This window comes from Vulpes lagopus, chromosome 6, assembly GCF_018345385.1.
Source record: "Vulpes lagopus strain Blue_001 chromosome 6, ASM1834538v1, whole genome shotgun sequence".
Taxonomy (NCBI): domain Eukaryota; kingdom Metazoa; phylum Chordata; class Mammalia; order Carnivora; family Canidae; genus Vulpes; species Vulpes lagopus.
Genome location: NC_054829.1, coordinates 25,303,652 through 25,373,502, shown reverse-complemented (window position 1 = coordinate 25,373,502; position 69,851 = coordinate 25,303,652). Strand labels below are relative to the sequence as shown.

At 49.4% G+C, this 69,851-nt stretch overlaps 2 protein-coding genes and 1 long non-coding RNA gene across 4 annotated transcripts; 1 reads left to right on the top strand and 2 right to left on the bottom strand.

Moving 5' to 3' along the window:
* Positions 1–12,423: 12,423 nt before the first annotated feature.
* Positions 12,424–25,477, bottom strand: PGF (placental growth factor). 2 transcript variants are annotated; one of them, XM_041760219.1, is made up of 7 exons: positions 25,028–25,477; positions 23,776–23,818; positions 19,100–19,296; positions 18,272–18,348; positions 16,136–16,165; positions 15,967–16,029; positions 12,424–13,323 (listed from the first exon to the last, which is right to left on the bottom strand). In XM_041760219.1, the coding sequence occupies exons 1-7, from the start codon at positions 25,100–25,102 to the stop codon at positions 13,296–13,298; spliced, it is 513 nt and encodes a 170-aa protein (XP_041616153.1). In that variant the 5' UTR covers positions 25,103–25,477; the 3' UTR covers positions 12,424–13,295. The 2 variants fall into 2 exon arrangements, with proteins under 2 accessions (XP_041616153.1, XP_041616155.1); XM_041760221.1 differs by lacking the exon at positions 15,967–16,029 and having other exon boundaries at positions 25,028–25,476.
* A 19,189-nt stretch (positions 25,478–44,666) lies between these two features.
* Positions 44,667–61,250, bottom strand: LOC121492999. The gene is made up of 4 exons (XR_005988361.1): positions 61,121–61,250; positions 60,599–60,804; positions 49,431–49,497; positions 44,667–45,086 (listed from the first exon to the last, which is right to left on the bottom strand). It is a non-coding gene; the product is annotated as an uncharacterized LOC121492999 (long non-coding RNA).
* On the top strand, positions 61,247–67,955 carry EIF2B2 (eukaryotic translation initiation factor 2B subunit beta). Its single transcript, XM_041758412.1, has 8 exons — positions 61,247–61,544; positions 61,656–61,776; positions 61,908–62,056; positions 62,989–63,152; positions 64,014–64,109; positions 64,843–64,980; positions 65,985–66,051; positions 67,263–67,955. The coding sequence occupies exons 1-8, from the start codon at positions 61,382–61,384 to the stop codon at positions 67,418–67,420; spliced, it is 1,056 nt and encodes a 351-aa protein (XP_041614346.1). The 5' UTR covers positions 61,247–61,381; the 3' UTR covers positions 67,421–67,955.
* Positions 67,956–69,851: the final 1,896 nt, after the last annotated feature.

The window sequence follows — 69,851 nt, the reverse complement described above, 5'->3', positions numbered from 1 at the left end:
CTGGTTTTTCCTGCAAAATATATCCAGACTCTGAGCACTTCTCACCCCCGCCACTTCTCACCTCCCCCTCCAGTGGTATGATTTTTATAGGGCCATCTTCATCTCATACTCTCATACCTGATTTACTGTTGAGGATTCCTCCTGGCTTTCTGTTTCTACCTTTGCCACCCTCCAGGCACTTCTCAACACTGTCAGTGGATCCTTTCAAAGCCCACGTCAGATCCTGTCCCTCTTCTGCTCCAAAGTCTGCAAGAGCTTCCATCCTTCTCCTGAGAAAAACTCAGTCTCTACTATGACCCCCAAGGCTCCCATGGTCACCCTTCTCCATTATTTCTCCAGCTTCATCTCCTAGCTTCACTCAATCAACACCAGTCACTCTAGCTTCCTCACTGCTTCTGGAATGCACCCAGCGCTCCCATGCCAGAGCTTTTGCCTTGCAGTTACCCTCTGCCTGGTATAGTCTGCCTTTGGACATCTGCCTGGTAAACCCTAGCCTTGCTTCAACTCATTGCCCTGCTGTCACTTTCTTGAGAGACCTACTGACTACACCCTCCCAACACCCCCTCTCCCTTACCCTACTCTACTTCTTTTCCATTATTCTCAACCCATTAGCATGCAATATCACTTACTTACTTATTTTTATATGTTTCTTTTCTTTCCTTGCCCCAGGCAAGATCCACATGGGCAAGGGCCTTTATCTGCTTTGTTCACTGACTTATCCCAAATGGCTACAACTGCATCTGGTACCCAGTATTGCTCAGTAAATACTTGCTGAATGAATGAATGAGCCCCAAAGGATGAGAAAGAATTAACCAGGAAAAGTGTTTGAAGAAGGCAATGGAGGAGAATTTCTGGGCAGAGAAACGGCATGCATAAATGTCTTAACAAATTCACAGAGAAAAATAACATTTGCACATCAAACAGATGGCATGGCATAAAATCATTTGAAAAAATTTAATTCTCATTCATGATAAGAACAAACTCTTTACTTAACAAACTCTAAACAAACTTATGAACCTCCTTCTTAACTTGATAAAGGCTTATCTACCAGAAACTTAGAGCAAACACCATATGTAATGGTAGGGCATTAGAAGCTTTCCCAGGGTCCAGCTGATGGTAGGATCACACTTCTCTGCCCCTTTGGAAGGGGCTTGGCCATGAGACTTGCTTTGAAATGTTAATGGACAGAACAAGAGTTACTTCAGGGTGGAAGCTTCAAAAGCCGGTGTATAATTCACTCCGCCCCTTCCCTCCTACCATGGGGAACATAAAAGCGCGTTCATGGAGGCACATGGCCTCCCTCAGCCTGATTCTCTGAGAAACAACAAGGAACTCCTGCCCCTTGACTTGCATTGGACAAGAGGTGTGAGAAATGAATTTGAACGAGAAACCAAATTATTGTGTAGAGCCACAAGATCTGGAACTGTTTGTTATTGCAGCATACCCTGACCCATCTGGAATGATACACCCAATGCAGTCAGAAATGAACCAATGCCTCTACTCTTAAAAAATATATTGGATGTTACAACTTATGGGATAAGAAATAAAAAAACAAACAAGAAGTTTAAAGGTTGGGAGGGAAGAGGCCAAATCTCCATTACTTTTGATAATGTGATTATCTGCCTGGAAAACCTAGAGCAACAATTGATGAGTTCAGCAAAGTGGCTGGATGCCAGATCAATATTTACAAATCAAGATCTTTCCCATTTGTCAGCAATAACAATTTGAGAATATAATAATTTTTAAATCCCTTTCATCATCGTAATAAAAACTGTGAAATACTTACAAATAAACTAATTAGAAATATAAGACCTTCATGGAGAAAACAATAAAATTGTATTGAAAGACACAAAAGGACCCAAATAAAAGTGTTGTGTTTTGTAATAGGATGACTACCATTGTAAAGATTTTGATTCTCCCCCCACCATTAATTTAAAATTCCAATGCAATTCCAGTCAAAATTTCAAAAGGACTCTTCATAGAATTTGAGAGGATGCTTCTAAAATTCCTATGTCTATTCATTCACTTCACAAAAACTTACGGAGGGCCTGCTATGGGTGTGACTCTGTTCTAGGTACTGAAGATATAGTAGTGAATGAAACAAATAAAAAAAACCCTTCTTGGAGCTCTCATTCTTAAGGGAGAAAACCAATAATAAGGACCCTGGGCTGGCTCAGTGGTTGAGCATCTCCCTTTGACTCAGGGCCTGATTCCAGGGCCTGGGGATCGAGTCTTGCATTGAGCTCCCTCCGAGGAACCTGCTTCTCCCTCTGCCTATGTCTCTACCTCTTTCTCTGTGTCTCTCATAAATAAATTAAAAAATCTTTTTAAAAAATCATAAACACATAGATCTCATGGTGATTATAGACAGTATACATAAATGTGCAACAATAGCCCCTTGAAAAAGAACAAATGGGTTAGGAGCTCGCCTTACCAGATCAAAAGATGTATCATAAAGCTGCAATTTTATTTATTTATTTATTTGTTTGTTAGTTTGTTTGTTTTGTTTTGTTTTGTTTAAAGCTGCAATTTTAAAAACAGGTTATGGGTATGCATTAATAGAGGATAAGAATAGAATAGAGCCCAAAATCAAACTCATGCATCTTGAAAGATTTGACTTAGGATAAAAAAGCAATTTCAAACCAGTGAGACAGGATGAATTCTTCATAAGAAGTATTGGCACAATTAAATCAACTTGTGGAAAAAAAATTAATCCCTACTCATAAATGAAAATAAATCCAAGTTTAAAATTCTAGATGAAAAAGAACCAGAACAATCTCAAATTATTAAAAGAAAATATCAAAGAATGTCAGTACAATCTTTGGGTAGAAAGTACCTTTTAAATATTCCTAGTGAAGATATGTAATTATACATTTTGAATGTTGGTTTCTCAGAACCATTTGAAGTAGAAATACACGTAATCTATGACCTATCAGTTCCACTTCTAGATATTTAATCCAGGAAAACACTTGCCCACATACATAAGGATGTATATGGATATTCATGGCAGCATTGTCAGCCATATCAAAAAATTGGGAAAACATTTCAAATTCAGTATATTATAGAATATCAATATAAAAATAAATTAATAAAATGTGGCATTTCATGTACCAAATTATTATTATTCAGCATTTCCTAAAGATTTATTTATTCATTTTTAGAGAGAGGGAGTATGTATGAGTGGGGGCAGGAGTAGAGGGAGAGGAAGAGAATCTCAAGCAGACTCCTCACTGAACATGGAATCCAATACCGGGCTCAATCTCACAACCCTGATACTATGACCTGAACTGAAATCAAGAGTTGGATGCTTAACTGATTGAGCCACCCAAGATATCCCTATTATTCAGCATTTTAGAAGAATGAATCAGAACTAAATCTGTGTATGAACATGCAAGTTCTCAAAACATATTGTTGAGTAAAAACAGTTCCCAAATGTTACCTACAGTGTGATAGCTTTTATATTTTTATTCATTAAATACACACACAAAACAATACTATATATTATTGACATATTATACTGTATTAGGATTCTTCAGAGAAACAGAACCAGTAGGATAGATATGTAGGTAAGTAGGTAGGTAGGTAGATTTATTATTATAAGAAATTGATTTATGCAATTATGGAGGCTGAGAAGATGCACAATCTGCCATCTGCAAGCTAGCAACCTAGAAAAGTCTGAACTAAAGGCCAGAGAACCAAGAGATCTGATAGTATAAGTTCCACTCCAAGTCTAAAGCTTGAGAACTGACGGTATAAGTCCAAGGCCAAAGGCAGAAGGTCAAGGTCTCAGCTCAGTCAAGGCAGAGAATGAATTCTCCTTTCCTCCATCCATTTGCTCACCCACCTGGGGGAAGGTCATCTGCTTTATTCAAATGCTAATCTCATCTACAAAGACTTTCACTGACATTCTTCCTTCCTTTTTTTTTTTAAAGATTTATCTATTTATTTACTTCAGAGAGACAGCAGAAAGGAGGGGCAGGGGGGGGGCGGAGAGGGAGAGAGAGTCTCAAGCAGGCTCCTCACTGAGAGCAGAGCCCCATGTGGGGCTCAATCCCACAATCCTGGGATCACGACCTGCACAGAAACCAAGAGTTGGATGCCCAACCAACTGTGTCACCCAGATGCCCTGATGTTATTTCTCCAGAAATAATGTTTAACCAAATATCTGGGCACCCCCATGACCCACTGAAGTCGACAGATACAATTAACGATCCCAAATAGTAATGGCTGACCTCTATTCGGTGCTTACTACGAGCTCATCCTAATCTTAACCTAACATAGCACATCTTACATAAATCTTAAAACAACACTATTAAAAAACTGAAACAAAACCAAAACCCAGGGATGCCTGGGTGGCTCAGTGGTCAAGCGTCTACCTTCGGCTCAGGGTGTGATCCCAGAGTCCCAGGATCGAGTCCCACATCGGGCTCTTTGTGTGGAGCCTGCTTCTCCCTCTGCCTATGTCTCTGCCAGAAATCCATCTCTCTGTCATAAATAAATAAACAAACAAATAAATAAAATCTTTAAAAAACAAAAACAAAAAAAAACCCCAAAACCCTATTAGTTACTATTAATCCTTACTTTACAGATGATAAAACTGAGGCAGTTTTAGTTAAGTAATTCAATAAGCAGTTAAGTAATTTGCTTATGCTCACACAGTTAGGAAGTAGGAGCACTAGAAAGCGAATCTTGGCAGTTTGGCTCCAGAGCCCGAGCCCTGGTCCCCTGTGCTGATCACACCAAGCTCCCAACAGTGCTGTTATGTTACCAGGGCATGGAAGTAAGGGACTGATGCAGGCAGGGAGCAGGTGGGCGTTACAATACCCGTGATGTTCAGTTTTTTTTTGTTGTTGTTCAGTTTTTAAGAAACAAAGGCATTTGGTATATTATTTGTGAGGTGAAGATTAATATTCTAAAATAATATATTAAATATGGACATGAAATTATAGAATTTCTTTTCAGAATATAGTGATTAGTTCTCCAAGGAAGTAGATCATGCTCCACAAACCTCTGATGGTGGTGTAGACCTGGTTTGATGGGTAGGTGTGTTTGGGAGACTTTCCTGAGGAAGTGCCTTTGAGCTGAGCTCTGGCTGATGCATGTTTATTAGTCAGCAAGCTGGGTGTGGGAAGGAGAGGAAGGGATTTCCTGGCAGAGGAAACAGCATGAGCAAAGGCCCTGAGGGGGGCATCGCAAATTCCAGGAACTAAAAAAAGACAAGTGTGTTGGATGTTAGAGACAGGTCTCAAATGGGATGAAGCTAGCAGTGGGCAGAGCTCCGATCTCATGGAGGCTTCCAGGCTGAGGGAAGGGACTAGGAGTTTAAAAACAGGGTGTGCTGTTGAGTAAGATACAAACCGGAAATGCTGACTGGCACCTTAGAAATCCCTGGAGTCACTTTCTCAGGCTGAGCTGTGAGAGTGAGCGGACGTGCCAAGATAGAGACGGAAAGTGTAGACCACTATCAAAACATGGGGATCGGAAGCATGAGACCAGCACAGGGAGGCACCTGGGAGGAAAGTGTGCAATTGCAAGATGGGGTTGATTTTTTTTGCTGCTGTTTTTATTTTTATGATGAGAATGACTTCTACACACAAAGACAAGCCCCCAAGCATGTTCACCATAGCACTGTTTATTATGACAGCAACTCAAAAGAGGACCTAAATATTCAGCAATAGATCAATCAAACTATGGGATATCCAAATGATGCAATACAATGCAGCCCTTAAAAAATCGTATTGTTGGGACACCTGGGTGGCCTAGTTGTTGAGCATCTGCCTTTGACTCAGGGCTTGATCCTGGGGTCCTGGGATTGAGTCCCACATCAGGCTCCTCAACAGGGAGCCTGCTTCTCCCTCTGCCTGTGTCTCTGCCTCTCTCTCTATGTCTCTCACGAACAAATAAAGTCTTAATAAAAAGCATATTGTTGAAGAATATCTAACATCATAGGGGAAATGTCTATGATATATTAAGTTTAAAAAGAAAGTTATAAAATAATGAGTATGTTACAATCTCATTTTAAAAATTTATTTATTTGAAAGAGTAAGTGAAAGAGAAAGCGAATGAGAGAGAGAAAGAAGGAGCAGGGGGAGAGGGAGAGGGAGAAGTAGGCTTCCCACTGAGCAGGGAGCCCAATAAGAGGCTGTATCCCAGGACCCTGGGATCATGACCTGAGGCAAAGGAGGGCGCTTAACTGACTGAGCCCTTCACAGTCCCCACGATCTCATTTTGATATATCACAAAGTAAGTATATGTAGCAGGATCATTCCTTTTTCACTTCCTTTCTCTCTGCCTTCATGTCTGATTAGTAGAAAAAAACGGGTCTTCTGACATCATGCAACATAATGCAAATTATGCCGAGGGAAGTGATCCCCTTCACCAAAAGAGAGGTTTTCTTTGTCTTGTGGCTGCTCCATGTGGGCCCAGAATGGAGCTGGGATACTGGGGGGGAGGGCAGAGGGATAAGAAGGAAGGGGCTTCTGGCCCCAGTTTAGACTAACTTTATATCAATGCTGGAAGAAACATGTATTGCTCATTCTCTGGATTTTGGAAGAATTTCATTTCATTGAACTTTTTCATTTCCATCTGTGAGAGATCACAAGAAAGACTTTGGCGGGGTTGGGTGGGGGTCATGGTGGAAGGGAGATGTAACCACTCAGTATCTGAAACAGGAGGCTGAGCTTGCTGCACGCAGGAAGCAAGGGAGAGCTGTACTTGCAAGGCACAGTGTCCGAGCGAGGCAGAGGGTTAACTTCAAGCAGGTTTCCAGAAGCATGGAGTTCAGGGGTGGGTCAGCTTTCAGAGTGTACAGGCATTGGTTGACCTTTGGCCCTAGAAGCATGGACCGACGGAGTGAGGTGTTGCCGACTGGTTATTTTCACCGTGTGCTCTTATGGGCTAAGCACGCGGCTTTAGGAACACGGTTACTGAAACAAGTGGTCAAATAAACCGGGTTTATAACTGGTTCTAAGAGTTCCTTGTTACAGCCACAGAACAATTAGTCTTTTCCTGAGAGGAGGGGAACGTTTTATTGTCAGGGGACAGGACAGGGACGGGTGGAGGCGCTGGGGGGTGTCTACACACACGGAAAGATACAGGGTCTCCACGAAACAGTCGAGTAGAGCCTTCGTTGCTGGGGCTCATCTTGATGGGCTCGGACTGGTTTCTGGAGGATCCCAAAGGCACCCAGAGTCCCCTGGATCTGGGCTTGGGACCTGGCTGTGAGAGAAGAGTCCCCCGGCCCCCCGGCCCCCCGCCCCCGGCCCCGGCTGCTGAGCAGACCTGGGAGGCCAGCTCCAGGATGCGCCCCTGCTTCAGCCTGGGCCCTTCCTCCTGGGTGACGCTCCGAGGCCCCAGCAGGCCGGCCCGGGGCCTCGCCCTGGCTCCTCGAGCGGATCAGAGCCCGGAGCCTCAGCTTCTGCCTTTCCGGCCTGCGGGCAGCCGTGGCCAGCTGTCAGCCCCGGCCCTCCCGGCCCTCCCGGCCCTGGGATCCCTGGGCAGCTTTCTCACCCTCTCAGTGCTGCCTTCCAGCTCGTCTGGCGAGTGAGAAGACTCCACGGGCTTCAGGAGAGGACTGTGGCAGAGACGGCTTTGAGAGGGATAAAGAGCTCAGGGAGGAGAGGCTATCACCATTACAGTCTAAACCTCAGAGCCCGCCGGGCGGCAGGCGGTCACATGTCTGTAAACAAGCAGCGCCACGGAGCGAGGAGGCTGAGGAGGCTCCGTCATGGTGCTGCCCGCATGGGTGGCCCGGCGGCTGCCTGGCGGCGGGTGGGGCGGGGGCGCAGAGGAGACCCAGAAGGGGAAGACTTGCCACCCGGGGGCTGGGCAGTCCCGCTGCCACGGGGCTGACTCTCCAGAGTGCCCCCGTGAGAGGCCGGTGGGGGGCAGGCCCCTGTCCCCCCTGTCCCCATCCCCCCCAACACCCTCTCTGCGGGAGGCCCAGGACACGGGAGGAGGCCCAACTCTGTGGGGAAGCCCTCAACCCCCTCCCCGCCCGGCCCCCACCCGCCTGCCTGGTGGTCTCCGTGCTAACAAAGTTACCTCAGAAACTACAAACACGCCATCTTTTTGGCCTGGAGCCCCACGGCCTCTGAGGTGGGGCCCAAAGACCTCGGACCACCGAGGCCCGCTGCCGGGGCCAGCCCTCATCTGCCTCAGTCGCAGCCAACGTCAGGGGGAGGGGGAGCGCTCCAGGCTTCCCTCAGGAAAGGGAAGGGTCAGCCTTCTCTGGGAAAACAGCTGCCGGGCTCTGGTGCTGACAGGCGGCCATCTTTCCCCACCAAGGCTCTGTCCTGTCACTGCCCTGTCTGGAGCCTGGATTTCCCACCAGAGTCTGTGGAGGGGCCCATCCCGTCGACCCGGCCGACCCACCTCGCAGATGTCTGGCCCGCTTCTCAGGCTTGGAGTACACACACTTCTCCTCCCCTTTTCCTCTCCCCTGATAAATTTTTAAAATTCTGGCTCACTTAACTTTCACGGCTTTGGACAAGCCTGGGCCTCAGCTTCTTCATTTGTAAAAAGAGGAGGTGGAAATAGGTTATTTGTAAATTTTCTTTCTGCCTTGAATTGCAAAATCGTGTCACTCTCCTGCTTGAAACAGATCAGTGCTTCCCACTGCCTAGCAAGGCCCTGACTCCCTAGGACAGCATCCAGGGCCCCGCTACCTTCTGGCCTTGTCCATCACGCCTCTGCTTCACACACTTTCAGCATCAGCCACAATGAACCGCTTGAAAATCCCAAAGCACCATGGGTTCTCCACCTCTGGGTTCTTTGTGAATGGGTTGCCTCCCACTAGACAGGTCATGTGGGGGTTTTGGGGGTTTTAAAAAAGATTTTTATTTATTTATTCATGAGAGAGAGAGAGAGAGAGATAGGCAGAGGAGAAGCAGGCTGCTCAAGGGAGCCCGATGTGGGACTGGATCCTAGGGCTCCAGGATCACGCCCTGAGCTGAAGGCAGATGCTCAACCACTGAGCCACCCAAGCATCCCCACATAGTCACGGGTTAATGGCTCATCTCCCCACATTCAATCTTGCCTTTCCTCAAGTCATAGATCCTGCCACCAACTTGGCAAAGCCCACCCTGGTTTTCCCCGTGTGCCACTTATCCCCGATATCTCAGATTTCTTTAGTAGCATTTTATCTGTATTTGCTTAAGCTACATGACTTTCTTTCCTTCTATTATATTCACCTGCACATACCTGATTCCTTTGACCAATTTTTAAGATCAGAAACAGGGTCTTACCTCTCTCTGTGTAACCCAGGTCATCCAGTATTCCACTGGGTTTGGTCTCTGCCTGGTGTCTCTCTGAGTGAGCATCTCTCAAAGAACATGAGGAACACTCCCCCAAACCCTTCCTTCACTTCCCAAGTTACCAGAAGCTGTCAAGAGCTTTGCAACAAAACCCCAGGCTCTTTCTCTAGATCTAGCCCTTCCATTAATTCTCTTAGTTCTGAGGTCGATTAACTTAGCCTCTCCAGCTAAGACCTCTCTCCTTAACCTCCTGTCTCGCAGAAGGGGATTTTTCTTTATTAAGCCAGAAGCTGGGAAGACTTTCATGTGGAAATCTAGTTTTCCCCTCACACGTGTATCTACTACAAAAGGCCTGCTCCTAGTTGCCTCAAAGAATGCTCATGAATGAAGGTATGATCAGCACAACCAGCTCCCATGTATAATTAAGACCAAACTCTACTTCTCTGCTTCCCAGTATTTCCTGGAACAAGCCTGTAACCGGTTGCCTGGGTTTGCCAGAGCCTTCTAAGAGGGCTACTTGTACCTCTAGTCTGGTGTCCCTAGAGTCCCTTCTCCACACGGAAGGCAGAGGGATCTTACCAAAACATACCTAATATCACTTCACTCCCCTGTACTCCCAGTGGTTTCCCTCCATATTATAACAGTATTCCAGCTCCTCACCCCGTCTTATAAAGCCCTTCATGACCCCATGACCTGGCCCTGTCTACCTCTGACATCCTATCTCATTGTGCCCTTCTTCCATTGCTCATCACACTCCCACCGGCCTGGAATTCCTTCCAAGCCTTTGCACCTCTGTGTCCTCTGGTTGAGTACTCTTACTCATGATCCTCGCATGACCAACCACCCCCTGCCCTTCGATCTTCACCATAAATGTCACCTTCACAGCGGCCCTCCATGGCCTCCTGGTCTAGAGTACCTTCCCCTAAACACAACCTCATCATCTTTTCTTATTTTTTTCATATTCGATTCAGCTCCTATTGCTGCATGACAAGCTGGCCCCAACAACTTATTATTAATGTATCTCATAGTTCTGTGGGCCAGGAAATCAAACAGGGCACAGTGGGTACAGTTCATCTCTGTTCCCTGGGGCCTCAGCTGAGGTGACTCTAATGGCTGGGAGCTAGAACAGCCCGAGGTTGGCTGAGCTCACTCCTCTTGCTTACAAGCGCGCTCTCTCTCTCCATCTTTATTGGGCTGCTTGGGCTTCCTTCCAGCATGGCAGCCTCACAATAACTGGACTCCTTACATGGCAGCCCAGTCTTCCAAGAGACCAGCACAGAAGCTGCCAGGCCACTCAGAAGGAACCATTTGGGTCTCTTCCACCTAAGGGAGAAGACCCAAGTCAACTCAGATTCAAAGGAAGGGAACATAGACCTCATCTCTCTTTCTTTTTATTTAAAAGACTTTATTTATTTATTCATGAGAGACACACAGAGAGAGAGAGAGAGGCAGAGACACAGGCAGAGGGAGAAGCAGACTCCATGCAGGGAGCCTGATGTGGGACTTGATCGTGGGACTCCAGGATCACACCCTGGGCCGAAGGCGGTGCTAAATTGCTGAGCCACCCGGGCTGCCGGAGACCTCATCTCTTGAGGAGGGCGATGTCAAAGAATTCAAGGCCATCTCGAATATGCCAGAACCGCATGTTGGCAAGAAGACATTTTCTTAGTAATTTCTTTGTCTATACATGTAACTTGCTTATTGAGCAAACAGTGAGTATAAAACAAGCTAGTTTTTTTCTTTCTCATCATTGTGTCTAGATGAACTCTGTTGATTGTTCCTTTCCTGTCTCTCTCTTTTTGTTTTTAAAAGATTTTATTTATTTATTTATGAGAGACACACAGAGAGGGGCAGAAACACAGGGAGAGGGAAGAGCAGACTTCCTGTGGAGAGCCTAAAGTGGGACTCAATCCCAGGACCCCAGGGTCATGACCTGAGCCGATGCAGATGCGTAACTGACTGGGAGCCACCCAGGCATCTCTGTCTCTCTTTTAAAGATTCTGTTTGTTTATTTACTTATTAAAGATTTTATTTACTTGAGAGAGAGAGAGTGAGAAGGAGAGAGAGCATGAGCAGGGGGAGGTAGAGGGAGAAGCAGACTCTCCACAGAGCAGGGAGCCCGATGCAGCACTCCATCCCAGGACCCCGGGATCATGACCTGAGCTTAACTGACTGAGCCACCCAGGCGCCCCCTTTTCCTGTCTCTTAATAGCATTTTGGGAAGATCATCTAATGTTCCTGTCACTTTAACTTATGATAGGTCCAGCCCGACCTGGGCTGCTCTGTCCCATTTAAGGCCAACCCCTCTCCTCCCCCAGGCAGGGCCTGGATTGGGCCCAAGGGAGCAGGGAAGGCACAGTCTCTCTGTGTACCCTGCCTTGCCCTCTCTACAACTCCCTTCTGTGCTTTCACACAGGGTCAGGAAGGAGTGACTGGGGACAAGGACTACTTAGCTGCAGCCATGTCTTCTCTGGCTGTGAACGCAGCTGGCATGTTGGGCATGTGGAGGCCAACTCTCTTGTGGACACCCTGCAGGGCACCCCACAGCACTGTTCCCTGATGTGCTCCCCTTCCAGCTCTGTATCTCACAGCCCCCACCCAGCAATTGCCCCCACTCTCCAGCTGCAGCCCACTGCCTGTGGGGTCTCCTCACCTGCACGTTTTCCTCTCAGGAGAACAGGAGGGCAGCTCAGGGCCACTCACCTTCCAGCATGTCCCCTGGGAAAGTCGTGCTGGATGCCCCTCCCTCTGGCCTGTCATGCTTCAGTTCTCCATTCACGCCAGCCACCATCCAGCTGGCACACGGGCTAACTGCACAGTGAGGCCAGCCCCAGGGAGAGGATGGGAAGGGGCCAAGCCACCCGGGCCTCCGCTAACCTCGCCTCCCCACCTCTCCCTTCCCTCTCCCTGGTCTCTGCTTCTGAAGACTGAGGAAGGGGGTGCTGGGTGGTGTCTGGGGTTGGCAAATACCAGCTGTCTCACAATGGATCCTGTGGGCACATGTGTCCAGCCCCCAATTGTTTCTCTCTGTTTGAGAGTGTGAGACACTCAACACCCTTTTCCTGAGTCCTGAGTGCAGTCATCAATCTGAGCAACAGAAAAGTCCACCCGCTATCCCACAACATATGGTCAGAGTCTGTCTCTCTACTCAAGTATAAGATATGTGAGAGCAGGTCCTTGCATGTTTTATTCCTCATGGAATCCTTGGCGCCTGGGACAGAGTCCTGTGGGAGCGAACCCATCACCCCTTCCTCTGTCCTGCTTCCACCTCCCACTGTGGCTGCCCACTGCTCCGCAGACACACTCCCCTAGAAAAGCTGTTTCCAGACTAGAATACTTTATTCAAGAGAATCTGGCTTGGCAGTCAGAAAGCCGCTCAGGGGCGGCTGGAGGCACATCCCGGCTGGGGCTCCCTCTTCGCCTGTGTCCCTGAGAGGGGCAGGTGGTGATGCCTTGACCATAAAGCACAATGTTCCAGCATGAGCAGCGGCGGCAAGATGTGAGGAGAGCCCGAGGGGACCAGGAGTGGCCGAGACCCCCAGGCAGCCACCAGTCTCCAGAGCCCCACTTTCGGATCTCCAGGGCGCCGGGCTGCTGCCAGGTGGAGGAAGCAGCAGGACTCCTCTGTCTGCTGCCTGCCTTCCCACCCAGCCTGCGCCCGTCCACCCCCACGTTGTTGGCCCGGAGCCCCGAAAACCAGGGCTGCTGGTCCACGGGGAGCCCAAGGCTCAGGCACAGGCGGCCGCTCCCGGGAAGCCCGCTGGGGCCTGGCTTGCCCCTCTCAAAGCCACAGGTCTTGCTTCTCCGGCTGATGCACACGTGGGTCTGCGGCTGCCTCCTTTCTTTCTCTCACGTTTTGTTTAAGGCACTGAATTCCTGAGGGTCCTGTCCCTCCCTGCCCCTCACCTTGGAGGGAGCAAGTCATTCAGCAGGGATACAATTGGCTAATAAATAGAGGGCAGGTGTCAGCAGGGAGGTAACTGAGTGTGGCCATAATAAATACAGGAGCCGGGGCGAGGCGTCTCTCCTCTGAGGGGCCGGTTACCTCTGGGGAACCGTATGGCCGCACCTGCCAGAGACCAAACACAGAAAGGGGGTGTCAGCACCCCGTGAGGGTGGGGTCCCTCCTACGGGAGAGGGGCCCAACCTGGAGGGAAAGCTTGGACAGGGAGCACAGGGAGACTGTGGCATTCCTGAGTCTCTGCTTGCACCCAGGCCGAGAAGCTAGGCGTTCCCCTCCACCAAGCGCTTACCCGGGTGCCCAGCCCTGTGCTAAGCACTTTTTCAGGCCCTTTGACAACAGTTCTATGAGGAAGACCCTTTTATCACTTCCCTTTCGAAGACAAAAACAAAAAGCCCCCAAACAACCTAAGGCTCAGAGATGGTAAGAAACTTGCCCGAGGACACACAGATACTGTTAGGGAGCCAACTCTGAACCCAGTCTGGCTCCACGCAATGCCGCCTCTGGTTACTCTGGGACGGCAGTCTCCTCCTGGGGGTAGAGGCAACCCTAGATGTGCACGGAGATTGTCCAAGGGGTATGTGAGCACTGAAGGCATTAAGAGAATCCGTTTTCAGCCTCCATATATCCTCTGCCTGAAAACTGTCTGTGTGAGAAAGTACCTGAGGTCTGCTTTCCCACCACCCTGCCCACAACTGCCCTGTTCCCTTTGGGAAGGAAAGAAGCATCTTGTCCCTTCCTAATCCAGGTCAGCACTTAGCCCCAGGGTGAGACTCCAGGGGTGGGGACAGTGAACAAAAGGACAACTTGAGATATTGCTCTAAGTGTTGAGAAAGGAGATAGGACCCACTACTCAGCCGCAGCTATGGCTTTTGCAAGTCAAGTGGTTTCCCAGTCTTTGCTTTCAACCAAACCAAAGAACAACTGAACTGAATTGTCAGCTAATATGTCAAGAGGAGTGATTTTTGTAAGCAGATCACCTTGGGGCTTTTGGCAAAGAATTTGGAAGGAGTTCAACTGACTGTGTGACATCTCATCCCATTTGCTTATTTATGGGAGCACGGTTGCTCAACCTTTCCATCTATTAAAAAATGAGAATGGAATTAATGCTGAATCCTGTCTCAGGCTGGCAGGAGGGAACATTCATTAATGGATTCATTAACTAATTAAAAAGAGGTAGCCACCTCCATCTTATTGAGATGCACTTCTGGTAAGATTGATTATACTTTTATGTTTTGCATTTATTAAAACATGATGTATTTGTGCTGTTTTGATCAATTGGTACTACTAATAATTATTGTGATAATTTATTCCAGGGGAGAACTTAATTTATTGTTTTCTGTTCACGGGAAAATTGAAAATAATTCAAATTTATATACCATTGTCATGACAGATAAATATGACAAGGTGATATCATGGACTTTTGAACATTTGGCCATATTAAGTTAGGCTGAAACTCTGTGGGGGAAGTAGAAGGGAAATACAAGGTCAAGGGGAAAAGAAGCAAGGTAAATATGCAACCACTAGAGCAGAGCATTCACACTGCTTTTTAAAAGTGAATGATGGTGAGTATTGGAATGGCTTATCCTGTAGGGTAACCTGAAGGACACATAAAGACCCTACTAAAATATTAACATTTATAACATACCAGAAATGATACCCTTTGCAATGATTTATAATTTTGATGAAAAAGTTCAATGTCAACTTAAAAATAAGAACAGGAGCATGGGAGTTTTTCAAATTCTTTCACAAGATTCCCAAATGAGAGGTCTTGGGGACCACTGTCCTGGCAGATGGAGCAACGAGACACTTTTTATCTGAGGCCGCCTGGCAGGGGTTGGGGGAGCCCCACATAGGCTCCTCCTTCAAGTCCATGTCTGGGGCCAAGGGAGAGATGAGGGCCACTCACATTCGGGGTGCCAACATACCCGGAATCCCTGCCTTCATGGAATGCGGTGGAAGTCTCTGTTCATGGAGGGGAGGGCTCATGGGGTGGGACATGGGTAGGAGACGATCTCCTGGAGTCTGGCAGTGGCAAGAGATGGGCTCTACAGGAGAGCCCTCGTGCGACTGAATTTCTGTGCATGTGAAACAGCTTCACTATTTACTCTTACAGATTTGGGTTTTCCCCTCTCTCACCCTCTCCCAGCCACACGCGGGCGGGAGCTCCAACCTGCAGGTGTGAAGCCAAGATGGGTAGGTGACATTGAGATGCAGAGAGGAAGCTAGTGGACCCTCAAGGTCCCCTGCGTTGGGGGGAGGGTAGCAAAAATGCCAGCCTAGGAGCCAGTGGGGGGTGGGCCTGTACCTCCCCAGGGCCACCAGGAAGTAGCCCTGGATACGTTTTCAGCTGTTGGACTTTGCATCACTAGAACGTAAGCACTGTAAGAGCAAGAATGGTGTTGGTTTGTTCACTGAGATACCTGGCGCACAGTAAGTGCTTGGCAGGTGTCTGGACAATGGCTCAATGCTCTCCTCCTTCTACACATAGAGGGAAACGAGGCTCAGAGAGGTGACATGACTTTCTCAAGGCCATGCAGGGACTCAGGTCTCAGCTCACTTAAGAACCAAGGTCCCCTGATGCTTCCTGGGCCCTAGATTCTCTAGGAGACGCTTGCTCCCTATTCTGCCCCAAGACTGCCTTGGGCCTGGTTTCTCCCCTTCCCGACCACTGATCCCTGCTGGCAGGGCAGGGGCTCCCCTCTGGCCCAGGCTCCTTGCCATCCCTGGTCCCCCGCTCCGCACACTCACAGGTGGCAGTCTGTGGGTCTCTGCTTCTCTCTCTTCCTCTTCCCCCTGCCCTTGGGTCTCCTCCTGCAATAAGCCAAAAGCGTCAAGACAAAGTGGCTGGGGGGGCCCCATGCTAGGACAAGGGCTGGCAGGCCCGAAAATAGCCCGGAGCCCCAGCCAGGCTACTTACCTTTCTAGCTTCATATCCTCCAACGGAGGCCTGGGAAAACAGAGAGACCAGGGGAGAGTCAGGAAACCAGCCTGTGGGGCTCCCCACCACCCCCACATCTCTTAGACCTCCAGAGCCCTGGTCCTGCAGTTAGTGCTGACACCACCAGGGGGCAGGGTGGAGCCAGGGAGGGAGGAATGGTCTGGGCTTCAGCTTCCACTGTAGGCTCTTGTGACCCCACCAAGAGAGAGAAGAATCTCCTCTAGGGGCCCCTTTCCACACCCTGATGCACCACCTAGCCTCTTGGCATCAAGTCTGTGGACTTGTGAGTTTGTTCTCTGCTGACTTTCTCTGTTCACTTCCTTCCCTTGTACCTGCCCTTCCTCTCAGAGTGCATTCTGGGAGTTTCTGCGAGGACAGTGAGCGAAAGGCAAGGCCCTGGACCGGGGGATGGTTGCCCCCAGCGAAGGCTGCCCAGCAGGGCACTACTATCACCCCCACCCTGGGGACTTTTGCAGCTGCAGGCAATAGTAGGGAGAGTCCGTGAGGGGGCGGAGGGAAGGGAGGTGAGCACAAGCCCCAGTCACCAGGCATATCCTGGCTCAGCCTCCAGGGCTGTGGCGGGTGGCCCAGAAGTGAGAAGAAAGGTGTCCCTGTTGCCCAGCCCGCTGAAAGGGGACAGGGCCTCAGTCTCCCCTGGGAACAGGGGTGGGGGCATGGGCAGTGTGGTAAGAGTCAGCTTTGGCACCAGGGAATATGCTGCCCCAGGCTGGCTATCTCCCCTGGGAGCCAGCACCGGGCACTGCTTGGGCCTCTTGGACTGCCTGGTCATGTCTCTGCCATCTCGGGCCAGGAAGAGACACTCTTGGAACCTCAGTCTCTCCAGTCTGCCTGCCCCAAAAGAGTGGCTGTGAGGGGCAAAGGTGACATAGAAGGTGAGAGGCCAGCATGTGGCCCTGTGCCCAGGAGGGCTTCACCCCTGACCTGTTGTTGCAGGTCAGGCTGAGCCCTGGCCGGGACGGAAGGGAGGAAATGGATCAAAGCAGGGCCTCCAACAGAGGTACAGGGAAGAGGGCCTAGAGCCTGGGCTCACATCCAAAAGGGGTGTCCAGGGCCCCAGACAGGAGGGGCCCCAGACAGGTGTCCAGGGCAAGCCCAAGACAATACTGGGGCTCCTGAAGAATGTGCTTACAGCCAGGAGAGGTAGCATTAGGGGCGTTAGACAGGCTGGGGTTCACTCACTAGCTGTGGCAAACGATGTAACTGTAAAAGCCTCAGTATCTTCATCTGTAAGATGGGGACAATAGTACCTACCTCCTAGGGTTGTTATGAGAGGAGGGACCCTGCCTGTCTTGCTCACCACTGTATCCCAAGCGTCTAGGATGGTGCCTGGCATACAGTAGGCAATCAATAGATGTTTGCTGAATAAATGGGAAAACATTCCAGGGCCTAGTGTGGTGCTAGGCACGGGAGAGGTGCACACAATACATGGTGGTCCTCTCCCTGTCTTCTGGCCCCAGGACAGGACTCAGGACCGGCTGCCTCCATCCACAGCCCAGCGGTCTCAGGAGAGGACCAGGTTCCAGCCCATCCCTCTCCTCCCTGAGCCTGGCTAAAGTGCCAAGCCTGCTGCCCCTGGTAACTAAGTTTAGGGTGCCCCGGGCGAAGGCAGCAAGTGTCTCTGCCAGGTAGAGGCGTGACTTTAAAGAAAGCCCACCGACTCCTTCCTTCTGCCTCTTTTCTCCTGCCAGACCTCATCCCTCTCCATGCCCCTCAGTTTGGTGTCCCCTTCTCTGAGGAACCAGCTTAGCCCAGAACAAAGTCCAGGTGAGCAATGCCCCCTCCCGCTCCGCCCCCGTCCACACCAGTTCTGGGGCTGCGGCAGCTCCCTCCCAACTCGGAAAGGGGGAGACTGTGCCCCCAGCCCCAGCAAGGTTAGGAAGGAATCCAGGCTTCCTCTGCCCCTCTGGCTTCTTGGGCAGCTGATGGGACCACCTGGCCAAACCGGCCTGTGTGGGGGATAAAAGGCTGCTGCCATGGTCCCCGGCTTCCTTGGTCTCCCTCAGCCAGGAATAGAGTGTTGGAGGGACAGGCAGCCAGTGGGCTGAGGCTGCCAGGGACGAAGGGCCCCTCCCTGCCCCTCCCTGGGGAACCTACCTGCACTGACAGCGGATGTGCTGAGAGAAGGTCAGCTCCACGTAGGAGGGCCGGCCCGTAGAATGGATCATCAGGAGCTTCGGGGAGAGAAGGGTTGGATGCCTGGATTGGTGGACGGCCATGGGTTTCCAGTATTCTCTCTACCCTCTCCTTTCGGGGAGGACCAGACTCCTTGTCTCCCACCAGCCTTTGAATGACGTTCTCTCATTCTGCTCTGAGTGGGGGGCAAACAGCCCTGGCGCCTGTGTGTCCCTCCTCACCCAGAGCCGCCAGCACAGCAATAGCGTAGGAGGGGGGGCCCTGCTCTGGAGTCAGAGAGACCTCTGTGCGATCTTGGTTCCTCTACCCGCTGAGCAAGTGAAATGACACCTCTGAACCTCAGGTTCTTCCTCTGTGCCTTGTGGGACTGAATGTTGGGGTAAGAGAAGTAACATTTATAAGGTGCTTCTCACAGAGCTAGGCCTTCCTGGCAAGTGCTCAGTAAACCACTGTGTGTGTGTGTGTGTGTGTGTGTGTGTGTGTGTGTGTACATGAGTGCAGAGCTCAGGGCGCCAAGTGCTCCTGGTATACACAGGAGCTTCTTGAATCTGGACAGATTTCTTTTCCAAGCTCAGCCAGACATCCCTGGGTCTTGGGGTAGGACCAAGCTAGAGCCCAAGAAAGCTCCTAAGGGAGGAAGGTGGTAATGGAGGAAGGGAGTGGGTACCAAGCTGGCCCAGGGATGTGGGGAGGGGGTTTGTGCAGGGGGAGCACCGCACCAAGGCGGGGAGAGCCCGGGCCTGGGAGTTAGCTGGAGTCCCGTGACCCCCTTCCCTCCTGCGCACCCACCTGCATGGTGACATTGACCGTCTCCACTGGCGTACAGTGCAGGTTTTCGTCTCCACAGCAGCCACTACAGCGCAGCAGGGAGACGCAGGATGGGCTGAACATGTACTCCACCTCATCCGGGTACTCCGACAAGACGTCCACCAGCTTCTCCAGTGCCCGGCAGTAGCTGCGTCCCCACACTTGCTGGAAGGGCACCACTACGAGGGGGTGCAGATAGCTGGGTCAGGCCAGGAGAAGGCTGCTCCTCTAAGCCCCAGTCCCTGCTCCCCAGGGCCTGTGGGCCCTTCCAGCTTCAGCACCCCTGCTCCCTCCTCCGGGAAGCTCCTAGCCAGTGAGCTCCCCATGCTCTGAACTCCTGACATGATGCCTCCCCATGCTGGCCCCACCGCTCATCTGCCACACAGAGATCCTGGTGGAATGGGGTTTCTGTGTCCAGGCTCTCCGCAGATGCCCACATCCCGCCTTGGTGCCGGTGGAGCTCTGAGGAGAGCATCTTGGCAGCTCCTCAGGCCCTCTAGGTCTTTCTCAGGCCTGATCAAGTGCTTCCTCAATCGTGGGGAATTTGCAAAAAACAGTCAGTTCTGCACGATTGACTTGCAGAGTCCCACAGGGAGGGTTAGCTTCCCCCGAGTCCTTATTTCCTGCCCCGCTCCGGGCTAGCTCCTCTACCTGGCAGCCAAGGCCGTGGCCAGCGATGTACTCCAAACCCACTCTCCCTATCAGTAGGACGGGCCCTCACAGCAGGCCCGGCGGCATGGCCGCAACTCCCACCTTTGGGATCTGCTCCTTGTCCCCTTCCTGTTTCTAACCAAATAAAGCCCACCACCCCACCTCCTCTCTGAGGCCCTCTCTGACTTCTCCAGTATGAACAAATGTTCCTCCTTCAAGCAGAATTTGGACTCTAGGGCTTGCCCTATCTTGGCCACTAGTGGCTCTTATCTCCTTTATAACCAAGTCGAGGCTATGTGAGGACAGAGACCCAAGAACCTGGTAAACACAGGCAAAGTAATTACTGACTGATTTAGATGCTAGCTCACTGAGGATTATTAGGGACATCCCTGAGCCCCTCCAGGTCCTGGTGTGGTCATGACTAGGATCTTGTGTGGATTGATCCAGAATCTCTCAAAAGATGCTGTTCCTTCAGGAGAAGGCCTGGGTCCTGGTCCCCAACAGAGGCTCATAGGAAGTGAGTAGTTAGAGCTAGGCAACCTGGGCTTCTTTCTGGTCCTGGCCCCATCCTGGCTGTGTGACCTTGGGGAGGTCACTTAACCTTTTTGGGTATATCAGTTTCCTCACCCGAGGGAAAACAAGAAGGCTGGGAATAGATGGTTGCTAAGGTCTCTCTGGACTCTGACAGACGGTCTGAGATTCTGTGCATGCAACCCAGCCCAGCCTTGAGACCGTGGGCAGAGAAACATCTCCAACTCTGGGTCATCCTGCCCTACACCTGATGGTTGTCCTCAGCTGGTGGGGGAGGACAGGCAGGCCAGCTGGACCCTGCAGCGTCTGCCCCACAGCAGTGGCCTCTCCTGGCAGCCCCTCAATTCTTCCCATGGTCTTTCCTAGGAGGCAGAAGGGGCCAAAGTCCATTCCACTGAGCCTGCAAGGCCTAGTCTCAGGGTAATCTCAGAGGAAAAATAAACTTCAGCCCTAGCAGAGGCCCTTGGGAAAGGCCTGCAAGCTGGTGGAAAATACCCAAGAGGCAGTATGTCCATGTGGAGTTGGCCAAGGCAGCCACAGAGGCAATAAACTGCTTATCTGAGTGTCTGCTGCTCCATCCATCCTGTCTACTTTGGGGGTTCTAGGGACTGGGCCTGGGGACAGGTAGGGGATCGGATGCCTCCCCTGATCCTATCTCTCCAGGTCACAGGGATACCCTCCCCAGACCCAAGTGGGACACAAGACCCTCTCCCTGTAAGCAGCCACAGAGCCCCGGGGAAGTGAGCCTGTGCAGTGCAAGGTCAGGGGAGCATCTCCCTATTTTAACTCCATGAGCACATGTTTAGTCTAAAATCCACGAACACTACGTAACTCTGAATGTTTAATCTCTGCCACGGACAACATAAATAACAGCAGAGGAACAGCCAGCTGCCAAAGTGCCATAGAAAGCTCGGTCTCGGGATCCCTGGGTGGCTCAGCGGTTTAGCGCCTGCCTTCGGCCCAGGGCATGATCCTGGAGTCCCGGGATCGAGTACCGCATGGGGCCTGCTTCTCCCTCTGCCTGTGTTCTCTGCCTCTCTTTCTCTCTGTGTTTGTCTTTCATGAATAAATAAATAAAATCTTTTAAAAAAAGAAAGCTCAGTCTCCTGCTCTGGGACCAGCCATTGGAGGGTCAGCAGCAGAGAAGGGGCTCCTCACCCCTGCCCCTTCCCCACAAGACACCCCCCTCCCCCCCCGCCGCCCCGCGACCCAGCTGGGCTGGCAGGCTGCAGCCAGTTAAGCAGAGCTGCCTGGGTCTGGTGGCAGAAAAGATCTCCCTTCCTCATCCCACACCACGCCATGCAGAAGGTGTCAACGGGACCCAGGCTCCAGGGCCCTGAAATCTGTCACTTTCTGGGCCATGTGGCCAGGTCATGTGGAGAGAAGGGGTAGAGGGCTAAGAAGGAGGTAGGCTGAGCCCAGCTGACCTGGTGGCTACCAGGAAAGAGGGCATTTGATCCCTGGAGGCCACTTTCTAGGCATGTGGGAAAAACAGAGGAAGCTATGTGAGGGGGCAGCATGAGGGGCTGGTTCCCAGAGTGTGGGGGCTGCTCCCAGATGGGGGCCAAGCCCCTCAGACTGAACTCTGCTCGGCTGCTCCTGAGAGCACTTCCTCTGGCCCCGGACCTGCTCCAGAGGTAAGAGGAACTGGAGACCGTGGCTCTGTCGGGCACCTGGCCAGGGCTGGACAGTCCCATGGGGCTGCCGCCGGCGCCTCAAGGCGGCTCTCAGCAAATCTCTTGCCAGCCCCAGGGGCAAGCCTCCCATTGGGCTCCAGCTGCCTACTCCCCGGGATGGAGGCAACCGAGGAAGGGAAGCGTTTAATCCTGAGAGCAAGCTCCTAGGGAGGGGCCACAGGGCTGGGCAGGGCCCCTGGGCACCAGCCTGAATTCGACAGGTGTCCCCTCCATGGCACTGGCAGGGCACACAGCCAGCCTGCCAAAGGGACATCCTGCTCATGCCTGCTCAGCCATGAGCCGCGGGGAGGCCTGGTGCTATGCACACCGACTTTGCCACGTATACTGAGGAACATGAGAGGCTTTACCAGACTCCCAAGGGCCTCTCTGAGCCTCAGGTTCTTCTGTAAAATGTGGAGAATAATAAGTAATAGTAAAGATCAATGTCCATGGTTGCAAAGTAAAGACCGTGTTGTCTCTTGTCTGGTGTTAGCAAGAGGGGGTGTCATTTTCAGATTGTGGTGACTGCGGTCCAACACTCAAGGTACTTCTCTTGGCCATGATACAGGGTCTCTGACTGATTGGGATGACAGGTGAGCTGCCCTCATGAACTGACACTTCTAAGCCTCCTCACCCCTGTCCCTGGGAGATATATACTTGTCTGCTCCCCCATGGAGTCACAGAATCCCACAATCTTAGAAAAAGAACCTTGGATAGCATGTAATCTAATGTTCCCATTTTACAGATGAGGAAAGGGAGGCTAGGACTTCTTTGGTAACTGTTGCCTGAAATACACTAAAAACCGTCAAAGAGGCTATGGGGTGGAGATGGCTGATGGGGCCCTCCCCAAATCCCAAGAGCATAATATTGTGCTGGTCCCAGGGGGCAGAGCGTGGAGAGGGAGGGAGTGTCAGTGAAGTTAAGGGCTGCTACCTTCCTCACCTCCTCAGTGCCCGAGGGACCTAGGACTAGTTGCCCAAGGGGCCCAGAAGCATGGCCTGGCCCAGTTGATGCTGGCCACCAGACAGGCAGGGCAGCAGAGGGAGGGTATTTTCAGCTTTCGGAGACTATCACGAGTGTGCGTGTGCACGTCCCTACACGCTCCCTCCTCCATGGCGCCATAGGAAGCCTCAGTAATGGCGTGTGGCTTTGCTGCACGTCCCAGAGAGTCAGGGAGGGAGGAGCGAGGCATGGGGGCTGGCATGGGACTCCTGCCTTCTGCACGTATGTCTCTTTGGCAAATGACACACCCTTTGAAGATTCCCTCTTGATGCAACCCAGGGTGGGGAGTGGAGGGGACAGGGAGGGCACGACTCATGTTCTGTCTGTTTGTAATCAATGGAAAGGCCTGGTCAGATCTCTGCAGCTTTGTCAAGGCTGGGCTTCTGGAAGGTGTCCTCACCCCTCCCTAATCCTCTTGACTGCTTGCCACTGCAACTAGCTCCCGGACCCCTCTCACTGCCTGCATTGCCCTCCAAGACCCCATCTGCCTCCCGACATCATATTGGGAAGGGGCTCCATTCCCACGGGACAGACCCTGGGTATACTGGCCCCAGCCTTACTCTCTGTGCACTGGGATACCCTGGCCCAGGAATACACTTCATTAGGCCTCTAGGTCCCAAAAGAAGGATCTCTCAGGCCCTGCCAACTTTGTCAGCCAGGATGTCAGCCAGCTTGCAGGCTCCTGAACTCCATTATCAGCCTGTACCCATCCTTTATGCCAATCCTTTCTTATCCTCTGCAGAGGACTGGGAGGAGCAGGTTTGGGGAGCTTGTACATCCACAGCCCAGCGTGCTTACCTTCCACCTCTGATGAGCCATTCCCAGCAGACAAGGCCCATTGCTGCAGACAGAAAGGGACAAAGATGAGGGGGTCCACTTTGGGCCTCTGAGCTCTGTGGCCAAGTTGCCAAGAGCATAGAGGTCCCTCTGAGCTCCTTGCCACTGGTGCACACACTCTGCCCTGTCTCAGAGCTAACTCTTTCTGGATGCAACTAAAACCTCACTAGACCCTGGATGGATCCCACCCTTCTCCCTGGCCTCAGTTTCCTCATTTGGAAAGGGTGGGAAGCTAGAGGATTTTGGAGACCCTTTGCCTTCCGTGTCTCAAAGATTTTGCAGACCTTAGGGGTCTCCCTTCTCCCCAGCCCCAGGCCAGGCCTGCTGGGCCCTGTGCAGCACGCATTGGCTAGATGCCAGAGCCCGGGGGAGGTGATCAGCTGGTGGGAGCTGAGGGGCTGGAGCGGGTGGCGCCATGAGCTGGTGCTGCCGGTACGGCTATACCTCAGGCCAGCCCTGCAGCAGACCAGCAGTGGCAGGTATGGGGCTCATCTGTCGCTACAGGGCTGCCCAGCCCACCCGCTCCTCCGCTGGAGCTGGAGACTCCTAGAGCAGCAGGACAGTGCAGAGGGAAGGGATCTCATTGGCTTTGTCAGGATTTCACTGCCCAAGCTGGCTCCCAGCCAGACTCACCCGGCTCCTGGGAAAAAGGCCCTGCTCTCTTCCCCAGGCCCTGCACTCAGGAACTCCAACTGCCCACCCAAGAAAGAGGGCATAGCAGAACCTCTTGTCTTGCCCCCAGCCCACCCAGGAGCCCTGGGCTCACCCAGAGGCCTGGTGCAGGAGGGCTCAGCCTCCCCACCAATGGCCTCTTCAGCTGGCTTCCCTTCCACCAGGCCAGGTCAGAGGTCCTGGGGGCGCCTGCCTGGTCATGGGGCCTCGACCCTGACCACAGGGCCAGGGGCCCGCCTGGGATTAGTGGAGAGATGCTTTTAGCAAAGCCACCAGGGCTCCAGGGGCCAGACAGGAAACCTCCCTCCCTTCCCTGTGGCTTCCCTGCCCCCGCCAAGACAGACCCCGGAGCTGGAGTCTGAGACAGCCGGGCCTGAGGTCTCCTCCCAGAAGACGTGGTCCAGCCTGGCTCCTGGGAAGTGTGTGGACATCCATGGAGGTGCCGCTCCCCCAAGTGGGTCTGTGATTTCAGAACCCCTGCCTCGAGCGCTGGGGGCTGGAAAGATCAGGGGGGCCAGGCTGGGGTTGGGATAGGTCTTACCTGGGGGGGCATAGCAGGCAGTGCCAGCCCAGCCAGGAGCTGCAGGAAGCAAGTGAACAGCCTCATGGCAGGCATCTTCTCAGACGTCCCAAGCCAGGAGGTTCCAAGGGGAAACCACCATGCTTGGCCCCCTGGGGGAGCCCCTGGCACAGGAGGAGAGGACCTCACTGCTGCCTCGAGGTCCCCGCAGGTGGCCGGAGCATCCTCTGGAAGCCCCGGGAGCCTGGGGCCCGCAGGTAGGGCTGGGGCCGGGGCACCTGATGCGGAGCGCCCGGCAGGGCGGGGCGGTGCGGGGCAGGCGGGTCCCCGGGTGGAGCCCGTCGGGCGCCCGGCGCGACCCCGGGGTCTCTCCCGCTGGCCAGGGGAGCTGCAGCCTCCCCCTCCGACAGCAGCTCCCTTCTGGGACGCGGCCCGTTGGCGACCGGGTTTCAAGGGCCGTGAGTGGGGCGGGGCCGCGGGCCAGCCCCGCCCACCGCCGACGAGGCCTGGGAGCGGCCGCCGGGGCGGCTGCGGCGGCGGCGGCGGCGGCGGCGGCGGCGGCGCGGACCGAGCGCGCGGAAGGGGCGCCCGCCCCGCCCCCGGCCGCCGCCCCGCCCGCCGCCGCCCGCCCGCGCCGTGCCCGGTGTCCCGCGGGGCGCCCGTGGCCCCGCGGCCGCGCTCCCGCCCCTCCAGGCCCGCGCGGGGCGGCAGCCAGGTGGGGGAGCCCAGCGACTGCGGCGGGCCCCGGGCCGAGCGGCCCCGCGGGGACGCGGCTCCAGCTCCCGCGCGGGCGGAGGTCGGCCCGGCCCTTGGCGGTGCCACCTGTGCCGCCCCCCCGTCCGGTAGATGAAGAAGCCGAGGTTCCCAGAGTGCCCCTGCCTGTTTAGGTCGTGCGCACACTTGCACTCTTGAAACGTGCGCGCGTGCGTGCCCGTGTGGGTTTGAGGAAACCGACAGAGACAAAAGTGGACTCCAGAGCCGCCTCTCCACCCCGGGCACCCCACCTCCGGCCGGGCACTCAGCAGGGCACCCGGCGGTGGGCGCGGGCTGAGGGTCCAGCACGACTGCCTTCCGTGGCAAGCAGTTTTCTCAGGCCGTCCCACGTGGTTGGGAGAGGGGCCTAGTGCAGCATTTCCTCCCGGTCCCAGGAAAAGGAGGAAATGGTCCAAATCGGCAGGGGTCTGTTTGTCGGTGTGTGACCGTGGAGGTCCACGTGTGCTGGGAGTCTATGTGGTCTGAGTGTGTGTTTCATATATGTACAAGTGCGGCTTTGTGTGGGTCTGGTGTCTCAGTATCTCTGTGCTTGCGTGATTATGTGTGTGTGTGTGTGTGTCCGCTGTGTCTCCAGGTGTGTTTGCAAGTGTGTCTGTGCATTTGTGTGGGATCGTGAGTTTGTTTGCCTGCCTGCATCCTTGTGTGTGTGTCTCTCTGTGTGGGTGAATATCTGGACCGGCTTCCGTGTGAGACTGTACATCTTATTTGTGTGTGCCCTCTTGTGGTCCCTGAGCATTTGTCACCCCCACCACCCTTCATGCACAGCCCACTGGCTCCAAGAACCTGACAGGAGTCATAGATTGGCCTGGGCCTGGGGCGCTGTGGGAGAGGGGGAGGCCTGGGAGGCAGCCCCTACCGCTCACATTCCAGCCAGGAGCGGAGGGGCCAGGGTAGCCCCAGCTCTCACCCCAGTGACCTCTGTGTCCATTGCCTGCCCGCCCACCCACGCAGGCCTGCCAGAGATGCTGCCTCCCTGCCTGGCCAAGCCTGGAGGTCCAAGAGCCAGGGGCCAGTCATCAGCCAGCTACGCGAGGGCTGCAAAGAACCTTCCAACAAGCTCCAACATGCTAGGGCTTGTGGAGCAGAAAGATTCCTTCCTGGGCCCAGGGTCATGGTGGAGGATTGTCCCGGCAGTGCTGTGTACGTGTGTGAGGATGAGTAGATGTGTGTTTGTGCGTATCTGGATCATGTATGTTTGCCCATTACGTCTGTGTATGTGTAGTACATGTGCTTATGTGTGTCCTTATTTTGGATTTAGATTTTTGTATGTGGGCACATGTGTGCACTGTGCTGGAGTGCGTGTATTTAAATATCTGTATTGTATCTGCTTGTCTATAACTGAAGGTTTTGAGCACATATGCATCGGGTAAATTTTCCTGTAACTGTGTACGTAGAGGGGCGCGTGTTTTGTTTATGTGCATGTGTTTGTATTCATTCATCCTTTCATCTGATGCAAACTACTTCAGCCCCACGGTGCTGTAGGCACTGCCCCAGGTGCTGTGGATACGGTGCAGAGGTTCTCTCAAAATTTCTGTTCATGGGGTACTGGTTCAGGCGGCTGGATCATCTCCTTTCTTTCTACACTCTTGAGTGAGCTCAATACCTGGACAATGTCTGTGGTTCCCACAAATGGGCCTGTTCTGTCACTAAACTGGGGACCATATGCTTCTAAACCTGGCTTCTTGGGTCATGAGATGAATTAGCTAGGGTAGGCGGTGGCGGGGGAGGGGACCAATGAGACCCAACATTTCCATGGGTTAGATAGAAGCCTACTCTTGCTCACACCCAGTCCAGGGCAGGTGTGCTGGTGGCTCTGCTCCCCTGAACTGCAGTCCTTACCAGCCATATAACCTAAAGTAAATTCCTCTACTTCTCAGGGCCCCCACTTCCTCCATTCCAAAGTGGGAATAATAACACTCCTCTCACCAACAGCCTGACTTCTGATTCAACTTTTGATTCTTATTAGAGATACAAAAATATTCAAGTTACAGAGCAGGGTCCTTGCCATCATGGACATGAGACAGATAGAAAATAAAGAATTTTATGCTTCTGCTAATTTCAAGGAGCAAAACAATGGAAGGATTTGCATGTGTGTTGCCTCCACCTCCCATGCCCTGTATATTCTCACCATCACCATCCAGGTCATCAGGTCCCAGCTGTCATCAAGGCCTTCTGAGTAGATCCACCGGAGAGTCAATGCTTGAAACTCCACATTGAACTGTTTATCATCATAATCATTTGTTGGCATTGCAGGGAGAGAAATGATGCATAGCGAGCCCTGTGCCTGGCACATGAATCACCTCAACTTGGCTGAATTCCACCACAACCCTGGGAGGTAGTTTTAATTATTTTCATTTTGAAGATGGGAAGATGAAGGTGCAGGGAGTCTAAGTCATTTGCCCATAGTCATTTAGCTACTAAGGAAGCAACCAGATGAGGGTCAGCCTGGGTCTTTCTCCAAGCTCTTTTGAGCTGGGCATATGCTCTCTCTGCCAATCAGATTGCAAATATCTTGAAGGTAGAATCCCTGTCTTGAACCTTTTCTGAGTCTTCCCCTTGCTAGAGCAAAGTGGGTGCTTGACAGACTCTGAAAGGTTGATGTGTGGGAGGGAGAAGCTGTCATCCCAGGCCAGGAACTGACCCTGTCACAGGGAGTCGGGCAAATATAAACACAAGGGTCTAGGCCATGGAAACACTTTGGGCCATGACAGTAGTCACCCTGAGCAGCCATGGGTTCTAGTTCTGCGTGCCAGGCTGCCAGACCAGCCCCTTCCTCCCAAGGCTGGCCCAAGACACAGGGCTTCCCACACCTTGCTTTAGTCATGGTTTTAGCCTTCATCTGCCTCAATCCACCCCAATTTCTAGCCTTTCAGTTTCCTGACCTATTTTTCCATTTTGGCCTAGCCTTTTCATTGTTTTGACCCTCTGAACTATTTCCCAATTACGACCTTTTCCTATTCCTATAATGGCAATTCAGCATCTGCCTCTGGAGCAGTGTCTCAGGTGGTAGTGGGTAAGCACATTCCCTCTGACCCCGTCCCTGAGCGCCAGACCTGGGTATGACCAGAGGTGAGTGAGAAGGAGAATATCCAAGGACTAGAATCTCTCCTTTCCTGGCCGGCAGGGACAGCAGCAGCAGCAGGCAGCTGGGGCCGAGGGCCTTCCTACTTTATAGGTTGGACAAGCTGTAGCCACCAGCTAGTCAAGATCACCAGCCAGAAGCTGCTTGGTTGGCTTCCTCTGCCTTCTCCTCCTCCTCTTGGGCTGGGATTTCCTGTGGGCCCACCCAGGCCTTAACTCTGAGGCCCTTTCCTTCTTTCCATGTACTTCTTCCAGGCAGGCTGTGATGGCCTCACTGGCCACCACTACTGGGTGGGACACCCCTCTCCCAGGTTCCCCCAGCACCTTGAATTGCCTCTCCATCACAGCACCTAGCTCTCAGTCTCATCACTGCCCAGCTACTTGCCTCTTTCCTCAGACTGTAAGTCTGAGAGGGTAGACAGTACCTTGTCCAGTGTCTGGTACGCAATAAGGGCTTAATGTGTGTTGAGTTGGGTCAATCCTCCAAGCACTCTCTCCTCCCTCCATAGGAAAAATGTCCCAAGTCTTCCCATTCCTTACCCAATTGTCCTTCAGTCATCAGAGGTAGCCCTCCTGGACCCCATGCTCAAGACAACTTGGGTGGGCCTCTCTGGTAGGGGTGAGTGTGGGAGGACAACCTCCCATTACTATGTAATCAGGCCCTGGGTTGGTCACCACAGCCCTGCTGGCCCCCAGGGGACAAGGCTCATGCTTCTGGCCGGAGACCAGAACCTAGTGGGGGGCCTGGGGTGGGGTCAGGTTGCAAAGGAGACAAAAGTAGAGCCCATGGGTGACCAAGTGGTTCCCAGGGGTGGGAAACAAGATGGCACCCGCCACGAGGACTGCGAACAAGGGAAGCCAGGCAAGGTGCCCGCAGCCTTGTCCCCGGCCTTCAGGGCGACGCGTCGTCACCAAAGGATCGGAAACCTGTACTTTGGGAACTTGGCAGCCAGGGCTGGGTTTTTCGTGTTTTCTGTAATTATTTCCCTTTTGTTCTCCCTTAGTATTTAGTAAAGCCCTTTGTGAAAATGCCAGCTGGTCTCAGCTGTGCTAAGAGGATGACAAAGGGGTCCTCTGTGCGTGCTTGGCCCTCCACTTTAATGGAGGGACCTCGCTTAATGGTGACAGCAGAGTCAAGGACCACCAAGGGCAAAGGGAGGCTCTGGGGCCACAGCCAGCACCTCGTGTTCAGCAGCCTCTCTGACTCTGAGGCTTCTTTTGGGTCCCAGACTGGCCTTTATTGAAACCAGAGGGGCTAGAGGGCTGGCCAGCCATGGCTGCTTTGAAGGAGGGCATTTGTTCAGATCCTGATGGTGTCCAAAGCTCTCGAGAAATCCAGAGGCCAGGCACCTGCTGTGCTCCAGCTACCCAACAAGGCGGGGGGGGGGGGGGGGGGGAGGTGGCAATCCCTCCCCAGCTGGGGCCACTTGACAAGCTGATGTCGAGGAATCAGGCTCATGAGCGGTGCCAGAGCTGCCTCCCTTTCCTGCCTTCCCAGCTCAGGAGCCTTGCTAAGTCTTGGTCCCCTGCCTGCACGCGGCCCACCAGGATGGACGCTCAGCTGGTCCCTTCCCAACTGCGGGGACCCTCCACGTCCTTATCTCCTGTGACTATGCCCTGCTTTCCCTCCCACCCCTCCTCTCTTCCCCATTTCGTCTCTCAGCTGCCCTGGTGAGAGGGGCCTGGGAGACCTTCCTCCTCAGGAACAATCGCCCCTTTCTCTCTGTTGTGTAAGTGATACACGAGGAAAGGAAGCTATTTGTAACTAATCGGCTGTGATGTGGAACGGAGTTCAGGGAGCCGACGGCCCCGGGGCTGTCCCGCCTCTGCGACAGCTGGGTGGTTGGGGATGGCAGGTCACCCTTCTCCTCCCCCACCCCGCCGGGGAGGCCTGAGGGGTGACGGCGGGTGGGAACACTGCCTGCGCAACAGGCTCTGCGTGTGACACACTGAATACATGGGAATCTCGCAATCACCTTGAAGGGAAGTATTGTTTTTCCCACGTTTCAGATGAGGAAGCACAGGCTCAGAGAGGTGAATTCCCTCTGCTAGTGAGCAGGAGGAGGGAGAAGGATGGACAAGGACCAGCTGAGGCTATACAGGGAGGCAAAAGTTGCGCAGGGATTAAGAATCTGCTTCTTACTAGCTGTAGCTAGTCTTTTCAGCATTCCAACCCCAACTCAGAGCTGATTGTGTAATTTAAATGAGAAAGTGGAAGTCGGTCACGTAGCAGTGCCCAGTACCACTGTACGTGCTTAATAACTTCAGCTACTATGATAGTTTCCTGCAGAAAGGGGAAAGAGGCCAGGTTACCCCTACCAAGTTGCAAGGAGACCTGGCTGCGATCACCATGGATAGCAGAAAAGCCATCCTGCAGGAGACAAGGCTTCTAGGTTATTCTTCTGCCATCTGAGGGGTGGAGCTAACCTCAGGGAACTTCTTCCCGATAGATTGGGAATCCAGGGAGGAGATGGGAGAGAAGAGGGCCTCCATAACCACTGGGCCCCTTCTCTGTGTCACTCATATAAGGAGACAGAGATGCTACTCATTCAGAGATAATCATAGATAATTATGAGTTAGCATCTGAAAAACCAGAATCAAGGTGCAAAGTGCTCTGGGAGCATATAGAGTGGGGAACCTGATGTTGGCATGTGTGATGTGTGTGTGGATGGAGGTGGAGAATCAAAATAGATATCGGATCTCCCTGGCCTGGGAATCCTGACCATCCTTTCCCCCAGAGAAGGCACTCACCCCAGAGGCTGGAAGATTCTATGAAAGGGGAAGGGAAATGAGTACTAGAACCAGGGCCTGGGGCTTCTTGGGGAAGGTCTTCAAGCTCGAGCCATGTCTCCAAGGTTGGGCAGTGTGACAAAAATCTTCTGCAGGGACTCCCTCAAAGGGAAAAAGGAAAAAAAAAAAACCAACAAACCATATTGCCTGCTTCCTAGGTAGTCACTGAGGGACTGCTCTGAGCACTTGTGGGGAGGTCGAGGAAGACAGCAACCAGAAGACCCATCCCACCCCTCAACCTCACAGCGCTGTGTCCAGAGTCTAGCGAGACAGGCAGTCTGGCCTGAAAAACTGGCAGTGGGGCAAAGACCTGAAGTCTTTGCTTGGTGCTCACTCTGATGCAGAGAACCCTGGGGGTGGAGAGAGGGTTTCTGTTTCTCTCAGGAATAACGCTGTCTCTGTTGTGGGTCGAAAGGCTAGGGGAGACAGTACAGACTAAACATCTCATAATTGGAACAGTGTGGACATGGGTGAGGATCCCTCTGAAGGCTTATATCTGTTCCATTTTAATGTCATCTCTGAGAGTGTTAGCCACTGGTCAAGTTGTCATGCTGTATACCTCAGAGGGAGGGGGGCCATCCGGTGAATCAGCAGGACTCGAGCTAATGATGGGGGAGAGAAAGAGCTGCATCTTCTGTGGGTTCTGTATGCATTCAGCCCTACTCAGTGCCAGCCCCTGGGCTCAGTACTAGGGACACCAAGTCAGTGGCCTTTGAGGGGCTTCTGGTCCAGCAGGAAAGGCTTAATGTTGGCTTAAACAAAGTCTGTGCAAACAAAACCCTACAAGGCTTCTGCCATAGACTCATGGTCATGGGCAGGTGAGTGGCTCTAAATCTTAAGATGGTCTATCCTCTGGAGGACTTTCAGGCACATGAAAGAGAATGAAAGAGGTCTACAGAGGGGCAAGAAACACTTCACATAGAGAAGGTAATGCTTATGCAGTGTCTTATAGGATGAATGGAATTTTATCAGGAATCAAAGGGCCAAAGGAGCATTGGAGCTTGGTGAGGTATGAATTTTTGAAGGACATCAAGGAATCTGGTGGGGCTGGACTGTGTGCAGGGGAGGGGAGGGACTGTATCTGGAGCTGAGCAAGATGTTGAAGGGAAGGCTGAGGTCAGATTGTGAAGTGCTTTGAAGGCAGTGTTGAGAGTTCATAGTTTATTCTGAGAGCTCTAGGGAGCTACTGCAAATTATTGAGCAGGAGAGTGAAATAGCCAGATGTGTATTTTGTAGAAACAACTCAGGGCAGGTAAAGGGTTTGGCATAGAGGCAGGAAGACCGGATCTGCGGTTGTCATGGAACTGAGAGTGGCCTGAATCAGTGGCTGTGGGAGGAGATGGGGTGGGCAAATGGTACCCAGATAGAAGTTCATTTTCCAGCCTTCTTTATTTATTTTTTAAAGATTTTATTTATTTATTCATTAGAGAGAGAGAGAGAGAGAGAGAGAGAGAGAGAGAGAGAGAGAAAGAGAAGCAGAGACACAGGCAGAGGGAGAAGCAGGCTCCATGCAGGGAGCCCGATGTGGGACTCGATCCTGGGTGTCCAGGATCAGGCCCTGGGCTGAAGGCAGGCGCTAAACCGCTGAGCGACCTGGGCTGCCCCTCCAGCCTTCTTTAGAGCTCACGATGGCCCAATGACTAAGTTCTGGCCAATTTTTGCCCATCAGGGATTCTTAGGGCTCTGGGGATAAGTGGAAGCATTGGGTTTGACCTCTGGGAAGTTTCTTTAAACAGAGAAGCATTTCTGTCTGTCAAGTTTTTGTCTGGAACTCAAATATGATAGTAGGAGCTTGTGCAGTCATCTTGGACCAGGAAGATGAGTTGGAAGGACTTTAGATCCCTAAAAATGTTCAGGGTCACCATACTAGCCCAAGGCAAATAAATTTCTATCTTATTCAAATCACAGTTATTTCAGAGTTTCCTGTTAACATATGTGCTGTTCCTCGTTTTGCCTTATGAAGGTGAAAAAATGCGTTCCGCAGTTCTACGTGAGTTTTATAGAGAAAAGGCTGCATTCTTCCACGGCTTATCCTGGGGAATGAATCATATCACTGTTTCCTGGGGAGAATCAGGGTTCTCCCATTCCCCCACAGTTCAAAGCAGGAATGGGGAGGCCACTGTCAAGGATACAGATGTTGCGGCCCAGCTGAGCTGGACCTGCCTCCCCAGCCACATCCCTCCCTTCCCAGCGCTCATCTTTCCCCAGAAAGCACAGGAAGGAAACTGTGTTGGGGGCAAGGGGTACAGAGGGGAGCCAGATTAGTTCCTCTTATGGTTGGATTCCCAGGGGTGGAGGAGACAGAAAGTCTAGCAGAGCCTTCAGCAGACAGACAGTGGATCTCCAGCTGGCCCTTTGGGCCCCAGGCTCTTCTCTGAGTCAAAGAACACTTGGCTACTTCTCCAAAGATCTGCCCCCAGCTCCCCTCATCTTGGAGAAGAACAGGGGCCTTGAGACTAGCCCTGGAGGCACAACGGGGCAGCACTGGCTCCTGCCTTGGGTAAAATAGGAGAGAGGGAGCGGCAAGGGGGGGGGCGGCGCGGGCAGCAGTTAGGCTGGAAGAGACATCTGCAGCTGCATTCTCTGATTTTCCAGCTCTAGCTTTAGGTCAGGAAAGCTCTGGGGAGTCCATTTCTCCCCAACACTAATCAAATGCTCCAGATGACCTCAAATACCTTGAATCACTTCCCTATCTTTCTGCCAGGAACCTGTGGGAGTTCCCGGGGAACCCATACTTACTGAGCACTTACTATGTGGCAGGTCTCACGTGCCCAAGTCTGACCTCATCCCATCCTCACAATAGCCTTGAGAGCTGGCATCGGCCCCATGTGAGCAGATGAGAATGATAAGCCACAAACAGATTACGTAACTTGTCTCAGGTCACCCAGCCAGTGAGTGGCTGAGCTGGACCGTGAACACTAGTCACGTGCTCCAAAGACCAGGCCTGTGCTGGATGGTGCTGGGGTGTTCCAGGGGGCTGGGGTAAGGGGTGGGGGCTTCCTCTGCCTAAGGTCATAGAGGGCAGTTTCTAGGTCACCCCAAACCTAGATCAGATTGTGAAGGAGGGCACAGTCCTGGGCATCCCGCCTTTCCAGCATCCCTGCATTTCACCCCATCTCACCATCCACTCATTTCCTCCTGCCTTGTCTTCAACCAGGTTTCCAGAAACACTGGATTTGTAATTTGACCAATAATAATAATAATCCCCCCCAAATAATAATAATAAGAAGAATCCTTTATAGAAGAAGGCATCTGGGTGGCTCAGTTGGTATGTTTTCTGCTCAGGTCATGATCTCAGGTGCTTGGGGAGACCCGGTAGGGCTCCCTGCTCAGTGGGGAGTCTGCTTTTCCTTCTCTTTCTGCCCCTTCCCTTGACTTGAGCTCTTTCTCTCTAAAATAAATAAATAAAGTTTTTTTTTTAAGATTTTTATTTATTCATTCATGAGAGACATACAGAGAAAGAGGCAGACACAAGCAGAGGGAGAAGCAGGCTCCATGCAGGGAGCCTGATGTGGGACTCGATCCCAGGACCCCTGAGCCAAAGGTAGATGCTCAACTGCTGAGCCACCCAGGTGTCCCTTAAATAAAATCTTAAAAAAAAAAAATCCCTTATAGAGGTTTGATGATTTCAAACCCCTTACATATACTTAGTGTGCTGACAATACCTCTGTGAGGCAGTCCAGTGAGGAAATGGAAGTGAGTTGTCTGGGGCCACACAGCTGGCAACGGACCTACACCAAACTCCGTTTCTCAGCCCCGATCCCTCACCTCAGGCTTGTCAGCACTTTTTGAATGACACCTACACTGTCCCAGGCCTGGTGCTGGCTACTGGGGCCTAAGACATACTCTTGGCCACTGAGACACTCAAAACAAGCCGTCCTAGGAAGAAAAAGCTAAGGTATCATCCTGAAGACCCACAGCTGAGATAAGCAGCAGTAGGGGATGGTGTCTTCAGAAGAGTCCGTTAGAGGGACCATTGTTCCCTCTCTCCAGGAACCATAAATCTTCCATAACATTATGCCATATTTATGATGCTTACCATATCCAAATACCACCTACACTACTATTTATTTATTTGCATATATTGCTTCATTTTAACTTGAAAAAACTAATTTTAAAGAAAGCTTGATACCACTATCTTAGAAAGGTAACTGTAAAAAGCAACTAAATTATAGGTGGATGTTACTGGTGAAGACTCTGGGCCTGAGGCCTGCTTTCTTTTTGTTAAAAGGAAACACAGCAAGCGTTTGTAAGGTATTAGAGACACATTGGTCCCTAACTGGGGCTTTCTCCCTGACTCATTAGAAGGATAGAAAGAAGACCAGAAGGGGAACAATTCTCTTACTCCATAATTTCAATGTTATTAAAGACTAGCCAAAATTATCTCAAACATGCCCCAAATCATCTCATATGTCCATACTTTAAGAACCATTGGCATAGGAAAACAAACATTCTACTGCCAGTGGTCAGGCAGGTATGATGTCTGGGAATTGGACCCCATAGAGCAATAGGGAGAGGTCATGTTATCTTCTCTCTATAATAAAGAACAAAAAGGGATCCCTGGGTGGCTCAGCAGTTTAGTGCCTACCTTCAGCCCAGGGCATGGTCCTGGAGTCCCAGGATCAAGTCCCACATCGGGCTCCCTGCATGGAGCCTGCTTCTGTCTCTGCCTTTGTCTCTATGTTTATCATAAATAAATAAATCTTTTAAAGATAAATAAATAGGGGATCCCTGGGTGGCTCAGTGGTTTAGCGCCTGCCTTTGGCCCAGGGCGCAATTCTGGAGTCCCGGGATCGAGTCCCACATCGGGCTCCCGGCACGGAGCCTGCTTCTCCCTCTGCCTGTGTCTCTGCCTCTCTCTCTCTCTCTCTCTATCATAAATAAATAAATAAATCTAAAAATAAATAAATAAATAAATAAATAAATAAATAAATAAATAATAAAAAAGAACAAAAGGATAGCTGGGCTTCTTAGCTTTTGTATATCCTTTTATAGCCTGCAAAGAGAGGGGCACCTGGGTGGCTCAGTCAGTTAAGCTTCTGCCTTCAGCTTGGGTCACGATCCCATGGTCCTGGGATTGAGTCCTATGTCAGGCTCTCTGCTCACTGGAGAGCCTGCTTCTCCCTCTCCCTTTGCCTGCCACTCCTCCTGCTTAATCTTAATGCTCTCTATCTCTCTCTGTCAAATAAATAAAATCTTAAAAAAAAAAAAAAGTTGCAAAGAATCTTTTTTTTTTTTTTTTTTAAGTATTTGAAGCTCACACCTTGGGAAGCCCACAAGATCCCCACGTAACTTTCCTCTCTTAATAGAGGGCTGGAGAAAGCTCAGTAGAGGTCACAGGGCCTCCCCAAGGTCATCTAGCAGGTTACTCTGCAAAATACTGAGCAAATCCTTAATGGTCCTCTCTAGAGTACCCCCATCCTCAGGTAGGTGAATGCAGCAACCACTTGGTGCAGAAAACCTGTTTCCCACTGAAGAAAACCCAGACCCTTGGGGGTTGGTCCTGGAAGAAGAGCTTCTGGAGGAGCCATCTTGGGAGTCTGATTTTGGCCCTTGAAACTGGGTTCACCTTCCCCTAGGGGTGTCTCTCTTCCTGACTCCCACTGCCCCCACCCTACTCGTTCCAGTGGGTACTCAGAGAAGGAAGGACAAGGGGACACAAACACTGAGGGAATAGGGATGGGTCACTGTGAGACCCTGAGGTGTCTGTGTTCCAGTGTCCAAGTCCTGGTGGCTGTTGTTCCTGGCCTGTGCCTGCCTCCATGTGTATGGCTCATCTGCTAGCCCTCTACCTGGGGTCCCCCTAATTTTGTCCCCTCTTCATGGTCCAGGTCCAAAGAATCCCACTCCCAGGCTGCCTGGCCAGGCCTTTCTAGTTCAGGGCTGGTTCTTGCACCAAGAGATACACTTTTTATCACTGGTGTAAGCAATGCTTTCCCTTCCAGGGAGATCTACCTCTCATATTCAGGGTATGGCCTAGCAGTATATACACAGTCACTTTGTTTTAATTAAACAATATAAATTTATTGTAGAAAATATGAATTAGCATAAAGAATAAAATAAAAATCGTCCAATCTGATCAGCCAGAGAAATCCCCTATTAACATTTTGTTGTATATCCAAGTTTTTTTTTATGCACATGTATCTTTTCTTCTTATAAAAAATGGCATCTTACTGTTTTGTAGTATGCTTTTCTCCATTTTTATCATATTTTGGTAATACCTTTTCATATTAGTAATGAAAATTCTATAGGACCAGCAGCATTGGCACTGCCTAGGAGCTTGCTAGAAATGCAGGATTTTAGGTATTAGACCTATAGAATAAAAATCTTCATTTTAACAAGATCTCCAGGTGTATCTTAAAGTTTGAGAGTGCTATTTGGTGTATTTTTTTTTTTTTAAGATTTATTTATTTTAGAGAGAAAATACGTGAGCAGGAGGAAGGGCAAAGGGAGAGAGAGACTCTCAAGCAGACACGCTGCCCAGTATGGAGCCCGACGTGGTGCTCAATCCCAGGACCCTGAGATCATGACCTGAGCCGGAACCGAGAGTTGCCTGCTGGCATCATTTTTAATGATCGTACTCCCAAGGGATACTTGCAACTATGTGGCTAAATTTTTCTTTTCCAACCTACCTATAACTGGGCATTTAGGTTATATCTAATGTTTTCTCTGTTATTAACAACACTATAATAAGCATTTTTATACATATTTGTTGTTCATGTCCCTTAAATTCCTAGGAGTAGAATTTCTGGGTCAAGGACTTTTTAAAAAAATTTTTATTTATTCATGAAAGACACACAGAGAGAGGGAGAGACATAGGCAGAGGGAGAAGCAGGCTCCTTGCAGGGAGTCCAATGCAGGACTTGATCCCAGGACCCCAGGATCACAACCTGAGCTGAAGGTAGATGCTCAACACTGAGCCACCCAGGTGCTCAGCTTTAGCAACAGTGGCCAGTGGGCGGCTCACAATGCTTGCTGGGACAGGAGCTATTTTTGATGCTATTATCAAGTTGTCTTACAGAAAGACTGTTCTAGCTTACACTCTACCTTGCAATGTCCAAGGGCAAAGAGATCCCTACAACCCAGCCATCTCAGTGTTATCATTTTTTTACATCTCTACCATCAGTTCTGTGAAAGGAACATTTCAGGGTTGGCTCTGGATGTTTCCCTGTTACTAGGCTGTCAAGTTGTACATTTTTCCATGTGAGTATTGGCCATTTGCATTTCTACAGGCTGTGTTTGCTGGGCTCTTTTACACCCCAGCTGGTAAAGCTCAGGAGAGGTCACCGGGCTTACATAAGGTTTTCCAGCAAGTTACCCACTGAGATAAGTAGAGATGTTGTCACTGAGGACCGCAGAGAGGGTGGCCTGAGCCCAGTTCTAGTGGAGAGCTCTGCACAGAGTAGATGCTCATGTTGTTGCCTCCCTGAGAGTATGGTCAGCGTAGGTCCAGTTCAGACTCAGCCTGGATCTTTTGTGCCTCAGCCTAGACTTGTGTCCAGACCCCAGAGCGAGTGCCAGCCAAGCCCCCACCTCCTGGCTTGGTGAGGCCTGGGTACTGGATGCCACCCAGGATGGTGGAGTCAGCCTCTAGCCGGGCACTCCATGGCTCCCCAGGCGGGCAGGGTGGCCGGCCAGATGTGGTGGGGAGAGCCGGTGGTGAGGACAATTCAGGGAAGTGACCCTGCCCGGTAGCAGAGCTCCTGCCCCAGCAAGCATTGTGAGCCGCCCACTGGCCACTGTTGCTAAAGCTGCTGACGATGGCTGCAGGAAGCTGAGCTTACTCAGCCCCGGCTGCGGGGCTGCACGTGGCTGTGTTTGCTACTTCCCTCCACCCAGCCTTCCTCCCAGGCACAGCCGCCCTGCCAACAGCTGGGGGAAGCGGTTCGTGGGGAGGAAACAGGCAGGACCACCCCCCACATCCCCTACAAAGCTGCACCTGTGCTCTGCTGGCCTGCCACCTGTTGCCTGACTGCACGTGGGGCCTGCCCGGGAGCCTCAGCAGCAGGGTGTGGTGTGGGGCTGGGACCTAGAGTGGGTCCTGGCCTGGGGCAGGCAAGCTAGGAGTGGGACCCTGTGTTGACATCTACTGAATGCACCACTTGCTCCCCACTGCGACTGGGGTGCTTGAGCTATCATCTCCCTCTGACATAAATGAAAATCAAAGCTCAGAAAATAAGAGTAATAATAGCTGAATCTAGAGCTTGCTTATTAGGTACCAGGAATTCTGCAGCACACATTGCAAATGTTAACTTATTCACGTCTCACAAGAATAGCAAGTATAACAGGCCCATTTTCCCTGAGGAAACCCAAACACAGAGAGGTGAAGGCACTTGCCCTAGGTCACACAGCCTATAAGAGGCAGACCAACGTGCCTAACTGCAAAATCACACCTTTAACGCTCCCCTTTGCTGCTGAAGGGTCCCTACAGAAGCACCCAAGCTGTTCCTCATGTGGTACTGTTCAGCAAGAGTCCCGTGCCCCCAGGCCTCTGTCTCACCACCCCCTTCTGTGTCTCCATTTCCCCCTACCCCAGGTGTCCTTGGGGACTGGCTCTCAGATGCTGTGTCCTCTGGCTGTCTTTATCCTGCCCTGACTCTGGGTTTCTCTGGCTCTTCTCTCTGGTAGGCAAAGGGGACAAAGAGGGAGTTTGCATGGAATGTGGCAAACAAATTGTGGCACCCAGTTGCCATGGGCAGCAGAAGAGTGTCTCCCTGGCTGGGAGATGAATGGGTAGAGAATAAAGCAGAGGGGAAGGGAAAGAGGAACCAGTCCAGAGGCTGGGGGGCCAGTGGACCTGGTGTCTGAAGGATGAGGGGGTGAATCAGGGAGACTGTGGCAGCCCTGGGCCCCCATGCACCTTTTGCCTTTGGCAGTGGTGGCAGTGGCCGCAGGCCTTGACAAGGGATACTGCTGCTGTTGCCAGCCTTGTGCTGCCAAGGATGGGACGGCAGGAAGAAGGGGGTTGTTCTCAGAGTGAGGGTCTCTTCCTAAGCCTGTTGACAAGCTTTCAAGCCTACAAGATGGGATTCTGGGTTCTCAACAGATTCACTTCTATCCCAAGTGGGGCTCAAAGCCAGGTCTCTGGGCCTTTGGCAACCAGGTTGGAATCTAACCACCAGCTGTCACGGTAACCTTTATCTCTAGAACTGCATGGAAAGGACCTAGAGTCTGCAGCCTCAGGGGACCAGAGGCTCATTAGTACATGACAATGGGCAAGCCCATGGGTGTGCCAGGGGGAACCCTACAAGGTTGGGCCCAGGAAAGGGTCTGACTTTGGCCCAGCAGCTTCCTTCTAGTCCTGGCCTCTTCCCGTCAGTGTCTCCAGGGTCTGGCCTAACTAAGTTGGGCTTCAGCCAAGCTGGCTGGCCTCCAGGTGGATTTGGGACAGACAGCTGGGATGTGGTGTTTCCCGCTCTGAAGAGATGGAGGCTGGAGATGGGGCCGTGGTAGGGCTGGAGTGTGGAGTGCTGGGCCCCTCAGGGATGGATCTCAGCAGGATGGTGGCGTCATGGGTGGGTGGAGGCTGGATGGACTATCTCTAGTGAAGTTTTCCAGCGAGGGGATATGTCAAAGGATTAGGGCCAGGTGGTCCCCATACCTCCACCCTTCTTTATCTGGGTGCCTATGAGACCTGCGTGGGTCCCTCTGGAAGGCCGGCCAACTGGCTCTGAAACTCCTCTGTCCTCACCCTATGGCTCTCACTTTTTCCGGAGAATAGTTTCCCTCCTGCCTGGGGTCAGGTCGGCCTGCACTCCTGATTCTGGTGTTGATACTGTGGTCACTCCTCAAGAGGACCTTTGTTTGGGTCTACAAGGCATACGTAATAATAACTCAGTTCTTCCCCCAGCTCTTAGCTGCCAGGTTCAGCCCGGGTCCTTTTTTCTGTCCTTCCCTGTCTAGACAATTCCTATCCATCCTTTGAGGCCCATGTCAGATGTGAAGCTCCTGCTCCTCCCCAACTGTTCCAGGCAGAATCACTCATTTCCTGTGCTAATGAAGCACAGAGCACTGAGTGAATAAAGCTTCCCAAAGAGAAAAAAAGCTTCTGGTATTGGCAGTCTCCTGCTCAAACATTTTCTATGGCTCCCCGTTGTGAAAAAGCCTTTTGCCCTTTTGGGATTCACCAGTCCCCCAGCCACAGAATCCTCCACTCAAGTGGTCCCTTAGCCTTCCCCAAACTTGGTCTGAACCTTCCCCTCTCCACAGCCCTGCTCAGGCCATCCCCTCTTCCTAGAACACACACCATCACACTCACCTAGTGAAATCCTACCCATTCTTCCATTTTGTGGCTCCCAGAGGCTGCTGGCTCTTGAAAAGGCACAGGAGAAATGGCCCTTGGGGGCCCAGGGATCTTCCACTATCCTGTCCCTGATCTCTGGAGCCAATCCCTGAACAACCTGCATCATATAGTCCTTAATCTGGACCAAGCAGGAGCTGACAACCTCTCATTAATGTCCCATGTAAGTGCAAATGAGTGTGTCACTGTGTGTGAATGAGCCAGATATATTCAGAGGAGGATATAAGCAAGCACGTGCAGAGGGAGGGAGCCATGTGCGTGTTTGGAAATGTGTAGGAATAAATGTGCTTCTCCATGTGTGAAAGCAGGCATGTCATGTCTGTGTGAACATGTGTATGCACATGAGCCTGTGCAGGTGAACCTGTGCCCATGTGCCAAAGCATGTGTGCACACGTAAACCTATCCGGGTGCTTTTGTATATTGAAGGTGTGCTTGTACACACAGGCAAATCTGTACGTGCATGTGGGTGTACGTGTCCAGCCGAGGGGTACTGGGGAAGGCCAAGGCCAGTCAGTCTGCCTTCCACAAACCTCTCAAGCTCCGGGGACATGAGGAGGGACTGTACACTGCACCCTAACTTTTGACAGAGAGACATGCAGAATCCCTGTGTGGTTGCTGGGTTGTGGTGATGAGCAGCTATGGGGACCTGGCCCCAGGCCCCCAACCTTCAGTATCTCTGTCCCCACTGAGCTGGTAACCAAGACCAGGGCTCAGCAGGAGATAATGGCTCTGTCCTGGTCCTCAGGCAACAAGACCCCACCCTAGGCCTGTGAGGAGCTGCCATGCTGAGCCATGGCAGTGGGGACAGTGACAGGGCCAGAGTACCCAGAGAATGCCAGGTCTGTGGTCCTCCTTCCTCTGGGGACTGAACTTTGAAAAAACAAAGCGGCAAGTTAATGCTCAGGGAGAGTCCATTATGTGAACCCACTTCAGATAGAGCAAGGATATATAGGTTTAAAGTGCAGCAAGGGAGCTTAGGCTAGACCTGAAGGAGGGAGTGTCCTTCACTGACAAAGGCCACAAAATCTATGCCCTCAAAGATCCCAACAACAGGATCCATATCCACCCACAGGGCTGGTGGTGTGGGTCAGACAGGAGACTGGCCTGGGTGACCTTTAGAAGTACCCCTTCCCACTACTGTCCTGGCTCTTTCCTCTGCAGCTCTGAGGGGGCCCAAAGGGGCATCTGGGGAGAAAATTAGTCAGGCGCACTTCCATGCACTGCTCCCAAGATCCTTCCCTCCTCCGGAACCTTCTTATCCCTCATTTCCTGCAGCTCTTCTCTCACCTCTGAGTGGCTGCCCCAGCCTTGGCCCCAAAGTGGTTTCCTCACTCCCTCCCTGCTTCCAGAATTCTCCCAACAGACCACCCCCAAAGGCCCAGCCCAGTCCCGCCTGGTCCCTGGAGTGCAGCCCTGGGCCTCCCACCCTGAGGAGAGGCGCTTAGAGGCTCAAACTGGGAGCGGCACTGGGGTGGGAGCAGGGAGACAACAGGCCTGGTGGGCAAGAACCCTCACCTGGGTGGTCCTCAGGGAACTAAGGCCAACTGGACTTGAGAGTGTACCCTGGTGTGGGGTCAGAGGAGCCCTAGGACCACCGCCTTGGTGCTGGAGATCCCACTTCTTAAGGGAGTTGGGTTCCCCACCTTGCCTTTCCTGATGGCTTCCTCTGGCTCTCCAGGGAGTGGCCATGGGAGAGGACATGCAGAGGTGCTTGAGGAGGATGGGGAGAGAAGGTGAATGCCCCCACACACCCTGGGCTCCCCTCCTCCTCCTTGTCCTGGAGCTCGTATGCCTTCCCTGGGAGGTCTGACCCAGGCGAGCCCAGGGACGAGAGGAGGAGGTCATTAATCACCGTTATTTATTATTTCTTATGTAAGCAGTGTTATGAAACATGGGACCTTGTACCAGGCACAACAGGGAATATGTGAAAGATGGCCCCTACTAGTAAGAGCTTCCTGTGGGATGACCAGGTAGGCTCAGGAACCATAGGGCTGCCTGCAGGCCAGTATGGAAACAGTGGTGTAGGCTGGACTGGGATCTGACTTGAGGTAGGTCAGCCCTGCTATCTCAGGGAGCCCTAAGGTAGGAAGGGAGCTGGGTTTGGGGCCCCCTGAACCATAACAGGCCTAGATCAGTTCTGGCTCCGGGGTGGCCTGGGTCACAGCTGGAGTTGTCAACATATTGACCCAGGAGGAGATAACATCCAAAGGGCTTGGAGTCCCAGTCAGACAAGGAGGGGAATGTCGCCGGAAAAGATCCCTGGCCCCTAGAGGGATCAAACTAAATGGGGCTTTAATAGGTCTCTTCCAGCTCAGATTTCATGGGTAATTGGAAGCAGGTCCTGGGCTGAGCAGAGTGGGCTGGCTCTATGGGCTGGCTCTAGGAGCCTTATGGGCTGGGGCCTGAAGAGAGGCAGAGGGATGCTGCCTCCATGCCACTCCACACACCAGACTGGCCTCACTGGGGCTCCTGGGTTACCTTTACACTGCTTTGGAAGTGCTGCTATTTTAACTCCTTCAGGGTAAGAAAATGGATAAACGAGGAGGGAGAACCTGAATCCTGGCTCAGAGGGGAAAAGAGAAGCAGGTCATGTACTAGATACATACTAGGCCTTCATTCATTCATTCATTCATTCATCCACTCCACAAATCCGCATTAACACTTAAAACTGGCAACCACCCTTTAAGATAGAGCCTTTATGTTTGTTTGTTTGTTTGTTTTTTAAGATTTTTTATTTATTCATGAGAGAGACAGAGAGAGAGGCAGAGACAGGCAAAGGCAGAAACAGTTTCCATGTTTTGGAGCCTGACGTGGCACTCCATCCGGGGACTTCAGGATCACACCCTGGGCCAAAGGCAGGCACTAAACCACTGAGCCACCCAGGGATCCCGACGTTGTTTTTTTAATTGCAAAAGAGGCACACACTTGCTGAAATAAGATTCAAGCAATATCAAGGCATCTTAAGTAAAAGTGAAAATTCTCCTCCCCCACACCATTACTTGATCCTTCCCTCACTACTCGCATACTCCAGGGGTAGCTTCTGTCTGCAGTTTATTGGATCTCCTTCCAGACCATCTTCAGTGCATTCTTTACTCCATCCTGACGTTCTGATTCAACAATACATCATTAATATCCCTGCAAGGCAATCAGCAGAGTGTGGATATTCCTCATTCCCATTTTAAAGATGAGAAAAACAGATTCAGAAAGCACTAGTGATTGTCCCAGACTGCACAGCTTGGCCTTGTTCTCACTCTGCCAGAGCTTCCAGCCTCTTCCCTGCAGTGGATAGATATGATAAGGGGAGAGGCTGGAAACCCCCTGAGGGAGGTCTGGGATGGGAGAGGGAGACTGGAAGTGAGAAGGAAGCAGTGGGCTAGGAGTGGGTACATAGTCTGCTTGGATGCAGTGGCACCCCTCCTCCAGTGTCCCCCAGGATCCCTCAGTGTCCTCTCTGTGGCGGCTTCGGCGCCCTAGATGTCTGGGCTGGGCAGGGCTCGTTAGCTGGTAGTGGAGGGGTTTTCAAACCAAATCTGTCAAGAGGAAAGGAAGGATTGCATTTTGGCCTCTGATGTACCTGGGACACACACATTCCTCCCCTGGCCTCAAGGGGCATTTCTTGCCTAACATCATTGGTGGGTGCTGGCCACTGCCCCTGCCTGCTAATGCTGACTAGATGGACCTGTTCTCCCTCCAGGACTACCATCCTATATTCCCATGTGGTCACAAGCTAGCTGGCCTCTAGCATGTCCACCAGTGAGGGGAGGGAGGCAGCCCTTACCCCAGCCCAGGCCCTGAGCAGCCAGGACCATCTCCTACTCACAGAGGGGTTGGGGCATCTCCTAGGAAGGTGACTGAGGGGACAGGCAGGTGGGAGGCCAGCCCAGCCTGTGCCTCAGCCTAAAATATAAACAAGACCAGCTCTGAAAAGGTCGTGACCCAGAAAGCCTCCACACCAGACCTAACCTTCCTCCTCCCTGCCTGGGACCTCCAAGGGAGGGAATCCGGGAAGCTGAGAGAACGCAAAGGATGGGCAAGGAAGAAAATATCCAGTGTTCCTTCTGGGCAGACATAGATGCTCATACCCAGGCACATGTATACACCTTCATGTGTGTGCACATATGCTCATGCCAAAAGGGCGAACTTGGCCAAAATGTGGCAAAGCTGCCCATTAGAGATGGTTTAGGAGATGCTGCCCTTAGAGGCAGGGGAATGGACCAGACGGCCTTGGGAGAGCTCTCCATTCACGAGACTGTCTGGAAAAATGTTCCCACAAGGACCACCCAGGCCTTGAAGAGGATCACAGAGATTCTCCCACAAAGCAATCAGGCCAATTGGGGGAGATGGATCCATTTGCTGATCCACTCATGTTGTCAATATCCTTGGCAAACCTACTCTGTACCAGGCTTCAGCTGAGCCTGGGAGAATAGATGGCACCTGCCAGGCTCCACTGTCCTAGGCACCAGTGGGCAAATGGGGAAGAGGGTCCCCAACTGGCAAGAGAGGAGCCCATCCCTGGACACAGGGTGGCTCATCAGTCCCTGAGGGGCCATAGGGTGGTTCCCAGCAGAGCTGGCACCCAGTATGAAGACCCTCTGCCCCAGCCCCAGCTGGTGGCCAGCTTAAAAGGAGCCTGGGAAGGCCCAAAGTCTCCTCTCTGTTTACCATGCAGGCCACCCCACAGTTCTGGCTTTGGCTGGGCCGCAGAAAGGAAATCATTAAGGAGTGTCAATTCACCAACTAATCGGATCAGCACGAGCGGCTGCAACATACGCTGTTCCCTCCCTGGCTCCTCTGCTCCCAGCCAGTCACGGTGGCCCCAGTGGCCTGCCTGGCAGGCCGGACCCCGCCCGGTTGCGAGGCCCTTCACAGCGGCCTAATCACCCTGGCGGCGGTGGCGTTAACAACTGTCTGTCCACTAGGCTCCTTCCTGGGGCTTGGTGGAGGGGCTGACCCCTTGCATCTCTCCTCTCAGAGGAGCGGAGGAGCGTGAGCGGGAAACTGGATCCCAGCAACAACCCGGTGGCCGCCGTCCAGGGTAACGCCTGGCTCCTTGTGCTGCCTGCTGAGTGTTTGCCCGGCTCCTCTGGCCAGGGGGCTGAGCCTCCCCTGCGCATGGAGGCCACTGCTTCCTCCCTGCCGCCAGGACTGCCCCCAGTAGAGCTGGGAAGGAGGCGCTCCCTGCCAGCCAGAGCAAATTAGGTGCCCGGACGTTGAGGTCTGCTTGGCATTTCCTGTGTTGGCTTTGGCTGATGAGGCCAGGCCAGTGGGCCGCCCTCTTGACCCCAGCCCAGTCCAACAGGCACGTCCCAGACTCTGCAGCCCACAGACTTCTGTTCTGTACCCCACAGGGAATCCTGTTCCGGAAAAAAAAGATCACCCCTCCTGGCCTGGGTTCCCACTAAGCTGCCTTCCCTTGCCTTGTAGGGTGCTCTGATACCAGAGGCCTGGCCAGCCCCCAACCTGGCTCATCTCAGTGCATGTTCCTTAGGCTTGGGCATGGAGCCCACAAAATTTGTAGATCTCTGAGCTTCCCAGTGTTTCCTGGATGTGGTGAGGCGCTTCTCGTGGTGGCCCCCCCCCAGGCTGAGGTTCCACAGGGAGCTCTGATCTCCCCTGATTTCCTCCTCCCATCTGTCTGTGGAAAAATTTCCCCAGCCCAAGGTCTGTCCTTTGCCTGGACCCCAGGGAAAAGAGGTTGCTCTGGACATAGGCACCCTGGTTCCAGCTTGGGAACCCACGGGAGCTCCCGTCCTCAAACCTGGAAGCACGGGCTTCACCTGTAGGCTTCAGCATTGCTGGCTCCTGCTTCTCAGTTCATGTTTTCTTTGGCTTGGATCTCTGGGACACCAGATTGTCCAAAACAAGACAACTTCGTGATACTTATTTTTCCAAAGAGCAGAGTCTGCAACACAATCAGGCTTTTTGTGTGCAGTGAAGTCCCTAGTAATCCCCTCCCCAGTTGCCCCTGTCCCTGCCTGAGCCAGGTCCCCTTGGGGCATGAAGCACTCCTCATTCCCAGTGGCCAGGGGTCTCTGGCCTAGGATTTGGCAAGGCCCAGCAGAGAGGGCAGAGCCAAATTCCACCCCATAGACCATCACCGATCCACAGTTCTTTCCTCTTCTCCCCAGTCTTGGGGTGCCAGCATAGCCCCTATAAGGAGAACCAGGAAATCAGAAGAGCCTAGAGTTGGAGATGTCTGAGTACAAATCCTAGCTCTACTACACACAGCTGTGTGCCTTGAACAAGGTCCCAAATGGCTGTGGAACTTAGTTGCCTAATTAGTAAAGTGGTGACAAAAATCTACAGCTAGGGTCTGTGAGAGGAACCCAGCCTTACTAGAGCCCTACCAGAGCCTTTGAAGCTAGCCTATAGTAAGCCCTCAATAAATGGCTACCATTTATATAGCTATCTATCTGCATGGGGTTGGCGGAGCAGTCACTAGGGAGTCCGCAGAATTGTCCTGGACCAAGCCTAGGCCACACGCAGGATAGAGACTCTGTACCCCTACTCTGCTAGTTGCTTCTTTGCTCCCAGGCTAGTTCTGCATGGCCATCTCCCTGAGGAGGCTGCAGGCCCAGGCTGGCTCTCTTCTGGGCCACTCTACCCTAGGGACATCAAAAACTTATCACCTCAACTGGACTGGCCAGCCTGCCAGGGCAGAGCAATCTCAGAAAGCATCTGAAGATGGTTGGGTATCTTGAAGCCCTATTTGTGGAAGTCTTCACCTTTCTCCAGGAAAAGAGAAGGCATAGCAAGAGGTACCTGGCTTCTCAGCACCAGGGACATGAGTCCTCTGAAATTTGCCAAATGTGTGGTAAAGGAAGGAAAAGCCTCTGGATCTCCTATATTGTTTGTGGAAGGAGCAACAGGCATAATTTTTCTGGCAAGTCTGAGGTGATAGTTATCAAGATGACTGAGGAGTGTTTATCACCTTGGTGAGCAAATTCTACTTCTGGTACTCTCCCTTGGGAACTAATGTGAAAATGACAGGGCAGCAGGGAGGGTCCATAAAAATGTCTACTGAGATGTTCTTCTTGGTTTTGTTTATAAGAAGAAACAAACAATAAAACAAAGAAGATACTTCAGTAGCCAATGGCAGGAAACTGGTTAAATCTATTATGCTGTATCTATGTACATAAGGAATTAAAGTGTAAGCACTAAGAATTAAAGAGTAAGCTAGAGTAGTCCTAGCACTAAGACTATTTCTAGGGGAAATTTTTAATGACGTGGCAACGTTGGAGTAAAAAAATCAGGATCTCTAACTGCTGACGAAGTATAATCTTAATTACATGAAAAAATGTTATGAGTACATAAATAATATGTGAGGTGTGTGTGTGTGTGTGTGTGTATACTAACCTGCCTTAAAAAGGAATGAATTCTGATTCTGACACATCCTATAACACGGATGAATCCTGAAGACATTATGCTAAGTGAAATATGCTAGAGACAAAAGTACAAAGATTGTACAGTTCCACTTACCTGACGTACCTAGAAAACGGTCAAACACGTAGAGATAGGAGGTAGAGAGGTACTTGCCAGCCGGCGCCTGGAAGTAGAGTTATTTCTTAATGGGCAGTTTCAGTTTAGGAAGATAAAAAGTTCTGGAGATGGTGATGGTTACACAAGATTGTGAATGTACTTAACACCACTGAACTGTATACTTAAAAATGATTAAAATGTTAAGTTTTATGTTATGTACATTTTATTACAATAAAAAAAAAGAGGTCATAGGGAAACACATCAAATGTTCTTGATGGGTATTTTTGAGTGAAAGGATTATGGGTAACCTTTATTCTTTTTAGTTTCTAACATTTGCCCCTAGTAAATGAGATATTTTGTTTTGTTTGTTGTTTGTTTTAAGGAAGCTTGCTTCAGCATCTCCCAGATGTGCGGGGGTGGGGTAGGGGAGAGGTTAGGTCCAGCTGCAGCTAGAAATGAGGGGAGCACAGCCTGCTGGGGGAGGGCTGGCTCAGAGAAGGCTTGGGGTCTCCCCAAGCTCTTGTTCTACTGGCCAGCTTCTCTCTCTGCCTTCCCCCACGCTCCTCCACCAGTGCTTAGGGGCCTCTCCACGCAGGCACAGCAGTCACTAGCCTGAGGAGGCTGTCCCAGCTCTAGTGGGAATGTGGGCTCGGGGCTTTCTCAGACGGTCAGTACCCATGCCGCCTTCCCGCTGCCGCTCCGCCCCAGCCCAGCTGCAAAAACAACAGCCCATACCCCAAGCCCTGTTATTGCAGCCCATAGTGGAGCCTCAGTGCACAGCGGAAGGACTGGGGATGGGGCCTGCCAGTCTTAAACAGACCTAGGGGCAGGAGTGTTCTCAGGGGGGTTAGAGGCTCCCCTCCTGCTCCCTGGGGGAAACCTGGCTCCCAGGTGTGTGGAGCAAGTGCTTGGGGAGGCCTGAGGACCTGAGAGCCAACTCTGCTAGTGGCCTCCCTGGCTCCCTGGAGACTGCAGGGTGGGGGGAGGTATAGGGGAGGAAGTCAAGCCACTTGGGAACCCGCTGAACCAAGTTGAGCCAAGCCGTGGGCAGGAGGCGGCACCACCGTGGCTCCCAGGCAGGCCAGGGCCAAGGCTTTCCCACGGGGTGCAACTGGCCACTGGGCTCTACGGAGCCATCTACCCCAGGCTACGGCCTGTAAACCCTGGGAGTTTTCCATGCAGTCTTCCCTTCAGGGGGTTAGGAGCTGGCAGGCAGATCCAGAACCCAGCAGGGCTCTTCCCTGTCCAGCCCCCAGCACCCAGAGGTGTGTGCTGGGCATCCCAGCAAGGCTGGGGTACAGCTCTCAGAGGCCTGCTACTCAGCTTTCTCAGCACCCACTCCAGTCTCATCCACTGGCTTCTTACTCATGTGACAGAGTAGGGACACAGAACTTAGATCCCTAAGAACCCAAAGGCCTCAGAGATTGTTGGAAGCCCTTGTGTGACCCCTAAAGGCCACTCCTGCCACTCTAACAGAAAGGGTGTGGATGGTGTGGTATTAGGACGTCCTGGGAGGTCTCCGGAGACAGACAAACCTAAGCTCTGCCCTCACTAGCTGTATGACTAGACATGTCCCTTAACCCCTCCAAGCCTTGGCTTCCTCCACTGTAGTCTCAGAAGTCTTAGATGTAATATATAGTCTCTGGCACAATGTGAATGTTTAATCAGGGGAAGGCACTGTAATGCTTAATACACAAGCCCCAATAAATGAAGTTAGCTGAGATTGGAAAGAATTTTCTGATCTCAATGGTCAACTTAGTACTTCCTACCCATGGCATTCTGTACAATGTGGATGGCACACTTGAAAAGTCCCCCCACCGTTTCTTTTTCTACTCTGGTTAGGAACCAGTTAATCAAACTACCCTCTGAAGCTAGACAATGACTATCTGTTTTTAAGGATGTTGTGAGCCACGGGCATCAAACCAGGGATAGAAATTACTTTAGGGGAAGAGGGGAGCCAGATGGGAGAGTAAGCCTTGGGCCTCTAGAAGCCACTGGCAGCCTCTGTCTGCAGGTCAGTCAGTGAGTGTCACTTATGTACCAAGGGTGGGAGGAAGCTACTTGGGTGGAGGGCCCAGGCTTCCTGACTGGGATGTAGCCTCATGCAAGGTCTGTTGCTGTTCCGAAATGCTCTCAGGTAGTTACAATAATTCATTCATTCTTGAAAGAGAGGAGTTCTAGAAATAAAAGCTGGTATTATTTTTTATCTGGATTATCTGGTCTTTAAAATACAACCAGTTTGAAATACAAATCAAAACCACAACAAGATACCACTTTACACTGGTCAAAATGGCTAAAATTAAAAACTCAGGAAATAGACATTGGTGAGGATGCAGAGAAAGGGGAACCTTCCTACACTGTTGGTGGGAATGCAAACTTCCCAAACTGGTGCAGCCACTCTGGAAAACAGTATGGAGGTTCCTTAAAAAGTTAAAAATAGAACCACTCTATGACTCAGCAATTGCACTACTGGGTATTTATCCAAAGGATACAAAAATAGTGATTCAAAGGAGCACCTGCACCCCTGACATTTATAGCAGCCATGTCTACAATAATCAAACTATGGAAAGAGGCCAGATGCCCATCAACAGATGAATGGATAAAGAAGAGGTGGTGAATATATACAATGGAATATTATTCAGCCATAAAAAAAATGAAATCTTGCCATTTGCAACAACGTGGATGGAACTAGAGGGTATCATGGAACTAGCAAGATAATTCAGTCAGAGAAAGACCAATACCATATGATTTTACTCATATGTGGAATTTAAGGGGAAAAAAACAGATGAACATAGGGGAAGGGAAGGAAAAATAAAATAAGATGAAAACAGAGAGGGAGGCAAACCATAAGAGACTCTTAATCATAGAAAACAAACTAAGGGTTGTTGGAGGGGAGGTTGGTGGGGGAATGGGGTAACTGGATGATGGACATTAAAGAAGGCACTTGATGTAATGAACACTGGGTGTTACATGCAACTAATGAATCACTAAATTATTTTTTTAAATTATTTATTTATTCATGAAAGACAAAGAGAGGCAGAGACATAGGCTGAGGGAGAAGCAGGCTCCCTGTGGTGAGCCTGATGCGGGATTTGATCCCAGGACTCTGAGAGCACAACCTGAGCCAAAGACAGATGTTCAACCACAGAGCCACCCAGGTGTCCTGAATCACCAAATTCTACCTCTGAAACTAATAATACACTATACGTTAACCAAATTGAATTTAAATTAAAAAAATTTAAAAATACAACCAGATCTTTATTAAGTACATTAGAATCACTTTATGATCACCCAGCTTGGGAGGGGCAGACCTGTGATCTAAAATGAGATTCATCTGACTTCCAAGCTGCAACTTTTAAACAGTATAACGTAACATGAGAGGATAGCTGGCTAGTGGGCATTAGTCTCCACATCTTTCTTTTTTCAGAATCACAGACTATTGTTTTGTCTATCTATGTACTTGGTACTATTCTCACTTATGATGAACTTATCAATTGTGATATAATGAATCTCTTGATAAGAACCAGCTCACTAATTAGGGCTCCTTAGAGACCAAGAGATAAAGAGTATGAAAATCTTTAACTAAAAGGCAAAATCCTCTAAGTTTAAAGGATGATGCTATTTTATTATTGAGTTTCTCCTAGTACAGGGGCTATTTCCCAATATGAAATATGGTGCTCAGTATGAAAAGATGTTGAACAAATATTTGTTATACACTGTATATGTTGATCTATGAAGACCAGCTATTAACATGCAGTCCTGATAACAATAGGGTGGTATTTTTTTTTCCTAATCACATGCCCTGGTACCATTACCTGTGTTTGTCACTAGAATTTTCCTCCAAATTCCTAGCAACTGACTAGTTCAAGTGGCAGAGAATTTCAAGAACAGAGCCAGATTCCAGTAAAATACAAATCTACACTTAGACCAAGATCAGCTTCTAGTCTAGTAGAATCAATCAAATAATGCCTGAGAAGAGGGCTGGCCTCCCTGGAGGAAAAAAGAGAAACTTAGTCAAGTCTCTAGCAACTCAAAAAGTTAAGCCAAAGGGGGATTTGTTGAGAAGTCTAAGCAAGGGTAGCTCTACCTTCAAGCCTGACTAGGTCTACAAGCTTGTATCAGTTCACTTCAAGTCATAGCTCATTTGCCCTTTCTCTCTCACTCCAGGACTTGCCTCTCTTCACTTCTACTTCTTTTGGAGCAGTTGCCTGACTTTCTCCTACAGACAAGATTCCTCCACAAAACAGGAAAGCTGGCCACCAAGAATCCCAAGCCAGTCTTCTGATAGCAGATGATCTAAAGGCGAGAAACATGCTTTCCTCTGAGGTCCGTATAGCAAATCACAGGGAAGGACTAAATGACTTTGTACAGACAGTGTCGAATTGGGGTGACTGCTCAGACCTGGGTGGTGTGCCACCCCTGTGGCTAGGAGCCTCTGAGATTGACAGTTCCACCTGAATGACATAAGGAGGGACAGTTCCCAGAGGAAAGGGGGTGCAGGGCAGACAAAAACAACAGGTGTCCATGACAATAGCACTTGTTCTCAGGTTGCGTAGAGACATGACTTATCCACCAAAACAATCAGAGAAGGATAAAAACAGTAGTGTATTCACATGCCGCAGTGTTGAGTCAAAGCCCTTCAGGAAAAGGAAGTGATCAGATGGCATAAAGGAGATTCTTTGGAACAGGAGGAGAAAGGCACAAATATTTTGGTCAGCCTCCCTCCTCACAGTTGAGAATTATCATCATACTCACTCTATCTCCAAATTACCTTCAGAAACTGTGATCTGATAACTTCACAGGCAATCAGCCAGAATGTCTGAAATTGGAATACTGGGAAAATCTGGAAGATCTGGTCAACATAATCATATTCCTGGTTGAGGGAAAGGGCCTGATGGAAAGATTTATTTTTCTTACAAATAACTTTTTTTTTCTGATTATAAATGGGATATATTTATTGTTGAAATACTGGGAATTACAAAACAAATGAACATTAAAATCACTCTTATATTTGTTAGGACTGGGTGTGACTGCAAGTGATGGCTCAAATAAGATTGAAGTCTATTTTGCTTGCAGCTATATGAAGTTCAAAAGTCCGGGCTGGTATGATAGTTTTGCTCCTCAGAGGCCTCAGGGTGCCCAGGCTCCTTCTAGCTCACTACTCCTGAATCCTCGTCATCTAGGCTGACAGAGCAGAAAGGCAGCCAGAAAGAGAAAGGGATAAAGAGGCCGATGGACACATGCCAGCTATCTTCCAGGGAAGTTTCTCAGCAGCGGCAACACAACGGTTTCACATCATCCCAATAGTAAGAATGTCATCACGTGGCTACATCTACCTGCCAGGGAGACTAGACTAAGAAATGTAGTTGTTATTCTGGATGCCTATTTGCTGAGCCAAAACTATTAATATAGAATGGCTTAGGAGGCAATTTTAGGGGTCTCTGATAAACCTGTAATCATAGTACCAGAGAGAGCCACTGTTAATATCTTGGTGTATGTCATTTATACACACACATATCCACACACACACTCATACCTGTATGTGTATATATGTATACACACACACACATATATATACAAATATATGATGTATATGTGTGTGTATATATGTGGGTGTGTATATTAATATATAATACATATGAATAATATTTTTAAATGAAATTGAGATCCTACCAAATATATTATTTTTGCATCTTGCTTTTCTGAAAAATTGCACTTTAAACAGTCTCTCTTATGATCAATTTAGCACTGAGTCATTTAACAATTACTGTAATGTGATGTAATCCATTAGAATTTTCTTTTAAAGATTTTATTTTTAAGCAAACTCTACACCCAATGTAGGGCTCAAACTCACAACCTCGAGATTAAGAGTTGAGAGTTGTATGCTCCACCAACTGAGCCAACCAGACATGCCTATAATTTTCTTTTGAGTAGATGCTTTTATTTTATAAATCCTGGTTTATGAAGTTTTTAACTATTTATTTCAAAATAATTGTAGATTCACAAGAGATTGAAAGGAATATACACCGAAGTCCCATGCCCCTTCCTCCTACCTCTTCTAATGGTAACAACTTATACAACTATGGTACTACATCAAAATCAAAATATTTTTTTAAAGATTTATTTATTTATGATAGACGGGGGGGAAGGGGCAGAGACACAGGAGGAGGGAGAAGCAGGCTCCATGCAGGGAGCCTGACGTGGGACTCGATCCCGGGACTCCAGGATCACACCCTGGGCCAAAGGCAGGCGCTAAACCGCTGAGCCACCCAGGGATTCCCTCAAAATCAAAATATTGACATTGACAGAATCTATAGTTTTAGATTTCACCAGTTACACATGCACTCATGTGTGTAGCTCTATGAAATTTTATGATCTGCAGCCTTGCATAACTATCTCCACAAGATCAAGAGACTCAACTGTATTATCCTTTAAGTCACTCCTTCATAGCTACACCCATCTCATGCCCCCCATCCATCCATAATCCCTGGTAATGACTAATCTATTTTTTTTTTACAACTTTATTTTTTTAATTTATTTATGATAGGCACACAGTGAGAGAGAGAGGCAGAGACATAGGCAGAGGGAGAAGCAGGCTCCATGCACCGGGAGCCCGACATGGGATTCGATCCCGGGTCTCCAGGATCGCGCCCTGGGCCAAAGGCAGGCGCTAAACCGCTGCACCACCCAGGGATCCCTAATCTATTTTTTATTTCTATGTGTTATTCCATGAATGATACATAAATGGAATTATGCACTAAATGTACTTTTGAGATTGGTTTTTTTCATTCAGTTCCGAGGTTCATTTAAGTTGTTGCAGTTATCAATAGTTTGTTCCTTTTTATTGCTGAGCCATATCCCATGCTAATGGATGTGCCACAGTTTGTTTAAATGTCAACCAATTGAAGGACATTTGGGAAGCTTCCAGTTTTTGGCTATTATGAATAAAGCTGCTATGAACATTCATGCTGTTTGGACACAAGTGCTCATTTCTCTGGGATGAATGAGCAAGAGTGCAATTGCTGGATTGTATTATAAATCCATTTTCAGTTTTTAAAGGAATTGCCAAACTATTTTTCAGAGTGACTGCATGCAACCTACTTTTTAAACTTAACAATATGTTGTCAGCAATTCTTATCATAAGGTATTTCCTATGTCATTAAATATTCTCCTAAAATATGGATGGCAGAACCTAATTTCCAAACCAATTTCCTAACTTTGAGTATTTAGGAATATTTCTGATTTTTATGTTATAACTAATAAAATAAAAAATATTATTGTGGATAAATCTTTGTGCCTATTTCTGATTACTTCCTTAGTATAAATTCCTAAGACATACTGGTTTAAAGAGTATGAATGAACATTTAAAAATTTTTTGCTTTGTTTTTTTTCAAATTGTCCTACTGAAAAGTGTTTCAATTTAAAATCCCATAGCAATATATGAGAATTGGGCAAAGTTTCCAAAACTACTAATATTGCAACACAAATTACAAATGATTGGTATCTTTAACATATGAATAGACCTTACAAGTCAACCAAAAAACTAAATGCCCAATATCAAGATGCCTTGGGCTACAAGTGATAGAAAACTCAAAATTTTATAAATAGACGTATCACTTTATATAATGAGAAGTCTAAAAGTTAGGCAACTTCTGGATTTGCTGATTTCACACAACTTTAATAAGGCTCCACAGTACACAGACTAACAGTGCAGGCACTGAAGCTATACTGTTGGATTAACATCTCAACTCTTTCACTTACTGGGTGTGTGTCATTAAACAAGTTATCCTATTTATGCCTCAGGTTCCTATTTTGAGAATGGTTATAGTAGCATCTATCTCATAGGATTGCTGTGAGAATGAAAAGAGTTTATATATGTAAAATACCCATTAAGTGTTGATATCATCAAAAGCCTAGATTCTTTCTATTTTTCTGTTCTGCCATCCTTGGTATGTTAACTTTATATTCAATCTTCAGACCTCACAAGATAGCTGCAAGAGCTTTAAGTACCATTATCTCAGACAATCAGAGGTAGAAGAGACTAAGTAGTCTTCTCTGTTACTAAATAACAAAGAAAGCTTTCCAAACATCTCTTTTTATCCTGCTGGCTAGAAAATGCATTACCCAACACCAACCTGTTAAATTTTTTTTTTCTTAAAGGTGAATGGAATTGCCATGATTGACTTAAACCAATCAGGATTTACCCATAAGTTAAAACCACTTTTCCTATGGGTAGAAACCAAACAAGTTCTTTTAACAGGGAAGAAGAAAGAAATGGATATCGGGTGGACAACCAGAATGTCTGTCATGTACCATATTAGAAAAATGGGCAGGGCAGCCCGGGTGGCTCAGCGGTTTAGCACTGCCTTCAGCCCAGGGCCTGATCCTGAAGACCTGGGATCGAGTCCTACATCAGGCTCCCTGCATGGAGCCTGCTTCTCCCGCTGCCTGTGTCTCTGCCCACCCCCCAACCCCGCTTCCTCTCTGAGTCTCTCATGAATAAATAAATAAAATCTTAAAAAATAAAGAAAAGAAAAGTGGGCAACCACACACACCAGCAATTCATAAGAGAAGAAATGCAAAGTCAAATAAATATGAAAAAAAAGCTCACCTTGATTAATGCGCAAAGAAATGAAAATTAAAAGTTTTTGTATTTTCTCTATCAATTTGGCAATGATGAAAAAGAATGATAATAATCTATAATAGCAATAAATATACAAGGTGCCTAGGAATAAATCTTTTAAAAGATGTGTAAGACCTATATGGAGAAAATTACAACATTTTACCAAACAACATTAAAGACACAGGGACGCCTGGGTGGTTCAGTGGTTGAGCGTCTGCTCAGGCTGAGTGCGTGATCCCGAGATTCGGGATTGAGTCCCACATGGGGCTCCCTGCATGGAGTCTGCTTCTCCCTCTGCCTCTGCTATGTCTCTGCGTCTCTCTCTGTGTCTCTCATGAATAAATAAAATCTTAAAACAAACAAACATTAAAGACACAAATAAACAGAGAAATGTACCAAGTCCATGGATGGGAAGACTCAATATCCTAAAGTTGTCAATTTTCCTCAAATTAATTTAGAGATTTAAAGTAATTCCAAGCAACATATTTAGAGTTCTGTGTTTTGGGTTTTTTTTTTTTTTTATGAATGGACAAATTATTTCTAAAATATATATGAAAGAGTAAAGGCCCCAAACTAGTTAAGACCCTCTTAAAGAAAGATATATGGCAAGGGAATTTTTCTTAACCAGATAGCAAGACTTTTTTTTATAAAATAAGACAACAGTAAATAAGATAAGGTGATATTGGGTAAGGGATAGGCAAATTTAGCAATGGAACAAAATACTCCCCAAACAGACTCACCCATTATAGACACCTGGCATATTACAGTGGTAGCATTGAAATCAATGGAAAAAGAAAATAAAATTGGATTCCCACCTTTCACCCCACATAGAAAGTAACTCAAAATTAGTCATAAATTTAAATTTTTAAATTATTCAGAAGGAAAAGATAAGAGGTTACCTTTAAGCCTTTATATCAGAGAGGGATTTTTAAAATAAAACATGAAAAGCATTAACTATACAACACAAGGTTGATGCATTTGATCATATTTAAAATAAAGAACTCTGTTCAAAGACAACTCAAAGTACGTAAAATGACAACACATGAACTGAGAAAAGATATTTATATAAAAAGTGAAAAAGATTCAGAATACATAAGGTACTTCTACAAGTCTATTTTTAAAAAGATTTTTAAGAAAGTAGGCAAGATGGGCAGCCTGGGTGGCTCAGCGGTTGAGCATCTGCCTTCTGCCCAGGGCATGATCCCGGAGTCCTGGGCTTTTGGGAGGTACGGTGTTTTCAATTTTGGTTTCTAATTATTCATTGCTAGTATACAGAAGTAAGATTGATCTTTGTGTGTTGACTTTGTATCCTTGCTAAATTCACTAAATAGTTCTAGGAGGGGTTTTTTATCATTGTTGTTGATTCTTCGGATTTTTTGTGTGGACAATAATTTTTGTGAATAGGGAGTTTTCTCTCTTTCTAGTCTGTATGTTTTTAACATTTTTCTTACCTTACTGCACTGGCTAGGAATTTGAGTATAATGTTAAATAGGAGTGGACATCCTTGCCTTGTTCCTGACCTTAAAAAGAAGGTGGTCTTTCACCATAAAGTATTAATGTTAAGTGCAGGCTCTTATTGTAGGTGCTCTTTACCAAGTTAAAGGAGTTCCCTTCTATTCCCAGTTCTCTGAGAATTTTCTTTAATTCACTGGCTGTCGAATTTTGTCAAATGCTTCTTGCATCAATTGATATGATCATGTGGTTTCACTTTTTATATTAATATGGGTTGTTAAGGTGATTAATTTTCAAATATTAAAAGAGCTTTGCATTCCAGGTTTGAATTCTATTTTGTAATGATGTATTACTCTTTTTTATGTATTGACTTGTTAATTGGTTACAGATTTGGACTTTGTGCCTTGAGGGATACTGGTCTGTAGTTTTCTTGTCCTAGCTTTGTCTGGTTTTGGTACTGATGCAGCTTTTTGGAGGGCAATTTGTCAATTGTAACAAATGTCTTTAAAATGTGTGTCAGGGGATCCCTGGGTGGCTTAGTGGTTTAGCTTCTGCCTTCAGCCCAGGGTGTGATCCTGGAGACCTGGGATCGAGTCCCACATCAGGCTCCCTGCATGGAGACTGCTTCTCCCTCTGCCTGTGTCTCTGCCTCTGGGTGTGTGCGTGTGTGTCTCATGAATAAATAAATAAAATATTTTTAAAAATAAAATAAATAAAATAAAATGTGTGTCAGTTGTAACAAATGTCTTAAAAATGTGGCTCAGTTGGTTAAATGTTTGCCTTCAGCTCAGGTCATGATCTCAGGGTCCTGGGATCAAGCCCCACATTGGGCTCCATACTCAAGGGGGAATCTGCTGCTTGCTCTCCTTCTGCTGTGACCCCTGTTGTTCACTTTCTGTCAAGGAAATGAATAAATAAAATCTTTTTTTTTTTTTTAAGTGTGTGTCCAAAGATTCTAAGAACTTAAATAGGGATTCTCATTACACAGACTTTGGATTCAGACAGATGTAGATTTAAATATGAACGCATCCCCTTTACCAATTGCTTAAATTTTGTGGTTGCTTTCCTGTAAAATGAGGATAAGAGGACCTACCTCATAAATTGCAAGAGATGAGCTAAGGCACACACAGCGCTAACAGTAGCTCTTGGTATTATGTTATGTTCCCCAGCCTCTGTAGTCTGTTCAAATGGAAGGACATCATCTATGCTTCCACGTAAGCTCCCACTTTGAATATCCTTACTGGGGCGTATTCGGCCTCCTCATCCCCGATTCCCGTCTTATGTTAGATGTCCGAGGCGCTGGGAATGCAAAGGCAAAAAAAGATATGGTTCCTGTCCTCAGGGAGCTGACTCTATTAGACACAGGTGCGAACCAACCAGTTCCACGCAGTATAAGAGCATCATAATGGCCTGTCTGCCCGAGGTGCATAGGGTCCCGGACACGCACTCTGAGCGTCTCTGCAAGGAGAGCGGGTGTTCGCCTGGGGACCAGGGCAGCGGCTTGTGTAGGGCAGCCTCGGATCTCGGGCGGTCGGGGGGAAGGGGGGGGTGTCTCCGAGACTAGCTGTTTCCATAGCAATGGGACTAGCTACCCTCGTGGGGCCTCGCAGCTCACCTCTGGCCCAGAAAGGCCACTTCCGGTCCTCCCGCCTCGGGGGCTCGCTGACGCTCGGCGGCCACTGAGTAACTCGAGCTCCTAGCCGCTGATTGGCTCAGGCAGGTGGAGGGGCGGGACGTGGCATCGAGGGGGCGTGGCCTGAAGACTCTCACACTAGCGTCCTCGTTGCAGAGCGGAAGCCGACTTCGCCCGCCCCGGAAGTGCAAAGACCGACCTTGTGCAGGTGTGGAATCCGCCGGCGAGGCGGCTGTTTTCGAGATGCCGGGAGCCGCGGCTGAGGGCTCGGAGTTGTACGGGAGCATCGAGAGTTTCGTGGAGGCCCTGAAGCGGGACGGTGGGCGGCGCAGCTCCGAGGACATGGCTCGTGAGACCCTGGGGCTGCTGCGCCGGATCATCACCGACCACCGCTGGAGCAACGCAGGTAAGGCATGTTGGTTCTGTCGCGTCCCTCGCCACTACCCAGTCCCCAGGCGGAGAGTCGGCCAGGCCTCATCTCGCTCGTGCCCTCTAACCTCTCTCCCTCGGACCACAGAGGAGCTGATGGAACTTGTCCGCCGAGAGGGCCAGAGAATGACGGCTGCGCAGCCCTCGGAGACCACAGTGGGCAACATGGTGCGGAGAGTGCTCAGGATCATCCGGGAGGAGTATGGCAGGTCAGGATGTGGGCCATTTTTGCACCAGTCCCTCTCCCTGGTTGGAGCCCTTAGTGGAGCTGAGCAGCTCCTGTTGCTTAAATGACTACGTCTCCGCCCACCTCCCTGTTTGGGTCTTGTTGCCTACTTAGACTCCACGGACGCAGCGATGAGAGCGATCAGCAGGAGTCCTTGCACAAACTCTTGACATCCGAAGGCCTGAGCGAGGATTTCAGCTTCCATTATGCCCAACTCCAGTCCAACATCATTGAGGCAATTAATGAGCTGCTTGTGGAACTGGGTAAGAGTCCTGAACCCTGATCACAGGGCAGGTTACAGGCAGATGAAGGAAGAGAAGACCCTAGAAGTTGTTCATCAGCAGAGATGGGAGATAACCAGTCCTGTGGTTCTCCAAGCTTTGTCCTCTGTCCTGATTTAGAGGAAGGGTCGGAACAGGTGGCAGGATTAAGATAGCCTTCTCTACATTTCCTTACATACCAGCCCTTTATAGACTGTGGATCCACTGCTGCAGAGACTATTACGACAGAGCTATATTTTCACTTTAAAGATGAACTCCCTAAAACCACAGATGATAGACTCTTTTTCACTAAATTTCTTCTTGAATTTTTATACACACAGATGCACCACCTCCATTCCCCTTGTCTTTGTGACCCAGGAGACCTGCAGGTATTCATTACAATCAAGAGTTCCCCAAGGGAGGAAGAGGCTGGGTCTGTGTGTCTGGAGCTGCTGCTTCCAAATTCCTCCCCTATTTTTCTTCTGTGCCCTCCTTCTCAGGTGGAGGCGTTTTGGCCACCTTTTAGACGAGTTCTTTTAGGAGGAAACTCTGTTTACTCCACTCCTAGCACTTTGCAGTTTCTCAAATTGGACCATTTCTTTTGCCTGAATTCATGGTCTTCAAAATGAATTATAGGGAGCTGGTGTGTCAGGCAGGGTTGGGGGGGGGGGGATAAGTGGATGAGTAAGGGTTCTGCTGGGAAAGAAGGTAGGCTGAGAACTTGGAAAGTAGAAAAATCCCAGTGGGGCAGGGCTTTTCAGAGAAAGTGACCTTCACATTAGGTCTGTTAATCCTGTTACCAGGGTCTGCTTAGGTGGGCCTTCTGTGTGAAGGGCACCTGTCTCTGTCCATGTTCTATCATTCATGTTTGTCTTGTGTTGGTGTTGTGGCACGGCAGTTTCACGTTTTCCTTGCCAAACTGACTGTTCTTGCAGAAGGGACAACAGAGAACATTGCAGCCCAGGCGCTGGAGCATATCCACTCCAACGAGGTGATCATGACCATTGGCTTCTCCCGAACGGTAGAGGCCTTCCTCATAGAGGCTGCCCGAAAGAGGAAATTCCATGTCATTGTGGCAGAGTGTGCTCCTTTCTGTCAGGTAGGTGGACTGCTGGAGCTGCTAAGAAAAAGGAAAAACAAAAGGAATAAAGAAGTGGCATTTGGGGGATGCCTGGGTGAATCAGGAGTTGAGCGTCTGCCTTTGGCTCAAGGCATGATCCTGGGATCAAGTCTTACATTGGGCTCCCAGTAGGAAGCCTGCTTCTCCCTCTACCTATTTCTCCCTCTCTCTCTCTCTCTCTTTCTCTCTCTCTGTGTGTGTGTCTCTCATGAATAAATAAAATCTTTAAAAAATAAAAAAATAAAGAAGTGATAGATGGGCTCCATGCCAACTTTCAATTGATAAGCAAGACATTGAGAAGATAAAGTAAAACATGAAGGGAATTTTCAAGTTGTTCATCCTGTCAACATTCTTAAACACTGGCTGAGGAAAGTTAGGGGAAATGCTGGGTCCAAGAAAAGAAATATATTGGTTCTTTTAGGAATCAAAATAGGGTAACTTGCCTTGGGGGATGACTGATGCTTGGTCTGATGTCGCCACTCAATCCCTATGTAAATAATAGGTCTTTAGAAAGGAAATAGGTAAGGATGCAGGAGGTCATAAAATAAGGAGCCAGGAGCTATCCTATCAGCGCTGCCTAGTTACACAAGCAAGCGGTATTTCCAGTTTTGTGGCTGCTCTAGTGCTCCTGTGGAAAATTCAACATTTATTGGCTTCTCCTGGGCTTCCCTGCAGCGTACCAGAGAATACCTACCATGGGCAGAAAAAGGAATTACCTGTTGGCAGTTGTGTGTTGGCTGTGCCCAATATCACAGAATTTTCCACATCCAGTTCCATTGGAGATGCCTTGCACACTCTCCCCACTCTCTTCTAACATCAGGCCTTTCTTTCCTATTGCAGGGTCATGAAATGGCAGTCAATTTATCCAAAGCAGGTATTGAGACAACTGTCATGACTGATGCTGCCATTTTTGCTGTTATGTCAAGAGTCAACAAGGTGGGTGTATTTGGAGTTATACTGAATTCATGAAGATTATACTTCTAAAATACAGATTTCTTTTTTCTCCCCCCTATAATATCCATGAGAAGAAAGCTTCTAGTACCTTTTGAAAGTATATACTTGGGGCTTTTTAATATATTACCTGAACTTCTTTTCCCTTTATCTGTATCGTTGTTCCCCACTTAGATTAGCTTCTTTTTGTTTTTGTTTTAAAGATTTTATTTTTTCAAGCAATCTCTGCACCTGACATGGTGCTTAAATACAACCCTGAGCTCAAGAGTCACATGCTCTACTGATTGAGCCAGCCAGGCATCCCAGAGCAGCTTCTTTTTTATGAAAGCATCGAAGAGAATGAAATAGGGCTATGTTAAGTGTGGCAGCTGCTAGGGATTGGGTAGGGGGTCCCTGCCTTCTGCTCAGAGAGCTTGGCAGTGGTGGATGGTGAATAGAATAGCTCCTATCTTCTCAGGAGGTGTGGCATATAGATTCCAGAAAAGACGGGGCTAAAAGCAGGAGATAGTAGCTTCTTGTCACATACTATACTTATTCTTTCTTTGGGAAGCTACCCTTGAGCTAGAACTCCTGGTCTTCACTGTAGAATCCGTTTTCCCTTACTAGTGCACGACCCTCAGTGTCAAGACTGAGGCCTGAGCATTTAGCCTGTTGTCCCCAATGGCCCATTTAAGGCTCTTGCAGTAGGATGACTCACATTTTGCTTCCTGTTCCAAAGGTGATCATTGGCACAAAGACCATCCTGGCCAACGGTGCCCTGAGAGCAGTGACAGGAACTCACACTCTAGCACTGGCAGCAAAACACCATTCCACCCCACTCATCGTTTGTGCTCCCATGTTCAAGCTTTCCCCACAGGTATGTATGTGTCCGTCTATAGCCAGTAGAGAGAAGGAAGCCGAAGTGTTCGGTTGAGCTCTGGGCCTTCCAATCTACTCACTGTGAGGCTTCACTTTATCTGCGTTTACTAAATGGATTAGACCCAGTAGAGGTTGGGAAAAGCCACAGAAGCCTTGAACCAGGAAAAAAAGATTGTTATAACTAGTCAGCTTTGAGAAATCAAAATTGTAAGGTCAGGACAGTTGGGGGAGGCCCTTTGTTTACACTGTCACCATTGCCCAGCACCCTGTTTCTGGAAATGCCAAAAAGTTGAAACTCGGAACATAGAAATCGGTTTTATTTGTTATCGTTGGAGGGACAGTTCCCTGTAGCCTGAATACAAGTAGTGTTACAAAGTGGGGAGCCATTTCATTAGTGATAGAAGCTGTTTGCTTTGAAATACCAACCTCTTTGCAGATCTCTTTTAAATTGAGGTGAAATTCACATAACATAGAATTAAACATTTTTAAATGTACAGCTCAGGAGCATTTACTATAGTCACAGCATTGTGCAACTGCCGCTCTCTGGTTTCAGACCTTCATCATCCCAGGAAGACACTCCATACCCATTACATAATCACTCCCCATTGCCCCCTCTGCCCACCTCCTAGGAATCACTAATCTGCCTTCTGTCTCTGTGGCTTTGCCTGTTTGGAATATTTCATATAAAAGAAACCACACAATATGTGCCTTTTGTTTCTGACTTCTTTAACTTAGCATGATGTGTTCAAGGTTCCTAGCTCTAACAAGGAAAAAAAGGTTTCTTTTTGTGGCTGAATAATACTTTGTTACAGGGATCTACCACGTTTTTATCCATTGACCTGTTGGGGGGCAGTTGGGTTGTTCAACCTTTTGCGAATAATGCTACTGTACAAGTTGCTGTGTGGACATACCTTTTTTTATTTCCCTCAGCTGTATACTTAAAAGTGTAATTTGCTGAGTGTCTCTTTCACCCCCCCCCCTTTCAAATTTTTCCTTGTCTAGTTCCCCAATGAAGAAGATTCATTTCACAAGTTTGTGGCTCCTGAAGAAGTCCTGCCTTTCACAGAAGGTATGGAAGGCGGGGTGGGGGGGAGGGTGTGTGTGTGTGCATGCATGTGCACATGTGTGTATTTTGGTCTTTTTGATGATATTCTGGTAGTCAGTGGGGATTGAATGTTGGCCAGATTGGGCTTTTTATCATTCTCATGGGGCCTTCCCTTTAGCATCTTAGGGTGCCTGATCTAGTCTGTGTTTATTTTGTTCTGAGACTAATATATTTGAGTACTGGGGTCATGGTAGGTTGGTTCACCTAGCATTAATGGGGTTTGGCTTTGCACATTGCTTGATACACATGCAGCAACCCACTGGGAAAATGTACTAGTTTTTATTTGCTGTAGGGAATCATTTTGGTGACAGGAGTGCCAAAGGAAGCATGCTCTAAAATGTGCCTACTATAAAACTTGCCTGTAACCTAGATACTTTTGTGTGTTGGGGTCCCTTTCTCTGACTTCTGAAGGCAGCAGCTCTGCTCAGTGAGCCTCTCACCTCATCAACATAACAGGGCCTTAAACACCTTACAGGAGCAGAGCTGGGATGCTAATTCTTAGAAGTTGAATAACTTCATCCATTTATTCACACATCCATTTTTTCAAGAATTGTTTGTATCTGTTGAGTACCCACTATGTATCCAGCACTATTCTAGGTACTAAGGATGTAACACTGAACAACACAAATAGGCCCTGCTCCCACAGAGCTTACATTCTGTTGCAGCAGACAAGAAAATGTCAGGTCATGGGATGTTTTGGGAAGAAAACAAGGATGATGTGATGGAAAGTGGTAGGAAACTACCTTAATGGGGCAAGGGTCTTACTGAGAGGACATTCCAGCTGAGTCTAGAATGAATAGAGCTCACCATGTAAATATCAAGGAGAGAGTCTTCCAGGCGTTGATGCAAAGGGCCTCAATTAGGTCCATATGGCTGGAGAGTAATGACATGAAGGAGAGTGGGATGAGTTATAATTAGTGTAGTGCAGTGAGGAGGGGCCAGATCTTGAGGGCTGCCATCCGAAGTTGGGAGTTTATCCTACGGGCTATGGAAAGGCATTGGAGTTTGAAGCAGGGTGTCATGATGTGAAGTCCTCTCTTCTGGTTTGTACTTTGCTGTAACTTCCTTTTCTTAAGGTTGCAGGTATGCCTGCATTATTGAGCCTAGAATTTGTGTGTTTAGTTATTAGAGCAGGATCCTCCACTTTATTTTCAGCACCTGTGATTGCCTTTCAGGGGACATTCTGGAGAAGGTCAGCGTTCACTGCCCTGTGTTTGACTACGTCCCCCCAGAGCTCATTACCCTCTTTATCTCCAACATTGGTGGGAATGCACCTTCCTACATCTACCGCCTGATGAGTGAACTCTACCATCCTGATGATCATGTCCTATGACCACCACTTGTTCTAAGCAGCTGCTTAGCCAAATACAGAATGGAGAGGGACTTCAGTGTGACTGCTGAAAACATCATCCTTGCAATGGAGAGTGACCTGGAGTCAACCTGAAAAAAACCGTAATACTGTTTCTTGCCTTTTTAGTCATCCCATAACAAGGATGCACATTCAGGACTGCTGCTTGCCTTTCTGATCTTAATAGGAGCAGCGGGGCTTGACCTATTGATTTTGGAGTCTCTTGGGGGTGCCTGGCTGCCTCAGTCAGTAGACTATGTGACTCTTGATCTCGGGGTCAAGCCCCAAGTTCGAGCCCCATGTTGGGCACAGAGTTTACTTAAAAAATTCTTCAGTGGGGACACCTCTTAACCTCTTGGTGATGTGGGGTGTCTGGAACTTAAGTTTCGGGAACTTAAACTTTCTGGTTCAGTGGGGTGTTAAACTTAACACTGAAGACCTTGCTGGGATACAGGTTTTTGCTCAGAAATGGCTACCACACCTTTTCCTGGCCGGTGCCAATAAAAGCTTCTTGAAGATTCCTGAGATGGTTTATTTATTGTTCTGCTCTGATTGAACTGCTTGAAACAGCAGCGACAGAGCCCTTTTTGTGTTTTCATAGAGGGCTGTAATTAGAGGGAACCATCTAAAACAGAAATGCAAATGAAAGGATTTACAGTTTCCTTCCTAATTCACTGGCAGTGGTCCCAAACAACTTGTTAGTAATCTAAGACAGTGGTTCCAAGAACTCTGATCATCAGAATCATTTGGGAGCTTAACAAAATGTACCATTTTGGGCTCTATCCAGACTTCTATCATTTGATCTCTGGAATGGCACCTGAGAATTTGCTTAAAGCAAATCTGACATACTGTGGATCATCATGTATATACGCTGCAGTAGAGGTTTCAAAAGGGGGGCTTTAAGGGCTGTATCTGGATTAAAGATGTTTTGGCTGGTTCATCCTGTATTTAATTTGAATTAGTTACCAATATTTAAAAATGCAAAGAAAAAAATGTGGAGATTGCACATTAAACAAATTCATATTTCTTGCTTCTATTGAAAACAGAAGCTTTGGCAATTCTGGGCCCAAGTTTCCAAATGGCAGCAGCTGACTGTACCTGGGCAGCTTCTGAATTAAATGGAAAAATCTGTCTGCAGTTCCTCCCATTTAACACATTTACTATCTACCTAACCCCTACAGGCATTTGCTTTGTGAGCCTTGTGTTAAAAGAATGGGACAGATTTGTAACAAAGTCCAATTAACACTCTTAAGTAGGGGATCCCTGGGTGGCGCAGCGGTTTGGCGCCTGCCTTTGGCCCAGGGCGCGATCCTGGAGACCCGGGATCGAATCCCACGTCGGGCTCCCGGTGCATGGAGCCTGCTTCTCCCTCTGCCTGTGTCTCTGCCTCTCTCTCTCTCTCTCTGTATGACTATCATAAATAAATAATAAAAAAAAAATTAAAAAAAAAAAAAAACACTCTTAAGTAAAACAAGCTAGGAAAAAGTCAAGCTGCAGAGCAGTATGCAGAGTATGACCTTCATTAAAACAAAACAGTATGTATACGCAATAGGATAAAAGTCTAGAAAAAGGGGCGCCTGTGTGGCCCAGGCGGTGAAGCATCCAACTCTTGGTTTTGGCTCAGCTCACGATCTTAGGTCGTGAGATCAAGCCCCATGTGGGGCCCCACGTTCAGTGGGGAGTTTCTCCCTCTCCCTCTTCCTGCCCCCCCACCCCCACCCCCTTGCCCACAGTCACTTGCTCTCAAATAAATCTTAAAAAAATTTTAAAAAGTGGAAGACTAGCATCAAACAGTGGCAAGCAGGACAACATCTAATTTTATTTAGTATGTTTATATATCATTTCCAATTTTTTATGTATACTACTTTATTTTTTGTATACTACTTTAGTAATTACTTTTTCAGAAAGTCTCCCCAGGGGCACCAGGGGTGGCATCTGCCTTTGGCTCAAGTCATGATCCCAGGGTCCTGGGATTGAGTCCAGCATCGGGCTTCCTTCTCTCTCCCTCTGCTCCTCTCTACCGCTCATTCTCTCTCTTGAATAAATAAAATCTTAAAATCTGCCCAGGTAATTCAGATGATCTTCCATGTTTGGGAACCACTGGTCTAGAACAGAGGTCCAAGGCAGACTTGAATGTGCTGAGGAACCCTTGGGGATGCTGGTCACAGACCAGCTTCCTGTCTCCTGTGGCACTGTCTGCGGGGTGGAAGGGAGCACCAGGAGTCTGCATGTTTAACAAACACCCTAAGGGATTTTAACAGGTGATTTGAGAACCACACTTTGGTAAACACTGGCCAGAGGCAGGTTATGAGGTAAAGGGCCTCTACCCTTTGACATCAACTTGAGGTAGATCTTTGCCTTAGGGCTCTTGTCTTCCCTTGAAGAGGGTCAGTCAGAAAGACAACCTAAAAACTAT

What these genes read in the sequence shown, in the direction of transcription:
- PGF (XM_041760219.1), bottom strand. Translation starts at nt 25,102, where the DNA reads ATGCCTGCCATGAGGCTGTTCACTTGCTTCCTGCAGCTCCTGGCTGGG. An exon ending in TGCCTGCTATGCCCCCCCAG is followed by an intron (nt 23,819 to 25,027) that starts GTAAGACCTATC and finishes TTCTGTCTGCAG; the next exon opens with CAATGGGCCTTGTCTGCTGG. An exon ending in AGACCCACAGACTGCCACCT is followed by an intron (nt 13,324 to 15,966) that starts GTGAGTGTGCGG and finishes GGTCTCTGGCAG; the next exon opens with GTGCGGCCATACGGTTCCCC.
- EIF2B2 (XM_041758412.1), top strand. Translation starts at nt 61,382, where the DNA reads ATGCCGGGAGCCGCGGCTGAGGGCTCGGAGTTGTACGGGAGCATCGAG. An exon ending in CCACCGCTGGAGCAACGCAG is followed by an intron (nt 61,545 to 61,655) that starts GTAAGGCATGTT and finishes CTCGGACCACAG; the next exon opens with AGGAGCTGATGGAACTTGTC. An exon ending in TTATGTCAAGAGTCAACAAG is followed by an intron (nt 64,110 to 64,842) that starts GTGGGTGTATTT and finishes CCTGTTCCAAAG; the next exon opens with GTGATCATTGGCACAAAGAC.